The sequence below is a fragment of the Musa acuminata genome, chromosome BXJ2-11, assembly GCF_036884655.1.
Source record: "Musa acuminata AAA Group cultivar baxijiao chromosome BXJ2-11, Cavendish_Baxijiao_AAA, whole genome shotgun sequence".
Classification (NCBI taxonomy): Eukaryota; Viridiplantae; Streptophyta; class Magnoliopsida; order Zingiberales; family Musaceae; genus Musa; species Musa acuminata.
The window spans coordinates 19,710,335-19,782,423 of record NC_088348.1 but is presented as its reverse complement, the minus strand read 5'-3'; the positions used below and the strand labels follow the sequence as shown (position 1 = coordinate 19,782,423).

The following is a 72,089-nucleotide window of genomic DNA, read 5'->3' as shown; positions in this document are numbered from 1 at the left end:
AGTGACCATATCGAGTTCTAAAAGCTGTTTTTGGAATATCCTCCTTCATGATCTTCAATTGATAGTAACCTGACCTTAAATCAATCTTGGAGAATACTTGTGCACCTTGCAATTGATCAAACAAATCATCAATTATGGGTAGGGGATACTTGTTTTTGATGGTCACCTGATTCAATTGTCTATAATCAATATAAAGTCTTAACGTTCCATCCTTATTCTTAACTAATAGCACCGGAGCACCCCATGGTGAAACACTAGGTCGAATGAAACCCTTATCTAATAGTTCTTGTAGTTGCTTTTTCAATTCCTCTAGCTCGAGTGGTGCCATTCTATAAGGAGGCTTAGATATTGGGGTTGTCCCAGGGACCAAATCAATAGTAAATTCACCCTCTCTATCTGGAGATAAACCAAGCAAATCATCTGAAAATACATCAGGGAACTCTTTGACCACTGTAATTTCATTTAGGTGAGTTTCTTGATTTGAATGCTCCTTTACACACACCATATAACAAAAACAACCCTTCTGCATAAAATGATAAGCTTGAAGTGCTGATATCAAGCAAGGAGGCAAATGATGCCTAATACCCTCAAAGTAAAATATAGGCTGATCTGGTATGCAGAAAGTAATTATTTTTGTATAGCAATCAACACTAGCATGATAGGAAGATAGCCAATCCATGCCAAGTATAATATCAAAACCCTGGATCTCTAGGAGAATCAAATCAGCAAGAAGTTCACATTCTCCGATAGAAATCAAACAAGATGGATAAACCAAGTTTGTTGTCAAGGAATCCCCAACAGCAGTAGTTACATATAACATATAATCCAAGGGTCTAGGTTCAATGCCCAAGTAACAAACAAAGTGTTGTGAAACAAAGGATAAGTTGGAACCAGGATCAAACAAAACTTTTGCATTTCTTTTAGAAACATGAAGAATACCTTCAACCACTGATTTAGAGGCTCTGGAATCTTGTTCAGTAATAGCATATACTCTAGCATGGGCTGTTGACTTAGGAGGCAGTGGCTCTTTCTTCTTGTTCAATGGGCAATCTCTTACTTGATGATCTAATTTCCCCGCAAGCAAAACAAGCTCCAGTCGTCCAAAAACATTGACTTGTTTAATGATTTAATCCACATTTAGCGCATGAATGAGTCCTCTGTGGTGGTTTTTCTTTCTCAAATCTGGACATCTTGACCCTCTTATAACTTGTTTCAGATTCATTCCCTCTCTTACTTTTGCTGATAAACTTCTTATCTTTCTTGTCCCTGATTTCTTGAAATTCCTCCAAGTCTCTTTCAATTATCAAAGCCCTTTCGACCACATCGGCATAAGCTTGGAGTTTTAATGCTGATATTCGACTTCTTATAGCTGGCCTTAGACCCCTTTCAAATTTCTTTGCTTTTCTAATTTCATCATCAGTTATATGAGTGGCAAATCTGGAGAGCTAAGTGAATTTGGATTCATACTTTGCAACTATTAAATTTCCCTAGATGAGATCCAAGAACTCCAATTCTTTCTGCTCTCTAATATAATCTGGAAAATATTTATCGTTGAACTTTTCTATGAATGCCTTCCATGTGATTGGCTCATGTTTGATTTCAGAAATCCTTTTAATCATTCTCCACCAGTGCTCGGCCTCTCCTTCCAACATAAAGGCTGCAAGAGAAACCTTTTGGTCTTCAGGGCAATTTAAGACATCAAATATTTTTTCTATCTGCATCATCCATTGTTATGCTGTCATTGGATCAGGCTCACCACTAAAACTAGGAGGACTAAGCTTCTTAAACTGTTCAATTCCCAACCCAGTATGGTTTGATGCTCCCGTTCTATTATTTCCTCCTTGTTGGACTTGTTGTTGCATCACTTGTGTCATAGTCTCCAGAGTTCTCATAATTCCACTTAATTGATCAGCAGTAGATGCAATAGGAGAACCAGATGTCCTCGTCATCCTCGCTTCCTAAAACAACAAAAGAATTTTTTTTTTTTTATCAATATCTGAATAAAATTCACTAAACCACCAAATTCTTTTTGTGTATCTAGCATAACAAAATAATAAAAATAATAATAATCTTAGTGATCCTCAAATCATGCTCCGATACCACTCTGTCACGCCCCCCGCCCCCCCGAATTTAGTTCTCATTTAGGAGTTGTGAACCTAATTCAAGATTGATAAAATTTAATTCAATAAACAATCCAGGATCCAATCACACCTTTGAGGTCACTAAGAAAAACATTCAAGTCATTCACCTCTACAATCCACAATTCACAAAACCTGTATAGTCAATAATCATACATCATGTCACTAGATGATTCTTAAAATCCAAAAGCAACTTAACTAAACCATAAATATATCATAAATCCATAAGCGCGGTAATTAATGCAATTACAAAACCAACATGTAGTACATGTTTATATCAGTACACAGTTTAGACTTAACATTTCCAAAAATCCTGACGTAAGAGGTACTTATCAAATATTTACAAGATACATCAATCTAGATTTGTCATTGATATTTCATTACACCCAAAAAGAACTTATACAACATCAACCTATCAAGTACAAAATATTTGCCCCAAAATCTTCTAGTCTTCCACTGCCTCAACCCAATTTACACATTTTAGTGGGCGATAAGCTATCCTGAAAAATTTATATAGCAACGGGGTGAGCATATAAAGCTCAGCAAATGACTAACATATCCATAGCAAAGAGGACAGTTTTCAAACAAATGAAGTATCAAAATATAAAGCAGAGATACAGGATGAAACAGTAGCATGTTTTGTTTGAATGCAGAATTACAATATCATATCGTTCGAAGCACGTTTTATTCATACAATCGAGGAAAGGTAATTGGAGCATATCATTGGCATAAGGAGCATATCGATGACATATGGTAGTTTTCAAGGTATAACAAAGACTTATAACATTTCATAAATATATCAAAGAACAAAACATGAATAGAAGCTCAAATGTCACATGACGATGCATTCATTTCATTCTTATCCGAAGCATGCATAGAAACATAGCCAAAGCTTTGGATATCACATCAAACACATAGAAGGTGAGGTGGGATCATAACATAATATGGTCCATCCATTTCTGAATGACCAACAAACATAAGTCTCCCACGTTTGGGAGCTCCATCCACCCACGTCTGAGTGAAGTCATAGGGGGCCGGCAGAGCATCGCGGGCTCTAATCATAACTCCCTTTACCATTTCTAGCAAAGGTTCACATTTATCCCACAAACACCAGAGTACAAAGGGACAGTATGAATAATGAAATTAGTATATATTGGAAGCACATGCGGAACAACGAAATGTACATATGCCTTTCGAGTCAATACGATACAAACATAATCTTTCACAAATGTATTTAGATTTGAAAGGAAACAAAAGCAAGGGCATACAAGGATTTCAAGAAATCACATATAGCTCAATTAAAATAAGAAAGTTAGATAAATTCAATGTCCAAAGAAATGAAATTGGAAGAGGCACATATCGAAAGCAAAATGCGGAACAATGGGATGCATGTGCCGAATCATTACGATGCAAACACGATCTTTAGATGATAGCTGCGGATATACAAATAAATAAAGGACAAAAGTATACAGGAATTTAAGGTAATAATGTAAAGCTTAACTGAAGTAAGAGTTTTTGCCAAAATCGATTTCCAAAGGGAAGTAACAAGGAAAGCCGAAATCGACTAAAGCTCGATTCTGGCAGAATTTGATAGGAACATTGTATGAATTATTTGGATAACCAATTATGCTCCAATTTATACAACATTGGTGTCATTAGAAATCTTTGTCAATCTAGTTTTAGGCAAATCAAGTTTTACAAGATTTGGAATTAACAACAGGGAGTTACAGATAATTTCGTAGCGAAAGGTCTGAAAATATTAGCTCTGTTTTACTGAATCCATAGGGTCGATGAAAGCAGATGTTTCAGTTAGCAATTCTAATCCAAAAATTTCAAATCAGGTATATACAGAAAGCATTTTGAGTCTATCTTCGAATAAATCATACTTTGTATGAATCTGAGTTCACAGCAGAAAGTTATAAATAGTTAACCAACAAGAGGTCAGAAATTTCAGTCCCTATTTTGCAGAATCTGTAGGGTTAATTTAGACAGAAGTCTTAGTAGGCATTTAAACTCCAAATCATTCGATCTTTATATCAAAATACAAATTTTCTTGTCTGCTTTCAAATGGAATAGGTTTTGTCTAAATCAGAGTTTATTACAAAATGTTATGATCGAAACATTGCATAGAGGTCAGATTACCGAAAAATTACAGATTCATAGCTTTATATCAAAACGAAGGAAGGTCTAGTTCTCAGTTGAAATCTTTCAAATTTTGCAGAATAAAAATGGAAACAGAGATTAAGGTTACTGTGGGATTGGGTTAGAACACTTGCCTTCAAATTATTTGAATCCCAAATGTGAGAAAATTGATGAAAAACCTCAAGCTCTTCTTCTTCTTCTTCTTCTTCTTCTTCTTCTTCTTCTCTCAAACTCACGTTGGCTGCAACTCTTCAGGTTTGTTTTCTTTAACCTTTCATCTAATTATTTAGGTTTTGGCTAATACAAAAGTTGCAAGGTGTCATGCATGCATGAAAGAGGCTAGGTGTCATCTTTAGAGCAAAGATAAGTGGCACCAACCTTATGTTAGTTAGTGACACATGTCCACTATATATTTTTTTCTTTTTTTTTTCTAACTTAAATCTGAATCTTTCATAAATTATATCAAACTTCTAATATTTGCTCTTAGGTCCCTAGCCATAAACCTTTAATATAATATCATTTAATATAAAATAATTATTAAATAATCCTTATTTTTACAAACAAACCTTTTACTAAATTTTTAAAAATGGGGGATGTTACATATGGGCCTTCAGTTCCCTCCTATTTATAAAGGCCCCCAATTAACCCTAATGGATCCTGTCCTATTTGGAACAAGATCTCCATCCAATTACCCAAGCCTCTTAGATTAGTGGGTCTCTACCCAATAATCTCTTATTAGCTCTTATTGGATCTCATTCATGGGATCCAATAATTCAAGGGCTTATTGGATATCTAATAAGATAGGGGCTCCAGTGGATATCTCATATCCGAACCACTACTGGTCGCTACACCTATCATATATACGTGACCCTGTAGGTCCAATATCGAGCTGGCCGTAAGTCATACCTATCAGAACACCTTCTGGCTCAGTGAATTATTATCTTCATAATAATTCACTCGACTCTTCGACTACGGACATACTAGGCCACAATGACGCAGTCATCAGATGATATAGGGGAATCCAATCCTTTGAACCTATCTGGTCTTCTTTAATATAATGCAATGGATTCTTCCTTGTACTCTTTAATGTTACCATGCTTGATGTTCTATACACTTTGATATAATGCAATGCATTAAATGATGAATGCATTAAATATGAAGTATGTTATGGCCAAAGTAATGTTGCTTTATTTTTGGTATCATGCATGAAATGATGAATTGTAATGTTTTGATATTGTGCATGATATACTTTGATGACTTGAAACTATGATGATGCACATTGTATGAAATTTTGATTTTGATCACTATGATCAAAATTGTTTCACTTGAATTCAAAGGTTATGATTCCTTTTGAATTCAAGATTGCCTTATCTCAATATGACATATAGATAAGGGGAGTTAAGGATAACTTCGTCATCAATTGGTTGTCATCATCAAAAAGGGAGAGATTGTTGAATCTCGGATTTTGATGATGAAATTAATTGGTGAATTAATGATCTAATCCATATGTTGAGATAAGTGATGCAGGACTAACTACGATCGTGAGAAAGGCAAAACAATTAAAGAAGAATCGAAGTTGAGCCAGAGTTAATGATCGTGCATCGGGTCGAATGAATCGGGGGATACACTAAAGGATCTTCAATATAGTGAAAGCTCGCCGGAAGTTCACCGAGAGTTCGTCGAAATTTCACCGGGAGTTCATCGAAAGCTCGTCAAAAGCTCATCAGGAGTTCGTCGGAAGTTCACCGAGAGTTCAGATGAACAATTGACATGCCAGACAATTAGGATTGCTTGCATTATAATTGTCTAGCCTTAATTGTCATAGTTAGGGTTTCAATTTGAGTTAGTTTTGGGAGAAATTCTACTAACTCAATTAGGGGCCAACTATGCCTTTAACAAGGCTGAATTGGGCCGGTCGGATGGCCCATTCAACCACTTGGAGCCACGTCAGGTGGTGGCACTACCTAGACTGGGTAGTGGAACCATTTGGGGCTTAGCCTCCTAGGTGATCTAGATGGTGATACCGCCCAGATTGGGCGGTGGTACCATCGGCAATTAATACTGTCAGGTGATGGTACCACCCTATCAGGCGGTGGTACCGCTAAAGCCCGATCTCTGAGCTCTATCACACGATCGTACCGACCAGTTGGGCGGTGGTACTATTGGGAAATCTATGGGTGACACATCACTTGTGCATCGGAAGAACAAAAAAATAAAATTCTTAAATATCCCAAAAGGTGTTCATCGTCGTGCGAAGATTGGTGTGTAAAATCCGTGAAACTGAAAACCACGTGTGAGATAGTTGTGTTACCTAGGGAGATCGTATATTCCTGAATCCCTATAGATCTGTAGAAGTAGATGAAGGAGGTCAAGCGTCCTCCTCTTTAGCGGTGATCCACATAACAGGACTGCAACGACACTCCTCAAATTTCCAGGTCTGCTATCTGAGGAGAAGGGGAAAGGAGAATATGAGATGGCTAGTAAGAAGCCCCTAGCCTGTGGGCCTTTAGTTCCCTCCTATTTATAGAGGCCCCCAATTAACCCTAATGGATCCTACCCTATTTGGTATTGGATCTTCATCCAATTACCCAAGCCTCTTAAATTAGTGGGTCTCTACCCAGTAATCTCTTATTAGCTCTTATTGGATCTCATCCATGGGATCCAATAATTCAAGGGCTTACTAGATATCTAATAAGATAGGGGCTCCAACGGATTTCTCATATCTGAACCTCTACTCGTCGCAACACCTATCATATGTGTCTGACCCTCTAGGCCCAATATCGAGCTGGTCGTGAGTCATACTTATCAGAACTCCTTCTGGCTTAGTGAATTATTATCTCCATAATAATTCACTCGACTCATCGACTACAAACGTATTAGGCTACTACACTGTAGTCCCCAGATGATACAGGAAAATCCAATCTTTTGGACCCATCTGTCCTCAGTTATCATGTATCAATAGTCCCTCAACCATCTAATATCCCAGAGACCATATATCGGGCATGGTGCTGTCAGGCCCATATAGTTTCTCCTCGAGTCTCGCTCTAATCGGATTCTCTCGGAGAACTTTTTCTCTCTCAATCCGAATGACCTTGGCCAAGGATTTGTCTAAGCAAGAATACTCAGGATATTCCTCTCATGATACTGAGAGTATATGATCCTCTATCAACACTCAATAGCCCTCGTAAGGTTGGCTGTCACTCCCAATAACCAGCTATAGTAGATCTGGAACTTCCAAACCTATAAGTCTAGTATCAAATAGTAGAGTACTCATATAGGATATTTTTGGTGTCTCAAGTCTAAGGATCAGATACACTACTGGGACTACGGAATCACTGTCTGATAAAAAGGGATCATCAACCATCCAGTATTCTATGAGTGGATCAATTAATGAACTCATTCTCCAATTAGCACCTGCACTGTATCCTTAGTGTCCCCACACGAGCAGCTATTGTCACGCCCCCCCCTGAATTATCACATTCAGGAAGTGTGACCCTGTCTAAAAATCAATAATATTATAATTCATCAATCAATTCAATCCAGGATCCAATCTAACAATTTGAGGATACTAAGAATCATTCAAAAAATCTCTTTTCACAATTCATAAACCTGTACATTACATAATCATAATCCACTTCACTCAGAGATTTACAAAATCCAAAGACAACTCAACTAAACATCAACCACACCACAAATCCATAATCATAGAAGTATATACAATCACAAAAAGATAATTATTTACCATGAGTTCTTATCCTTACACATATTAAACTTATCATTCCATACACATGAGCGGTCCTTTGACATTTTACAACACATAAGTATCAATAGATCCTTAACATTACATCAGAAGTAAAGTTTACTATACAACAAAAACCATCATCCAACAAAGATTAGCTCAAAAATCTTCTAGCCTTTCATTGCTTTAACCCAATTTTAGCTTTTCAGTGCGTGACAAGCTACCCTGAAAAATTTATATAGCAACGGGGTGAGCATAAAGAGCTCAGCAAGCGTCTAACATATCCATGGCGATAGGAGAAGTTCAAGCAAGCTTAGTATCAAGATACAAAAGTAGAAATACAAGTCTTCATTTGAAGTCATCTCATTTGATATAAAATCACAAAGGTTTACCTCGTTCAAAAACAGGCATTAGACATAACAATAGGAGAAAGGAAATTGGAGCATATCATTGGCATAAGGAGCATATCGATGACATATGGTAATTTCAAGGCATAACAAGGACGTAAAGAGCATTTTAGATATCAATGGCATATGAAAATATTCGGAACATATCAATGGTGAATGAAATGCTTCAGAGCGTATCAATGGCATATGGAAATATTTCGGAAGCATAAGAAGCATTTTAGAATATATCAAAGAACAAATATGAAATAGAAGCTCAAACGTCGTACTCTAGCATACTGCATGTGAGGATTAACTCAGTGGTGGCTCCACGCCGTGATGAGTTCTCGACTCCATCCACGGGTAGCCCTTTCCTACTCGAGCCCTCTCACCCTGCCCAAGTGCTAGGTCGGCTCTGAATTTTATATCAAACAGATAGAAGGTGAAGTGGGATCATAACATAATATGGTCCATCCATTTCTGGATGACCACGCATAAGTCTCCCACGTCTGGGAGCTCCATCCACCCACGTCTGAGTGAAGTCAATGGGGCCGGCAGAGCAATCGCGGGCTCTAAGCATAACTCCCTTTACCATTTCTGGCAAAGGTTCACAATATCCCACAAGACACCAGAGTACAAAAAGGTAGTACGAACAATAACATTGACATATATCAGAAGCACATGCGGAACAACGAAATGTACATATGCCTTTCGAGTCAATACGATACAAACAGAATCTTTCACAAATGTATTCAGATTTAAAAGGAAACAAAAGCAGGAGTGTACAAGGATTTCAAGAAATCACATATGGCTCAATTGAAATAAGAAAGTTAGATGAATTCAATATCCAAAGAAATGAAACTGGAAGAGGCACATATCGAAAGCAAATGCGGAACAATGGGATGCATGTGCCGAATCATTACGCTGAAAACATGAACTTTAGATGATAGCTGCAGACAAATAAATAAAGGACAAAAGTATACAGGAATTTAAGGTAATAATGTAAAGCTTAACTGAAGAGTGTTTGCCGAAATCGATTTCCAAAGAGAAGAAACAAGGAGAGCCGAAATCGACCAAAGCTCGATTCTGGCAGAATTTGATAGGGACATTGTATGAACTATTTAGATAACCAATTATGCTCCAATTTATACAAAATAGGTGTCATTAGAAAGCTTTGTCAATCTAGTTTTATGCAAATCAAGCTTTACAAGATTTGGAATTTACAACCGGGAGTTACAGATAATTTCGTAGCGAAAGGTCAGAAAATATTAGCTCTGTTTTACTGAATCCATAGGGTCGATGAAAGCAGATGTTTCAGTTAGCAATTCTAATCCAAAAATTTCAAATCAGGTATATACAGAAAGCATTTTGAGTCTATCTTCGAATAAATCATACTTTGTATGAATCTGAGTTCATAGCAGAAAGTTATAAGTAGTTAAGCAACAAGAGGTCAGAAATTTCAGTCCCTGTTTTGCAGAATCTGTAGGGTTAATTTAGACAGAAGTTTTAGTAGGCATTTAAACTCCAAATCATTCAATCTTAGTGTCAAAATAAAGATATTTGAGTCTACTTTCAAATGGAATAGGTTTTACCTAATTCAGAGTTTAGTGCTAAAAGTTAGATCGAAAACAATGTACAGAAGTCAGATTACCGAAAAATTTCAGATTCATGGCTTTGTATCAAAAGGAAAGAACGGTTTGGTACTAAGCTGAAATCTTTTGCATTATGAAGAATTAAAAGGAAAACAGAGATTAGGAATTCTGTAGGAAGAGGTTAGAACACTTGCCTTAAACAAATTTGATTCCCAAATGGGGGGAGTTGATGCAAAACCTCAATCAAATCTTCTTCTTCAATTCCTCTTCTTCTTCTTCTTCTTCCCTTCTCTTCTCAAACTCACGTTGGCTGCAACTCTTCAGGTTTATTTTCTTTAACTTTTCATCTAATTATTTGGGTTTTGGCTAATGCAAAAGTTGCAAGGTGTCATGCATGCATGAAAGGGGCTAGGTGTCATCTTTAGAGCAAAGATAAGTGGCACCAACCTTAGGTTAGCTAGTGACACATGTCCACTATATTTTTTTTGTTTTATTTTGTTTTTTATTTACTCAATTCTGAATATTCTATAAATCATATCAAAATTTTAATATTTACTCTTAGGTCCTTAGCCATAAACTTTAATATAATATTATTTAATATAAAATAATTATTAAATAATCCTTATTTTTTACAAACAAATATTTTACTAAATTTTCAAAAATGGGGGATGTTACACTCTCCCCTCCTTAGAATAAAATTTAGTCCTCTAAATTTGTCATATCTCTTTCGGTGAAAAGATGAGGATAAACCAGATTTGTTGTCAAGGAATCCCCAACAATAGTAGTTACGTGTAGCAAATAATCTATTGGTTTAGGTTGAATGCCCAAGTGACAAGCAAAATATTGTGAAACAAAAGACAAGTTGGAGCCAGGATCAAACAAAACTTTTGCATTTCTATTAGAAACATGTAGAATACCTTCAACCACTGATTTAGAGGCTCTGGAATCTTGTTCTGTGATAGCATATACTCTAGCATGGGCTGTAGGCTTAGGGAGTAGTGGCTCTTTCTTCTTGTTTAGTGGGCAGTCTCTGACTTTATGATCTAACTTTCCACAGGCAAAACAGGCTCCAGTCACCCAAAAACACTCACTTGTTTCATGATTACGTCCACATTTTGTACACGATAGAGTTCTTTACGATGGAGTTCCTTTCTCAAATCTAGGTACCTTTACCTTCTCGTTACTTCTTTCTGCTTCATTTCCTCTCTTACTTTTACCAACAAACTTATCCTTGCTATTCTTGTCCCTGATTTCTTGGATCTCCGCCAAGTCTTTTTCAAGTATGAAAGCTCTTTCTACTACATCAGTGTATACTTGGAGTTTCAAAGCTGATATCCGGCTTCTTATTGCCGGCCTTAATCCTCTTTCAAGTCTTCTTGCTTTCCTATATTCATCATCAATCATATGTGTGGCAAATCTAGAGAGCTCGGTGAATTTAGACTCATATTTGGCTACTGTCAAATTTCCCTGGATGAGATTCAGGAACTCCAATTCTTTCTGCTCTCTGATACAATCCGGAAAATATTTATCATTGAACTTTTCTATAAATACCTTCCAAGTGATTGGCTCTTGTCGAGCTTCAGAAATCCTCTTCATGGTTCGCCACCAGTGCTCAGCCTCTCCTTCTAGCATGAAGGTAGCAAGAGAAACCTTCTTATCATCTGGGCAATTTAAAACATCAAATATTTTCTCCATCCGCATCATCCATTGTTCTGCTACCATTGGATCAGGCTCACCACTAAAACTGGGAGGACTAAGCTTCTCAAACTGTTCAATTCCCAACCCAGTCTAGTTTGAATTCCCAACTTCATCATTTCTTCCTTGTCGGACTTGTTATTGCATTACTTGTGTAATCGACTCTAGAGTTTTCATAATTCCACTCAATTGATCAGAAGTAGATGCAACAGGAGTACCAGATGACCTCGTCATCCTTGCTTCCTAAAAATAACAAAAGAAAACTTTTGATCAATCTCTAAATAGAAATCACTAAACCTCAAAATTTATTACACATCTAGCATATCAAAATTCTTAGAAATCCTCAAATCATGCTCTGATACCACTTTGTCACGCCCCCCCCTGAATTATCACATTCAGGAAGTGTGACCCTGTCTAAAAATCAATAATATTATAATTCATCAATCAATTCAATCCAGGATCCAATCTAACAATTTGAGGATACTAAGAATCATTCAAAAAATCTCTTTTCACAATTCATAAACCTGTACATTACATAATCATAATCCACTTCACTCAGAGATTTACAAAATCCAAAGACAACTCAACTAAACATCAACCACACCACAAATCCATAATCATAGAAGTATATACAATCACAAAAAGATAATTATTTACCATGAGTTCTTATCCTTACACATATTAAACTTATCATTCCATACACATGAGCGGTCCTTTGACATTTTACAACACATAAGTATCAATAGATCCTTAACATTACATCAGAAGTAAAGTTTACTATACAACAAAAACCATCATCCAACAAAGATTAGCTCAAAAATCTTCTAGCCTTTCATTGCTTTAACCCAATTTTAGCTTTTCAGTGCGTGACAAGCTACCCTGAAAAATTTATATAGCAACGGGGTGAGCATAAAGAGCTCAGCAAGCGTCTAACATATCCATGGCGATAGGAGAAGTTCAAGCAAGCTTAGTATCAAGATACAAAAGTAGAAATACAAGTCTTCATTTGAAGTCATCTCATTTGATATAAAATCACAAAGGTTTACCTCGTTCAAAAACAGGCATTAGACATAACAATAGGAGAAAGGAAATTGGAGCATATCATTGGCATAAGGAGCATATCGATGACATATGGTAATTTCAAGGCATAACAAGGACGTAAAGAGCATTTTAGATATCAATGGCATATGAAAATATTCGGAACATATCAATGGTGAATGAAATGCTTCAGAGCGTATCAATGGCATATGGAAATATTTCGGAAGCATAAGAAGCATTTTAGAATATATCAAAGAACAAATATGAAATAGAAGCTCAAACGTCGTACTCTAGCATACTGCATGTGAGGATTAACTCAGTGGTGGCTCCACGCCGTGATGAGTTCTCGACTCCATCCACGGGTAGCCCTTTCCTACTCGAGCCCTCTCACCCTGCCCAAGTGCTAGGTCGGCTCTGAATTTTATATCAAACAGATAGAAGGTGAAGTGGGATCATAACATAATATGGTCCATCCATTTCTGGATGACCACGCATAAGTCTCCCACGTCTGGGAGCTCCATCCACCCACGTCTGAGTGAAGTCAATGGGGCCGGCAGAGCAATCGCGGGCTCTAAGCATAACTCCCTTTACCATTTCTGGCAAAGGTTCACAATATCCCACAAGACACCAGAGTACAAAAAGGTAGTACGAACAATAACATTGACATATATCAGAAGCACATGCGGAACAACGAAATGTACATATGCCTTTCGAGTCAATACGATACAAACAGAATCTTTCACAAATGTATTCAGATTTAAAAGGAAACAAAAGCAGGAGTGTACAAGGATTTCAAGAAATCACATATGGCTCAATTGAAATAAGAAAGTTAGATGAATTCAATATCCAAAGAAATGAAACTGGAAGAGGCACATATCGAAAGCAAATGCGGAACAATGGGATGCATGTGCCGAATCATTACGCTGAAAACATGAACTTTAGATGATAGCTGCAGACAAATAAATAAAGGACAAAAGTATACAGGAATTTAAGGTAATAATGTAAAGCTTAACTGAAGAGTGTTTGCCGAAATCGATTTCCAAAGAGAAGAAACAAGGAGAGCCGAAATCGACCAAAGCTCGATTCTGGCAGAATTTGATAGGGACATTGTATGAACTATTTAGATAACCAATTATGCTCCAATTTATACAAAATAGGTGTCATTAGAAAGCTTTGTCAATCTAGTTTTATGCAAATCAAGCTTTACAAGATTTGGAATTTACAACCGGGAGTTACAGATAATTTCGTAGCGAAAGGTCAGAAAATATTAGCTCTGTTTTACTGAATCCATAGGGTCGATGAAAGCAGATGTTTCAGTTAGCAATTCTAATCCAAAAATTTCAAATCAGGTATATACAGAAAGCATTTTGAGTCTATCTTCGAATAAATCATACTTTGTATGAATCTGAGTTCATAGCAGAAAGTTATAAGTAGTTAAGCAACAAGAGGTCAGAAATTTCAGTCCCTGTTTTGCAGAATCTGTAGGGTTAATTTAGACAGAAGTTTTAGTAGGCATTTAAACTCCAAATCATTCAATCTTAGTGTCAAAATAAAGATATTTGAGTCTACTTTCAAATGGAATAGGTTTTACCTAATTCAGAGTTTAGTGCTAAAAGTTAGATCGAAAACAATGTACAGAAGTCAGATTACCGAAAAATTTCAGATTCATGGCTTTGTATCAAAAGGAAAGAACGGTTTGGTACTAAGCTGAAATCTTTTGCATTATGAAGAATTAAAAGGAAAACAGAGATTAGGAATTCTGTAGGAAGAGGTTAGAACACTTGCCTTAAACAAATTTGATTCCCAAATGGGGGGAGTTGATGCAAAACCTCAATCAAATCTTCTTCTTCAATTCCTCTTCTTCTTCTTCTTCTTCCCTTCTCTTCTCAAACTCACGTTGGCTGCAACTCTTCAGGTTTATTTTCTTTAACTTTTCATCTAATTATTTGGGTTTTGGCTAATGCAAAAGTTGCAAGGTGTCATGCATGCATGAAAGGGGCTAGGTGTCATCTTTAGAGCAAAGATAAGTGGCACCAACCTTAGGTTAGCTAGTGACACATGTCCACTATATTTTTTTTGTTTTATTTTGTTTTTTATTTACTCAATTCTGAATATTCTATAAATCATATCAAAATTTTAATATTTACTCTTAGGTCCTTAGCCATAAACTTTAATATAATATTATTTAATATAAAATAATTATTAAATAATCCTTATTTTTTACAAACAAATATTTTACTAAATTTTCAAAAATGGGGGATGTTACACTCTCCCCTCCTTAGAATAAAATTTAGTCCTCTAAATTTGTCATATCTCTTTCGGTGAAAAGATGAGGATAAACCAGATTTGTTGTCAAGGAATCCCCAACAATAGTAGTTACGTGTAGCAAATAATCTATTGGTTTAGGTTGAATGCCCAAGTGACAAGCAAAATATTGTGAAACAAAAGACAAGTTGGAGCCAGGATCAAACAAAACTTTTGCATTTCTATTAGAAACATGTAGAATACCTTCAACCACTGATTTAGAGGCTCTGGAATCTTGTTCTGTGATAGCATATACTCTAGCATGGGCTGTAGGCTTAGGGAGTAGTGGCTCTTTCTTCTTGTTTAGTGGGCAGTCTCTGACTTTATGATCTAACTTTCCACAGGCAAAACAGGCTCCAGTCACCCAAAAACACTCACTTGTTTCATGATTACGTCCACATTTTGTACACGATAGAGTTCTTTACGATGGAGTTCCTTTCTCAAATCTAGGTACCTTTACCTTCTCGTTACTTCTTTCTGCTTCATTTCCTCTCTTACTTTTACCAACAAACTTATCCTTGCTATTCTTGTCCCTGATTTCTTGGATCTCCGCCAAGTCTTTTTCAAGTATGAAAGCTCTTTCTACTACATCAGTGTATACTTGGAGTTTCAAAGCTGATATCCGGCTTCTTATTGCCGGCCTTAATCCTCTTTCAAGTCTTCTTGCTTTCCTATATTCATCATCAATCATATGTGTGGCAAATCTAGAGAGCTCGGTGAATTTAGACTCATATTTGGCTACTGTCAAATTTCCCTGGATGAGATTCAGGAACTCCAATTCTTTCTGCTCTCTGATACAATCCGGAAAATATTTATCATTGAACTTTTCTATAAATACCTTCCAAGTGATTGGCTCTTGTCGAGCTTCAGAAATCCTCTTCATGGTTCGCCACCAGTGCTCAGCCTCTCCTTCTAGCATGAAGGTAGCAAGAGAAACCTTCTTATCATCTGGGCAATTTAAAACATCAAATATTTTCTCCATCCGCATCATCCATTGTTCTGCTACCATTGGATCAGGCTCACCACTAAAACTGGGAGGACTAAGCTTCTCAAACTGTTCAATTCCCAACCCAGTCTAGTTTGAATTCCCAACTTCATCATTTCTTCCTTGTCGGACTTGTTATTGCATTACTTGTGTAATCGACTCTAGAGTTTTCATAATTCCACTCAATTGATCAGAAGTAGATGCAACAGGAGTACCAGATGACCTCGTCATCCTTGCTTCCTAAAAATAACAAAAGAAAACTTTTGATCAATCTCTAAATAGAAATCACTAAACCTCAAAATTTATTACACATCTAGCATATCAAAATTCTTAGAAATCCTCAAATCATGCTCTGATACCACTTTGTCACGCCCCCCCCTGAATTATCACATTCAGGAAGTGTGACCCTGTCTAAAAATCAATAATATTATAATTCATCAATCAATTCAATCCAGGATCCAATCTAACAATTTGAGGATACTAAGAATCATTCAAAAAATCTCTTTTCACAATTCATAAACCTGTACATTACATAATCATAATCCACTTCACTCAGAGATTTACAAAATCCAAAGACAACTCAACTAAACATCAACCACACCACAAATCCATAATCATAGAAGTATATACAATCACAAAAAGATAATTATTTACCATGAGTTCTTATCCTTACACATATTAAACTTATCATTCCATACACATGAGCGGTCCTTTGACATTTTACAACACATAAGTATCAATAGATCCTTAACATTACATCAGAAGTAAAGTTTACTATACAACAAAAACCATCATCCAACAAAGATTAGCTCAAAAATCTTCTAGCCTTTCATTGCTTTAACCCAATTTTAGCTTTTCAGTGCGTGACAAGCTACCCTGAAAAATTTATATAGCAACGGGGTGAGCATAAAGAGCTCAGCAAGCGTCTAACATATCCATGGCGATAGGAGAAGTTCAAGCAAGCTTAGTATCAAGATACAAAAGTAGAAATACAAGTCTTCATTTGAAGTCATCTCATTTGATATAAAATCACAAAGGTTTACCTCGTTCAAAAACAGGCATTAGACATAACAATAGGAGAAAGGAAATTGGAGCATATCATTGGCATAAGGAGCATATCGATGACATATGGTAATTTCAAGGCATAACAAGGACGTAAAGAGCATTTTAGATATCAATGGCATATGAAAATATTCGGAACATATCAATGGTGAATGAAATGCTTCAGAGCGTATCAATGGCATATGGAAATATTTCGGAAGCATAAGAAGCATTTTAGAATATATCAAAGAACAAATATGAAATAGAAGCTCAAACGTCGTACTCTAGCATACTGCATGTGAGGATTAACTCAGTGGTGGCTCCACGCCGTGATGAGTTCTCGACTCCATCCACGGGTAGCCCTTTCCTACTCGAGCCCTCTCACCCTGCCCAAGTGCTAGGTCGGCTCTGAATTTTATATCAAACAGATAGAAGGTGAAGTGGGATCATAACATAATATGGTCCATCCATTTCTGGATGACCACGCATAAGTCTCCCACGTCTGGGAGCTCCATCCACCCACGTCTGAGTGAAGTCAATGGGGCCGGCAGAGCAATCGCGGGCTCTAAGCATAACTCCCTTTACCATTTCTGGCAAAGGTTCACAATATCCCACAAGACACCAGAGTACAAAAAGGTAGTACGAACAATAACATTGACATATATCAGAAGCACATGCGGAACAACGAAATGTACATATGCCTTTCGAGTCAATACGATACAAACAGAATCTTTCACAAATGTATTCAGATTTAAAAGGAAACAAAAGCAGGAGTGTACAAGGATTTCAAGAAATCACATATGGCTCAATTGAAATAAGAAAGTTAGATGAATTCAATATCCAAAGAAATGAAACTGGAAGAGGCACATATCGAAAGCAAATGCGGAACAATGGGATGCATGTGCCGAATCATTACGCTGAAAACATGAACTTTAGATGATAGCTGCAGACAAATAAATAAAGGACAAAAGTATACAGGAATTTAAGGTAATAATGTAAAGCTTAACTGAAGAGTGTTTGCCGAAATCGATTTCCAAAGAGAAGAAACAAGGAGAGCCGAAATCGACCAAAGCTCGATTCTGGCAGAATTTGATAGGGACATTGTATGAACTATTTAGATAACCAATTATGCTCCAATTTATACAAAATAGGTGTCATTAGAAAGCTTTGTCAATCTAGTTTTATGCAAATCAAGCTTTACAAGATTTGGAATTTACAACCGGGAGTTACAGATAATTTCGTAGCGAAAGGTCAGAAAATATTAGCTCTGTTTTACTGAATCCATAGGGTCGATGAAAGCAGATGTTTCAGTTAGCAATTCTAATCCAAAAATTTCAAATCAGGTATATACAGAAAGCATTTTGAGTCTATCTTCGAATAAATCATACTTTGTATGAATCTGAGTTCATAGCAGAAAGTTATAAGTAGTTAAGCAACAAGAGGTCAGAAATTTCAGTCCCTGTTTTGCAGAATCTGTAGGGTTAATTTAGACAGAAGTTTTAGTAGGCATTTAAACTCCAAATCATTCAATCTTAGTGTCAAAATAAAGATATTTGAGTCTACTTTCAAATGGAATAGGTTTTACCTAATTCAGAGTTTAGTGCTAAAAGTTAGATCGAAAACAATGTACAGAAGTCAGATTACCGAAAAATTTCAGATTCATGGCTTTGTATCAAAAGGAAAGAACGGTTTGGTACTAAGCTGAAATCTTTTGCATTATGAAGAATTAAAAGGAAAACAGAGATTAGGAATTCTGTAGGAAGAGGTTAGAACACTTGCCTTAAACAAATTTGATTCCCAAATGGGGGGAGTTGATGCAAAACCTCAATCAAATCTTCTTCTTCAATTCCTCTTCTTCTTCTTCTTCTTCCCTTCTCTTCTCAAACTCACGTTGGCTGCAACTCTTCAGGTTTATTTTCTTTAACTTTTCATCTAATTATTTGGGTTTTGGCTAATGCAAAAGTTGCAAGGTGTCATGCATGCATGAAAGGGGCTAGGTGTCATCTTTAGAGCAAAGATAAGTGGCACCAACCTTAGGTTAGCTAGTGACACATGTCCACTATATTTTTTTTGTTTTATTTTGTTTTTTATTTACTCAATTCTGAATATTCTATAAATCATATCAAAATTTTAATATTTACTCTTAGGTCCTTAGCCATAAACTTTAATATAATATTATTTAATATAAAATAATTATTAAATAATCCTTATTTTTTACAAACAAATATTTTACTAAATTTTCAAAAATGGGGGATGTTACAGCTATGAGATCAGTTGCCTCCATCATATGGATAGGTATACAGTACACTAGTCTATCCGATTATCTCGATGTCCCTTTCGAGTAGCCTATGACCAGGATTATTTAGGGTTTGTGTTTAAAGGTGAATCGATCTCATTATAGTGATCTCATCACGATCTGATTCCCATTACACAGATCCATGGATATCATAATATATATATAATAAGCAAAAAAAGAATGTGTGTCATATTACACATATCATCACTCATGTGATTGGCTTACAGGGCACCTATGACTAGCAAGTACCGCCTAGTGTTAGTCTGCAGGCGATGGTACTGCCCAATAATGGTGATGGTACCGCCAATACCCCGGAAACCCAAGATGAGACACTTTTTATCTTTATTTCTAAAGCCATTGGGGCCTATAAATACCCCACTCTTTTCTGTATGAAAGAGCATTGAATGTGTGAATAAAAGTCTTGTGATTTTGGGTTGTGAAAGTATTGAAAAAGTACTAAGTGTCCTTCTCCTCTTTCTTTATCTTTGTGATTAATCTAAGAGAGGTATGAGGCTTGTAAGAGTTATTTTCTAAACCCGTAAAAAGGAGAAAGTGTTATAAGAGGGTGGTTGGTCTTCACCTATTGAAGAAAGAATGTCGATGGCCTCAACAAGGAGGAATCGGGAGTGGATGTAGGTCACGATGATCGAACCACTATAAATCTGGTATGATATCTACTTTGTCATTCCTATTCTGCTTTTTTTCATATTGCTGATTGACTTGGATGCTTATTTCCTTTCACACTTTCTTTATGTTAAACACATTTTCGATACAAGTTTAAATTGAAATGAAGTTTTCGATTTGATGTAATTTTTACAAAAGAACTAATTCACTCCCTAACCCCCCCACCCCCTCTTAGTGCCAACTTGATCCTAACATATTTTGATTTTGATACTTTAAATTTGAATGAAAATTCTCCTCTTCTAAGTAACTTGGATGCATTTTCTTCCAAAGAATCCTTGCCTAAGGAATGAAAGTATGTAGATGCTCATCCTAAGGAGTTAATCATTGGAGATACATCAAAAGGTATTCAAACTCGTTCTTCATTTAATTTTTTTTGTGCTAATGCTATCTTTTTGTCTCAAATTGAACCCAAATGTAGACGATGCTCTAAAAGATTATTCATGGGATTTTACAATGCATGAGGAGTTAAATCAATTTGAGAGAAATAAAGTGTGGAAGCATGTTCTTAGACATAGCGACCATCTTGTAATTGACACTAAATTGATCTTTAAAAACAAGCAAGATGAACTTGGTATTGTGGTTTGAAACAAGGCTAGATTAGTAACCAAAGATTTCAACCAAGAAGAAGGTATCGACTATGAAGAAATCTTCGCTCTTATGGTAAGACTTAAAGCCATAAGGATACTCCTTGTCTATGCATGTTGTAATAATTTTAAGTTATTTCAAATGGATGTCAAAAGTATTTTTCTAAATGGCTTTATTTCCGAATAAGTTTATATTGAACAATCATCCGGATTTGAAAATGCTCTTTTTCTAAATTATGTTTATAAATTATCTAAGGTTCTCTATGGTTTGAAGCAAGCCCCTAAGGCTTGATATAAGAGGCTTAGTTCTTTTTTTTTTTCAAAATAACTTCTCAAAAGGCAAGGTCAATACCACATTATTTATTAAATATTTTAAAAATAATTTTTTTATTGTTCAAATTTATGTTGATATTATTTTTGGTTCCACAAGTAAGTCTCTATGTGAATCATTTACCAAAAGTATGAGCCAAGAATTTGAAATTATTTAATCTCAAATTTTGATGATGAAATAAATTGATAGTATTTATGATTTGATTTGCATTTTGAGTGATACAGGATGCTTCGATCAGGGAGAAACAATTAAAGCAAGAAGAATCATGTTAGGACAGAGGAAAACATGATAGAAGATTGGACGTCGGGCCGGAGGATTGGTCGACGTATCGACAAAAGGCTTTGTTAGGATCGGAGCGGCACTAAGAGGGGGGGGGTGAATTAGTGCAGTGGATTAAAACTTTGGTTTCGACAAATCTTTTGATATGATAAAAACCGAACTTGAAAAGTTTAACTTGAATGTGTGTTCATAAAGGTATGTAGTAAAGGTAATGAGGAAATAAAGCACGTAAAAAGGTTTGCAGTAATGTAAATAGTGATAATAAAATACAAACCAGAGATCACGTCGATTTTAAAGTGGTTCGGTCAAATGACCTACATCCACTTGCGAGGCCCTCTTCGATGAGGCTCCCACCTTCCACTAGCAAATCTCTTGAAGGCGAAGGGCAAATACCCCTCTTATAACTTTTTACAAGCGGTTCACACTCTTACAAATTTTCATCAAGAAAGAAGGAGGTGAACACTCTAGCAAATTGAAAACAAGACTTTCTAAGACTTTTCTAAGACCTTTCTCTCAATCAATTGCTTCACAAAAAGTTGTAATCTCAGCTGAGAATTGAGGGGTATTTATAGGTCTCAAGAGGATTCAAATTTGGGCTCCAAAATTTGAATTCTCTTTGGTTCCCGATGCTGGCGGTGCCACCGCCTGTCAGTGGCGGTGCCACCGCCTGTTAGTGTCTGACACTGATAGTGGACTAGCGGTGCCACCGCCCAGCCAAGCAGTGCCACCGCCTGGCTCTCGGGTGCTGGGCGGTGCCACCGCCCAGTCTGGCGGTGCCACCGCCAGACCCTTCGGTTCACTGGTAGGGCTTTAAATTTAGCCCAAACCAAGTCTAATTTTAGGCCCAATTGGCCCTAACCAGGATATAGGATTATCTTTTAATCCTAATCCTAATTACATGTGAACTACATAACTAAAAACATCCCAAGCAAGTTTTCAACCGCGAACTTCGAGTCTTGTTCCAGCGAGCTTTCCGACGAACTTCCGGTAGACTTCCGATATGCTCTCGAATTTCTTCCGACGGACTCCCAGCAAGCTCCCGATCTTGTGACGGCTTCAACGAGTAGCCAAGCCTTCTCGATGATCTCCGCGAACCTCCAACGATCTCTTCGGCGAACTTCCGAAATTCCGACAGGTTCCCGATTTCTTCTCGGTTGGTTCCGGCAGCATCTCCGACGATTCTTCGGACTCTTAAACGTCCATCAAACTTGACTCTGGTATTCTTGCTTTATGTTTTCTGGTTATCGTAGTTAATCCTACACACTTAACTCAATAATATGTATTAGATCAATTAACCCATCAATTGATTTTATCATCAAAATCCGAGATTCAACAATCTCTCCCTTTTTTATGATGACAATCAATTGATGATGAAGTTAAACATAACTCCCCCTATCTATATGCCATATTATGAGAAGATAAAAACACTTGAATTTCATCTCATTGAATTCAAGCATAAACCGATAAGTTCTAACCATTGAACTTATCGTTATTCTCATTAAGCATAAGTAAATACGAAACTTCGATGAAAATCATTTTCAAGTCGAATGATAAGAGACAATTTTTACTATGACAGGAGATAAAGATTTTCAACATGAATTTCATGATATAAATGTAAGGCATGATTTCATATGATCAACCAATCTAAAAAAAACTTGCGATATACTCAAGGATTTTGCAAGGTATATAAGATATTTGTACTATACAAGCTCTTGTAATTCATATAAGTCATGTTATCGATACGCATAAGACATTTTTATTAAATCATGCTATCGAAAAGGTATAAGTCATCACTTAGTCATCACTTCTCCCCCTTTGTCATCAACAAAAAGGGAATGAGACTTGAAGCACATAATTTGTGATTATAACATCAAGAATTCAGCATTGATCATACAAAAATTCATCATTCAAAATTAAGTATGCTAAAATATTTACACAGAGTTCATCTTAAAGGAAAATTCAGCATTCATCCATTTTATTAAATCTCTTCTTTCTATAAATAACAAAAATTGTAGGTGTACAAAGAAGAGATTGTGATTAAAAAAAAATTTCAAGTAGTAACTCCAATAAGTCAAGATCATAATTCGAATACTAACTCATTCAAATTCAAATCGTCAACTTGAAACTCATAATCAAGCCATCAAAATCAATTTCGAGATTCACAAAATATCATAAAATCATTAATCTTGATTAGATGGGAGCGGTGTTTGACTCAAGATAGGATAAGGTAATTTAACATGTCATTTAGAATCGAAAGAGAATGATCAAATTCACCGAGGAACGGAGAGAGGATGAAAAACTTTACGAAAAATCCATTCAAACAAGTTTATTCTTAGGGACAGTTTAACATACCTAATTCCCTTCTAATGAATTCAAATTGATCTTCATTCAAAGCTTTTGTAAATATATCTGCTAATTGATGCTTTGTGTCAATGAATTCTAGAACAACATTATTGTTAAGGACATGATCGCGTATGAAATGATGCCTAACGTCGATGTGCTTAGTTCTAGAGTGTTGAATTGGATTTTTGGTGAGACATGTGGCACTAGTATTATCACATTTTATGGGAACATTTTTGAAGTGAATTCCATAGTCTTCTAATGTATTTTTCATCCAAACAACTTATGCACAGCATGCACTTGCAGCAATGTATTCGGCTTCCGCCGTAGATAGTGCAACTGAATTTTGTTTCTTGGAAGTCCAAGAAACAAGTGCATGTCCTAAAAATTGGCATGTTTCGGATGTACTTTTTCTATCTATCCTGCATCCGCCAAAATCGGCATCTGCATAAGCTATTAAATCGAATTTTTCAGATTTTGGATACCACAATCCTAAATTTGGAGTTCCTTTAAGATACCTAAATATTCTTTTAATACTTTTAAGATACCACAAAAGAGGACTTCTCACAAATCCGATTCCATTTCTTTTAGGAACTTGACCTTTATTTATAAGGATCATGTTCAAAGACTTGCGACCAACCTCAAATTTCTTCAAGGTGTCCTTAAGTAGCATGTTCTCCTTTTGGAGAGTTTCTAGATCATGGCATTTTATACATGGAGCTAAACTATCATGATATTCAGTCTTTAATTTATCGATATTACAAGTGAGACTATCATGCTCCTTTTTTAGCAATTTGTATTTTCTACAAATTGTCTTACATTCATCAAATAACTCATGGAAGGCATTTAATAATTCATGATAAGGTAAATCTGCATCAATTAAATCCGTTACCTCTTCTCCGATGGCCATTAGGGCGTAATGAGCAACTTGCTCGGTGTTGGACTCCTCTTCTTCGGACGAGCTTGAATCATCCCACGTTGCCTTGAGCGCCTTCTTCTTTGATGTTCTCTTTTTGGCTTGAGGACAATCGTTCTTGTAGTGTCCCAGTTTTTTGCACTCATAGCAAATCAGTTGATCCTTCTTGTATTCGAATTTATTTTTTATATTATTTTTAAATTTATTCTTTCTTAAATATTTTTTAAATTTTTGAGTCAAAAGTGCAATGTCATTGTCACTGTCCTCATCACTTGATGTTCCTTTCAAGTGATCTTCTTATGATGTGAGTGTCATATCCTTCCTATTCTTTGGAAGGGGGTTCTCGAGCTTGTCATGAGCTTGACATGTCATTTCGTAGGTCATTAGAGACCCAATAAGTTCTTCAAGAGGGAATGTTTTAAGGTCTTTGGCCTCTTGAATAGCCGTAACTTTTGGATCCCAACTTTTAGGGAGGGATCTTAAGATTTTTGTTACTAGTTCAAAGTTAGTAAAATCTTTACCAAGAGTTTTGAGTCCATTGATGACATCCATGAACCGGGTGTACATGTCTCCGATGGACTCACTTGGTTTCATTCGTAAGAGTTCGTAAGAGTGCACAAGGATGTTGATTTTGGACTCTTTCACTCGGCTAGTGCCTTCATGAGTGACCTCAAGAGTTCTCCAAATATCAAAAGCCGAATCACAAATTGAAACATGATTAAATTCATTTTTGTCTAGTGCACAAAACAAGGCATTCATAGCCTTTGCTTTTAAAGCAAAAACCTTCTTCTCCGATTCATTCCATTCGCTCATCGGAAGAGAAGCTTTTTGAAATTCGTTTTCAACAATAGTCCAAAGCTCGAAATCCATGGAAATGAGGAAGATCCTCATATGAGTCTTCCAATAAGTATAATCTGACCCATTAAACATGGGTGGACGTGTGATAGAATGACCCTCATGTATGCCGGAGTAAGCCATCTCTCTTGGGTATCTAACCAAATATGAGAGTGAGCCTAGCTCTGATACCAATTGTTAGGATCGGAGCGACACTAAGAGGGGGGGGGAGGGGTGAATTAGTGCAGCAGATTAAAACTTTGGTTTCGACAAATCTTTTGATATGATAAAAATCGAACTTGAAAAGTTTAACCTGAACGTGTGTTCGTAAAGGTATGCATTAAAGGTACTGAGGAAATAAAACACGTAAGAAGGTTTGTAGTAACGTAAATAGCGATAATAAAATGCAAACCAGAGATCATGCCGATTTTAAAGTGGTTCGGTCAAATGACCTACATCCACTTGCGAGGCCCTCTTCAATAAGGCTCCCACCTTCCACTAGCAAATCTCTTGAAGGGGAAGGGCAAACCCCTCTTACAACTTTTTACAAGCGGTTCACGCTCTTACAAATTTTCAGTAAGAAAGAAGGAGGTGAACACTCTAGCAAATTGAAAACAAGACTTGCTAAGACTTTTCTAAAACCTTTCTCTCAATCAATTGCTTCACAAAAAGTTGTAATCTCAGCTGAGAATTGAGGGGTATTTATAGGCCTCAAGAGGATTCAAATTTGGGCTCCAAAATTTGAATTATCTTTGGTTCCCGATGCTGGTGGTGCCACCGCCTGTCAGTGGCGGTGCCACCGCCTGTCAGTGTCTGACACTGATAGTGGACTGGCGGTGCCACCGCCTGGCTCTCGGGTGCTGGGCGGTGCCACCGCCAGACCCTTCGGTTCACTGGTTGGGCTTTAAATTTAGCCCAAACCAAGTCTAATTTTGGGCCCAATTGGCCCTAACCAGGATATAAGATTATCTTTTAATCCTAATCCTAATTACATGTGAACTACATAACTAAAAATATCCCAAGCAAGTTTTTAACCGCGAACTTCGAGTCTTATTCCGGCGAGCTTTCCTACGAACTTCTGGCGGACTTCCGATATGCTCTCGGATTTCTTCCGACGGACTCCCTGCAAGCTCCCGATCTTGTGACGGCTTCAACGAGTAGCCGAGCCTTCTCGGTGATCTCCGCGAACCTCCGACGATCTCTTCGGCGAACTTCCGAAAATTTCGACAGGTTCCCGATTTCTTCTCGGTTAGTTCCGGCAGCATCTCCGACGATTCTTCGGACTCTTAAACGTCCATTGAACTTGACTCCGGTATTCTTGCTTTATTTTTCTGGTTATCGTAGTTAATCCTGCATACTTAACTCCATAATATGGATTAGATCAATTAACCCATCAATTGATTTTATCATTAAAATCCGAGATTCAACAGGCTTCGGGCCTTGGATTCGGGTATCGAGCCAAGAAGAACGAATATTATGCCAAGGATATCGAAGTTGCGAAGATCAACTAGCCGATTGGGCAATAGGTCGCAAGAGAGGACGACGCGCCGAAGGATCGGACAAAGCGTCGATGGACCAATGACATGCTGGACGACATGATTCATGCTTAGTAATAATTGTCTAGATCGAAGTATGTTTTTATGTGAGCAGGATTAACTATGATAGCAAAGCATAAAGTAAAATAAAGTTTCGGAGTCAAGAACGCGATTTCGCTGGGAGTTTGAGAGTTCGTCGGAAGTCCGGACGTTCGGCGAAAGTTCTGCCGGAACCAACCGAGAAGTCCAGGAGCTTGCCAAAGAAGCTCATCAGAACTCGCCAAGAAGATCATCGTGAAGTCCAGGAGCTTGCCAAGAGTCCACTAGAACATTGCCGAGAGATCGTCGGAAGTTCACCGGAAGATCGTCGGAAGCTCGCTGGAAGAAATTAGACTTATCTTGCTTAGAATATGTCTTAGGAATCATTGTAAGTACATAATTAGAGTTTGGATTGGGAGGTAATCCAATCAACTCTGTTAGGGGCCAATTGGGCCCGCACTTGGGCCAGATTCAAGGCCCAACCAAGGTGCTGAAAGCTTGGCCGACGGTGGCACCGCCTGCGGAACAGTACCCCAGGAATTCTGGGCGGTGGTACCACTAGCAATAATGCTGCCAACGGTAATACCGCCCCTATCAAGCAGTGGTACTGCCCAGTGGCAGATCCTACGACGATAGTACCGCCCAAGAACGGTGGTGGTACCGTCAGTACCCAAGAAACCTAGGATGAGAGCTTTTTAGGCTCCGAGTTTGAATCAACTTAAAGCCTATAAATACCCCTCTCATACCTGGTTAACTTTCATAAGCACGGAGGGTTTAAAAGTGAGAAAATGCTGTAGAAATATCTTGAGAAATCCCCTCCTCTAGCTTAAACTTAGAATTCTGTTTAGAGAGGAGTGTGTGCTTGTAAAGGTTGTCTCCTAAACTTGTGAAAAGGAGAAGATGGGTGTAAGAAGGAGGTTGATCTTCGCCTATTAAAAGAAGATTGATAGTGGATGCCGGTGGCCTCGACGAAAGAGGAATTGGCGGAGTGGATATAGGTCACAACGACCGAACCACTATAAAAATCCGATTTGCCTTTTCTTTTATGCAATTTATCTTACTACAAACCGCCTTACTTGCTTACTACTTTCAATACATTTATGAATATGCTTTCAAGTTAACATCTTCCGAAATTAGTTTTATCGTGCGAAACGAAGATTTTTCAAAACCGTGATTTTTACCGCTGCACTACTTCAACCCCACCCCTCCCCCCCCCTAGTGCCGACTCGTTCCTAACAGTTGGTATCAAAGCCTCGTGATTTCTCATTTGGTTTAACACCCAAGAGAAATGACTCTTTTCGGCTTTCAAGAGGGTCACTCTCTCATTCGTCCTCCCTTGTTCAATGGGGTGGACTACACATATTGAAAAACTCGAATGAGAGTTTTCTTGCTTTCTTTGGATTTAAATTTATGAAATATTATTAAAAACGGTTTTTGAAGGTCTTCTCTTCCAATGAACTATTGAAATGATTTGGAGAAGAAGACTTTTTCCTCAAATGCTAGAGCTATGAATGCTCTATTTTGCGCTTTAGATAAAACTAAGTTTAATCGGATTTCTACTTGCGAAACGGCTTTCAAAATATGGCACACTCTCAAAATCACACGCGAAGGCACTAATAGAGTAAAAGATTCTAAAATAAATCTTTTAATGCACGATTTTGAACTTTTTCGAATAAAGTCAAACGAAACCATTGTTGACATGTACACTCGTTTTACAGATGTTGTCAATGGTTTAAAAACTCTTGGCAAATGCTTTTTTAATTTTGAACTCATTAACAAGATTTTACGATCACTTTCTAAGAATTGGGATTTGAAAATAATGGCAATTCAAGAATCAAAAATTTTGAATACTTTTTTGATCGAAGAACTTATCGAGTCTTTAATGACCTATGAAATGACGTGCAATGCACGTGAAGAACTTGAGAACCACCTTCCAAAGAACATGAAGGATTTCGAACTAAGAACAATTGAAGACCACTCGAGCATAACCTCAAGTGATGATGAAATTGAACTCATCACTATGAAATTTAAAAAGTTAATGAAACAAAAATTAAAGAACAAAAAGAACGCAACTACTTGCTATGAATGCAAGAAGAGAAGAACTTTGGGATGAATCGAGCTCCTCCGAAGACGAGGAGAAAATCAACAAAGGAAAAGTGGCAAACTACGCCTTAACGACTTTCTACAACGAGATAAACAACTCAAACAAAACTCCCTTAGTTTACTTTGAAATTACTTGATGTTCTTCATGAGTTATTTTTAATTTAGTTTTAAAATATATATAAATTTCTTTTTAAAAATTACATGTTTAATAATATAATAAAAATATAAAAATTAGGATCATGCTAGTAATTTTGAAAATGATAATGAAAATTATATATTTTATGTTAAAGGAATAAAATGTTAGATTTAAATCTAATAATAATCCTATGTATGTTTTTCAAGAAGAAATAATGTGTATTTTTTATTTTGATTGAAATCATGCTTAATGTTTTAATGATGTAATAATACAATAAAATGTTAAATATAAATCTAATGCCTGTACACTTAACAAGATTAATCATATTGTTTCTCAATTTTAATTAAAGATGCTCTATGATTAATGAAATCAAGTTTCATTTGAAGTAATGATTTGATATAATGCTCAATAAGTTTATGTTTCGAATTTATGCATGATAATTCTTGAGATTTATGGATTATCGATTTATATGATAATGAACGTGACCTTTTCAGTTTTAAACTATGATGTATGTTTTCATACGAAAAACTTGATCATGCTTATATGAAATCAATCACTTAAAATGAAACACATAAAAAAAATATATTATCATTGGAATTAAAATGATGAATCAAATCTCTTGTTTAAAGAAGCCTTATGTTTAATGTGTTATACTTTTTTGGTCTTGATGGTTTTTATGACGAAATCTACTTTTCAATCTTAAACGATGCTGCATGCTTTAGCTTGGCATAAAAACTTGGGCATGCTTGTGTGAAATAAATCAAATAAAAAAGGGGGAAGGAAAATATTTTTCTTAAAGAATTTCTCAATCTCTACTTTATCGATCTTTCAAAAAAAAAAGGATATCAATGAATGTATGTTTGTTATTTTTTTTTAATCTCTTGAAAATAATTTTGAGTTGACGATTTGAATTTGAATGAGCTTTATCTTGATTTTTTTTAGCTTTATAATTTGAGATTTCTTATGCATGAATCAAGATATTGTATTATTTGATCTCTTGTGTTTCTTTTTGTTATTTATAAAAAGAAGAGATTTATTGAAATAAATCATGCCTTATAACATTGATGAAAAATTGAGACATTATGCATGAATCGAGTTCTCATGAGAATCTATTTACATTATCTTCATTGAATTTTCTTAAAAAGATGTTGATAATTTTGATGATCTGAATTTGAATAAGTTATATCAAAATCATGATCTTGGTTTATTAGAATTACTTGAGATATTTTTTTTAATCAAGATCTCTTCTTTGTACTCCTATGATTTTTCTTGGTATTTTAATAAAGAATAGATTTTTCTATGTGAATCATAATATTTTATATGCATAAATTGAGGTCTTGTTCTCCTACAAGATTAAATGAATTTTATCTATATCATGATTTCCTAATAGTTCTTTTCGTTAATTATTTAAGACGAGATTTGTTAAAATGGATCATGGTTTCTCTTGATTTCTCGATTTTTAGACTTGATCTTTCATTTTTTATGATTGAAAGATTGATGATATGAATGATATGATGATTGATTTATTTGCTAGCTTGTGAGTATTATGTATGATATGATGATTGATTTATTTTTAATATCATGTATAAAGTAAGGATGATATGTAAAGTTTTAAAATTGTACATATTGTAAATTGAAACTATAATGATGCACTAAAATATTGAAATAATGATTGAAACATTAATGTAATTATGAATGATGATTTGATATTATGCATGCAATACTTCAACTTATGATAATGATGCATACAATGATAAAATATTTATGATGAAAAATTGTTTTGATATTCATAACACGATTTTTCATCTTTGATTATTCATCTTTTGTCATGATTTGAAAATTATTATAAAGGGGAAAAGAGATAAAAAATTGTATTCTTCCCTTTTTTTTTTTTAACAATGACAAAGGGGGAGATAGTTAGCTTGCATAAGTCAAAAAGATACAAAAACTTGCTTGCTTGCACATTTAAAGAGAAGATGCAAACGTACTTCATGTAGCTTGCTCATGTAAAACATTGTATCTTGCTAGCTTGTTATCTTGCATTATTTTTTAAAAACTTGCTAGCCTTCATACTTCAAAGAGAAGTAACACTTGCCAAATTGCTAGCCTGATTGTTGTAAAATAATGTAAAATTTTGCTAGCTTGCACTTTGCAAAGGAAGCAAAAATGACACTTTTCAAAAGAGAAGAAAGAGCTTGCTATCTTGAACATCACTATCTTACCTATCTCAAGAAGCAAAACTTACAACTTGTAAATTGCAATAGGAAGCAAGAATCTCTAGCTTACACACTTCAATAAGAAAACTATCTTGTATTTGCTTTTGAAATTTTTGCTAGCTTGTATGTTGTAAACTTGCTATCTTACTACCTTGCATGTCTACAACTTGATAGCTTGCATGATATAGCACTTGCTAAATTTTCTAGCTTACATATTTCATGATGATAAATGCAATGTTTGACATTATATCTCAAACATTTGATAGTTGGAACTTCTCCTTTTTGTTGATGACAAAGGGGGAGAAGTATGATCATGTTATGCATGATGACGTGTTGCAGCAGAAGAACAAGAAAATAAAATCCCCGATTCCCAAAGAGATGTTCGTCGTCGTGTGAAGATTGGTGCGCAAAATCTGTGAAACTGAAAAAACTACGTATAGAGTAGATTATGTTACCTAGGGAGATCGTATATCCCTATTTCCTTGCAGATCTTTAGGAGGGGGTGAAGGAGGTCAAGCGTCCTCCTCTCTAGCGGTGATCCACATAGCAGGGCTGCGACGACGCTCCTCAAAACTCCAAGCCTGCTATGAGGTGGAGAGGGGAAGGAGAATAGGAGAGGCAAGCAAAGGCTCTAGCCTATGAGGCTCTGAATCCCTCTTATTTATAGAGGTCCCCTGTCAAACCCTAATGGATCCTCCCCTAGTGGGTATTAGATCCACATCCAATAAGACAAGGGCTCCGTCGGATATCTCATATCCGAACCTCTACTCATCGTAATGCCTACCATATATGTGTGACCCTCTAGGCCCAATATCGAGCTGGCCATGAGTCATACCTATCAGAACTCCTTCTAACTCAGTGAATTATTATCTCTATAATAATTCACTTGACTCATCGACTACGGACGTACTAGGCCACTACGTCGTAGTCCCTAGACGATATAGGGGAATCCAATCCATTGGATCTGTCTGTCCTCAGTTACCGTGTACCTATAGTCCCTCATCCATCTAATATCCCAGAGACCGTATATCGAGCATGGTGCTGTCAGACCCATACGGTTTCTACTCGAGTCTCGCTCTAATCGGATTCTCCCGGAGAACTCTTTCTCTCTCAACCCGAATGACCCTGGCCAGGGATTTGTCTGAGCAAGAACACAAGGAATATTCTTCTCATGACACCGAGAGTGTATGATCCTATATCGACACTCAATAGCCCTCGTAAGGTCGACTACCACTCCCAATGACCAGTTGTACTAGATCTAGGACGGCCAAACCTATAATTCTGGTATCAAAGAGTGGAGCACTCATACAGGACATCCTTGGTGTCTCAAGTCTAAGGACCAGATTTACCACTAGGACTACGGAATTGTTGTCTGACAATAAGGCATCATCAACCATCCAGCATTCCGTAAGCGGATCAATTAGTGAACTCATTCTCTAATGAGTACCTGTACTGTATCCCTAGTGTCCCTACACGAGCAGCTATGAGACCAGCTGTATCTATCATATGGACAAGTATACAGCACACCAATCTGTCCGGTTATCACGATGTCCCTCTCGAGTAACCTATGACCGGGATTATTTAGGATCTGTGTTTAAAGGTGAATCGATCTCATTATCGTGATCTCATCACGATCCGATTCCCATTGCACAAATCCAAGGACATCACACTATATATATATATATATATATATATATATGTAATAGTTATAAAGTGATATATGTCAAAATATAATAAGCAAAAAGATTCTGTATCAAGTCACACGTGCCATCACTCGTGTGATTAGCTTGCTGGGCACCTATGACTAGCAATCTCCCACTTGACCTAAAGCCAATCACCTATGTGTCTGATCCCCATCAGACCCCTGTGACGCTCAAAGACAATCTGAGACAACGGCTTTGTTAATAGATCTGCAATGTTATCTTCGGATGGAACTCTTTTCACTGCCACATCTCCTCGGGTTACGATCTCTCCAATAAGTTGGAACCTCCTCAGAACACTTCTGATGAGACCCGGGTTCCCTTATTTGAGTAATCACCCCATAGTTGTCGCAATATAAGGAATCAGCTCCTTGCTACTTGGTCCGACTCCTAAATCTGTGATGAACTTCTTCATCCAGACTCTCTCCTTTGCTGCCTCTACTACAACAATATACTCCGCCTCTGTGGTCGAGTCAGCAGTAGTATCTTGCTTGGAACTCTTCCAGGACACTGCTCCTCCATTCATGGTGTACACATATCCTGAATTCGACTTGCTATCATCGACATCAGACTGAAAACTTGAGTCCATGTAGCCTTCAACCCTGAGGCTACTACCTTCATATACTAGTAAAAGATCCTTAGTCCTTCTCAAGTACTTAAGGATACACTTTACTGCTTTCCAGTGCTCCAAGCCTAGATCCGCCTGATACCTGCTCGTGACACTCAGAGCATGCGCTATATCAGGCATAATACATAGCATGGCATACATGATAGACCCTATTGCTGAGGCATAAGGAATCATATCCATGTTCACTCTTTCTTCTGGAGTCTTTGGGGATATACTCGTAGAAAGCGATATCTCATGTCTCATCGGTATGAGACCTCTCTTGAAATTTTTCATGCCAAACTTTTTTGACAATGGTTTCTATGTATCTGGACTGGGACAAGCCAAGCATCCTCTTGGATCTATCTCTATAGATTCTAATCCCCAAGATATAGGATGCTTCCCCTAAGTCCTTCATAGAAAAGTGTCTAGATAACCAAGCCTTTACTGTGGATAGCATTCCTACGTCATTCCCGATGATCAGGATGTCATTCACATATAACAGCAAAAAGGTGATAGCGCTCCCACTTACCTTCCTGTACACACAAGGCTCATCTTCATTCTTAACGAAGTCATAAGATCTGATTGCCTCATCAAATCTTATGTTCCAACTTCGAGAAGCTTGCTTTAGTCCATAAATGGATCTAAGCAACCTACACACCTTATCTAGGTAGTTCTTGGACACGAATCCCTCAGGTTGCATCATATACACCTCCTCCTCGAGGTTCCCATTGAGGAATGCGGTTTTCACAACCATCTGCCAGATCTCATAATCATAGTGTGCTGCAATAGCCAATAGAATTCTGATGGATTTTAGCATTGCTACGGGTGAGAAGGTTTCGTCATAGTTAACACCTTGCCTTTGACGATACCCCTTAGCCACTAGCCTTGCTTTATAGGTCTCTACCTTTCCATCTACTCCGATCTTTTTCTTAAAGATCCACTTGCAACCGATGGGTACAATACCTTCGGGCGCATCAACTAGGTTCCAAACCTTGTTGGAGTACATAGAATCCATCTCAGAATTCATGGCTTCTTGCCACTTCCTGGAGTCTATACTCATAATAGCCTCCTCGTAGGTTTGAGGATCAATGTCCTCAACATCCTCTCCTCTAATATATCCTATATATCTCTCAGGAGGATGAGATACTCTGTCAGACCTACGTAAAGTTGAAACTTGTGTATTAGGTACTTGAACAGACTCGGGTTGTAGAGTGGTGCTTGAGCTTGGTTCTCCAACCTCGCTCAACTCTATCATTCTCCCACTATCTCCGCCAAGAATGTGTTCCTTCTCAAGGAACACTGCTCTCTTAGCTACAAAGACATTTTGGTCCTCGAGATGATAGAAATAATACCCACAAGTTTCCTTGGGGTATCCCACAAATTTGTATCGCTCTATCCTTGATTCTAACTTATCGGGGTTATGTCTTTTAACGTGGGCAGGACAGCCTCAAATCTTAACAACCTTAAGATTAGGCTTCTTCCCTTTCCATATCTCATATGGTGTAGACACTACCGACTTAGTTGGAACTCTGTTCAGAAGGTAAGCTGCGGTTTCTAGGGCATATCCCCAGAATGAGATGGGTAGGTCAGTTAAACTCATCATGGACCGTACCATGTCTAATAGTATACGATTTCTCCTTTCAGAGACACCATTGAGCTGAGGTGTATAAGGAGGTGTCCATTGGGATAATATCTCATGGTCCTTGAGGAACTGAGTAAACTTTGTACTTAAGTACTCACCTTCTCGATCTGATCGAAGAGTTTTGATACTCTTTCCAGTCTGGTTTTCCACCTTATTCTTATACTCTCTGAATTTCTCAAAGGCCTCAAACTTGTACTTCATTAAGTACATATATCCATACCTTGAGAAATCATTAGTAAAGGTAATGAAGTAGGAGTATCCACCAATGGCATGAGTTGACATGGGTCCACATACATCACTATGTATGAGTTCCAACAACTCAATGGCTCTCTCTCCAGTTTCACTAAATGGAGAGTTGGTCAGTTTTCCACGAAGGCAAGGCTCGCAAGTTGCATATGACACATAGTTGAATGGATCTAGATATCCATCATTTAGCAACTTTTGAATCCTTCTTTCATGGATGTGACCTAGTCTACAATGCCACAGGTATGCATTGTCATCTCATCTCATTTCCTCTTGGACACATTTACATTCATGATATATGGAGTAGTGTCTAACATAAATAAATCATCATGCAATGTTCCTTTCGTGATGATCTTATCATCTAATAATATCGAATAACCATTGTTCTCAAAAACTAATTTATATCCACTGACTGTCAAACATGTAATGGAGATAATGTTTTTGATAATAGAAGGAACAAAATAACATGCATCTAATGTAATAAAAGCTCTACCAAGCAGATGTAGGGTGATCTCGCCAATAGCTACTACAGCAACTTTTGCTCCATTACTCATCTTGAGGTCCATCTCGCCTCTCTCTAGTCTCCTAGGCCTTGCCAGAACCTGTAACGAATTGCATATATGATAAGCACTACCGGTATCCAATACCCATGTGTTATCATAAGAGTTTGACAAATGGAGACTGATCATGAATGTACCTCAAACTTCATCAAGCTTTTGTTTCGCCCTTTCTACAAGGTACTCTTTGCAGTTCCTCTTTCAGTGCCCATCTTTGCCACAGTGGAAGCACTGGCCTTCGTCCTTTGATGGGTGTTTCTTAGCAACCTTTGTTTTACCTAGTCTGCCCTTGCCCTTTCCCTTCTTAAGGGACCTTTCTGCTTTCCTTTTCTTTCTAGTCTCACCAATGTAGAGAACTGGCTTCTCTTTCTTAATAGTACTCTCTACCTCCCTGAACATATTGAGGAGCTCTGGGAGAGTACCTCAAGCTTGTTCATATTAAAATTCATTATGAACTGTGAAAAGAAATCTGGTAGGGACTGAAGCACAATGTCCGTACACAAGTTATCCTCTAGGACCATTCCTAGAACTATGAGTTTCTCTATCCACTTAATCATCTTTAGGACATGGTTCTGAACCGGTGTTCCCTCAGTTATCCTAGCACGGAAGAGGCTCTTAGATATCTCATATCGCTGAGTCCTTTCCTGTTCCTCAAATAATTTACGGACATGTAGGAGAATGGATCTGGCATCCATCTTTTCATGTTGTCTCTGTAACTCAAGAGTCATGAGCCCAACATATAGCACTGAGCAAGAGTGGAGTCATCAATGTACTTCACGTAGCGAGCGATCTCATCCACGCTTGCCCCTTCTTCGAGCGTAGGCATCACTGTATCAAGGACGCACACGATTTTCTCCGCCGTGAGAACAATTCTCAAGTTACGGAGCCATTCTGTATAATTTGGACCAGTGAGGCGATTGACATCAAGTATGCCACGTAAGGGATTTGAAAGCGATATTTTCTGAAAATAAAGATGCAACAGAAATGAATAACATGCAGATTTTGCAAGAAATAAACTATCAAGATATGGACTTCTATCTTAATATGCTCCCACTATTTTACTAACGAGTCACGCGACACCCTCAGCACGTGAAACGGAAGTCTCCGACAGACTTCTAATGGGGATCGGGATCCAATCAGCATCTTAGTGTAACCTCGAGGGACTCGACCAATCACACTATGCCTAAAAGGTAGGCAACTCTTGCCGATCACAACTCCTTGTGATTCCCGTCCTGTTCGGCCTCCGAATCACTATGGTCTCGAGGGACTCGACCAACTATGATGCTCGGTTAAGTCAACACCTTCGTTATAAGATGAGTCTGATTTGATGATATACCCTCGAGGGACTCGACCAAGCATACCATGTCCTCAGATCACCAGTGACATCTCTATGTCGTAAGCAAGATATAACGATAAAAGGCCACGTGGGTCAATCTAATTGCCTCACGTTTACCGACTTAATATTATCGAGAGAGATATTTCTATGATTTGGTCTTCTAATATGACATGTCACACATATACATATTTAATATATATCTACATCGCATGCAAATATATATACATATCTAGTATACGTATAAGCAATCACACCAGATAATCATGGACCACAACCTAATGTGATTAGGCCCGAGCTAGTAGGCCTAATCACTCACATCAAGATCTATGTGTGCAATGGTGCATCTCCATGCCCTGTGATCGTCCATCTCGTCCTTGTCGGTTCTGTCGATATCTCGATGCATCTTCATGCATCGTGATCGTCTGTCTCGTGGGTTCCACTATCACATTCACGCTCCCGCTGTGCCTCCTCATGTGATTACAACTTAATCATAGGCACGTAGACCCAACAATAAACGAGAAATATAATGGAGGCTCGCAGACCTCAATAATAATAATCACAAGTACACACATCACACGGTTCATGATCATCCGTCCATACATCATACATCACATGTATAAATAATCATCATCATGTAGGACTACTAGATAACAATAAAAATAATAATCAACTAAACCTTTTAATTAATTAGTATTTTATGAAATCAGGGACATATAGGGAGTTTCTTAATTCTTAGGGGTATTTTCATAATTTAGACAAAAGACAGAAACTAGAATTTCTCAAATTCTGAGGGGCAAAACTATCTTTTGCCCAGAAAACCCTAATGCCCTCATGCTGCTGTTGCTACCACCGCCTCCGCCACCCAACCGACGACGGGCTGTGCGGCGGAGGGCGGGGTCGCTGTCCCCGCCTGCAAGCGGCACGCCCGATGGCGGTGCTGCCCCTACAGCTGGGCGCCGCCGCCCCCCCCCCCCCCCCCCCCCCCCCCCCCGCGGGCGGTACTGCCCGCGAGGTAGCGCCCGCAGGCGGTGCTGCCTCGTCGGGCAGCCGCCCCTGCGGGGTTTTTGCCAGCGGGAGCAGCAGCCACAGGCGTCGCTGCCCTACGGCGCGTCACCATGCGAGAGCAGCGGCCGCAGGCGCCGCTGCCCTTGCGCACGGGCGCAGTGCCCGCGCAGGTGGCCGCCGTGCCTGCGACCCTACTTGTGGGCGCCACCGTAGGGGGCTGCCTGCACGCGCGCGGCCTTGCGGCTGCTGCTGCAGGCTGCTTGCCTGCACGCAGATGGTAGTGCTGCCATCTGCGACGGCAGCGAGGGCAGCAACAGTTGCTTCCCTTTTTCGCTTTTGCGTCAACGATTTTGACGTCAAAAGCTTCTCCAAAACACAACATACGCAGTTCAAAACCAATCTATCGCACGAACAACCTGGCTCTGATACCACAGTTGGGAAATCTTGGGGGCGACATCACATGCGCAACGGAAGAACAAGAAAACAAAATCCTTGATTCCCAAAGAGATGTTCGTCGTCGTGCGATGATTGGTGGGCAAAATCTGCGAAACTGAAAAAACTACGTATATAGTAGATTGTGTTACCTAGGAAGATCGTATATCCCTGTTTCCTTGCAAATCTTTAGGATAGGGTGAAGGAGGTCAAGTGTCCTCCTCTCTAGCGGTGATCCACACAGTAGAGCTGCGACGACGCTCCTCAAAACTCCAAGCCTGCTCTGAGGTGGAGAGGGGAAGGAGAATAGGAGAGGTAAGCAAAGGCTCTAGCCTATGAGGCTCTAAATCCCTCCTATTTATAGAGGTCCCCTGTCAAACCCTAATGGATCCTCCCCTAGTGGGTATTGGATCTACATCCAATAAGACAAGGGCTCCGTCGGATATCTCATATTCGTACCTCTACTCATCGCAATGCCTACCATATGTATGTGACCTCTAGGCCCAATATCGAGCTAGCCGTGAGTCATACCTATCAGAACTCCTTCTAACTTAGTGAATTATTATCTCTGTAATAATTCACTCGACTCATCGACTACGGACGTACTAGGCCACTACGCTGTAGTCCCCAGATGATATAGGAGAATCCAATCCAGACCTGTTTGTCCTCAGTTACCGTGTACCTATAGTCCCTCATCCATCTAATATCCCAGAGACCGTATATCGAGCATGGTGCTGTTAGACCCATACGGTTTCTACTCGAGTCTCGCTCTAATCGGATTCTCCCGGAGAACTCTTTCTCTCTCAACCCGAATGACCCTGGCCAGGGATTTGTCTGAGCAAGAACACATGGGATATTCCTCTCATGATGCCGAGAGTGGATGATCCTCTATTGACACTCAATAGCCCTCGTAACGTCGACTACCACTCCCAATGTCCAGCTGTATTAGATCTGGGACAACCAAACCTATAAGTCTTGTTTCAAAGAGTGGAGCACTCATACAGGACATCCTTGGTGTCTCAAGTCTAAGGACCAGATATACCACTAGGACTACGGAATCGCTGTCTGACAATAAGGCATCATCAACCATCCAGCATTCCGTAAGCGGATCAATCAGTGAACTCATTCTCCAATGAGCACCTGTACTGTATCTCTAGTGTCCCTACATGAGCAGCTATGAGACCAACTGTATCCATCATATGTACAGGTATACAGCACATCAGTCTGTCCGGTTATCACGATGTCCCTCTCGAGTAACCTATGACCGGGATTATTTAGGATCTGTGTTTAAAGGTGAATTGATCTCATTATCGTGATCTCATCACGATCCGATTCCCATTGCACAAATCCAAGGACATCACAATATATATACATATATATATACATATATATATATATATATATATACATATATATGTATATATATATATATATACATATATATGTATATATATATATATATACATATATATGTATATATATATATATATATACATATATATGTATATATATATATATATATACATATATATGTATATATATATGTATATATATATATATATATACATATATATGTATATATATATATATATACATATATATGTATATATATATATACATATATATGTATATATATATATATATATACATATATATGTATATATATATATATACATATATATGTATATATATATATATATACATATATATGTATATATATATATATATACATATATATGTATATATATATATATATACATATATATGTATATATATATATATATACATATATATGTATAAAATATATATATATACATATATATATATAAAATATATATATATATAATAGTTATAAAGTGATATATTGCCAAAATATAATAAGCAAAAAGATTCTGTATCAAGTCACACATGTCATCACTCACGTGATTGGCTTGCTGGGCACCTATGACTAGCAATATGTGCAGGATTAACTACGATAGCAAAGCATAAAGCAAAATGAAGTTCCGGAGTCAAGAACGCGATTTCGTTGGGAGTTCAAGAGTTTGTCAGAAGTCCGGACGTTCATCGGAAGTTCTGTCAGAACCAACCGAGAAGTTCAGGAGCTTGCCAAAGAAGCTCGTTGGAACTTACCAAGAAGATCGTCGTGATGTCCAAGAGCTTACCGAGAGTCCGCCGGAACATTGCCGAGAGATCGTCGAAAGTTCGCCGGAAGAAATCGGACTTATCTTGCTTAGAATATGTCTTAGAAATCGTAGTTATCACATAATTAGAGTTGGATTGGGAGATAATCCCATTAACTCTGTTAGGGACCAATTGGGCCCGAACATGGGCTGGTTTGGGCCGGATTCAAGGCCCAACCAAGGTGCTGAAAGCCTGGTCAGTAGTGGCACCGCCAGGGCTGAGGGTGGCACCACCTGGGGAACATCACCCCAGGAATTTTGGGTGGTGGTACCGCTGGCAGTAATGCTGCCAACAGTGGTACTGCCCCTGTCAGGCGGTGGTACCACCCAGTGGTAGATCCTGAGACGGTAGTACCGCCCAAGAACGGCGGTGGTACCGCTAGTACCCAGAAAACCTATGATAAGATATTTTTAGGCTCTGAGTTTGAATCAACTTGAAGCCTACAAATAGGTTAACTTACACAAGCACAAAGAGTTTAAAAGTAAGAAAATGCTGTAGAAATCTCTTGAGAAATCCTCTCCTCTAGCTTAAACTCAAAATTATGTTTAGAGAGGAGTGTGTGCTTGTAAAGGTTGTATCCTAAACCTATTAAAAGGAGAAGATGGGTGTAAGAAGGAGGTTGATCTTCGCCTATTAAAGGAAGATCGATAGTGGATGCCGGTGGCCTTGAGGGAAGAGGAATCAGTAGAGTAGATGTAGGTCACGACGACCGAACCACTATAAAAATCCAGTTTGCCTTTTCTTTTGTGCAATTTATCTTACTGCAAACCTCCTTACTTGCTTACTGCTTTCAATACATTTACGAATACGCTTTCAAGTCAACATCTTCCAAAATCGGTTTTATCGTACAAAATGATGAATTTTCAAAATCGTGATTTTTATCGCTGCACTAATTCACACCCCCCTCTTAGTGTCGACTCGTTCCTAACAGAAATAAGCTTAACGGGTGAATTAACATTTTTCTTAGGATTACAAATTAAGCAACTAAGTGATAAAATTTTTGTTAGTCAAATTAAGTATGCTTTACATCTATTAAAACGATTTAGTATGGATAGTGCTAAGGCTATTAACACACCAATGAGCACTTCTACAAAATTAGATATGGATCATGATGGAGAATATTTTGAGCAAAGGACTTATTGGGGCATGATAGGTAGTTTACTATATCTTACAGCTACTAGGCCTGATATTATGTTTAGTGCTAGATTTTGTATTAGATTTTAATCTAATCCTAAATAATCTCATTATAAAATAGTTAAAAAGATTTTTAGATATTTAAAAGGAACTCATAATATAGGATTATGGTATCCAAAATCTAGAAATTTTGAATTAATTGCTCATGTCGATGCTGACTTTACTAGATGTATAATAGATAGAAAAGGCACATCTAGAACATATCAACTCCTAGGTCATTGACTTATTTCATGATCTTCCAAGAAACAAAATTCTATTGCATTATCTACAGTTGAAGTTGAATATATAGCAGTAGGTGCATGTTGTGCACAAGTTATTTGGATAAAAAATACTTTAGAAGACTATGGACTTTACTTGAAAAACATCTTTATAAAATGTGATAACACTAGTGCTATTTGTTTAACAAAGAATCTCATTCAATACTCTAGAACTAAACACATTGATATTAGACATCATTTTATTAGGGATCATGTTAATAATCATGATATATCTTTAGATTTTATTAACACAAAACATCAATTAGCAAATATTTTTACTAAACCTTTTAATGAGGAACAATTCGATTTTATTCGAAGAGAATTAAGCATGTTAAATCTTCCAAATGCATAAATTCTTCTTTTTGGATGGTTATCTTGATTTCTCAATTTTCATGACTTGAGTTTTTCTTTTGAATCATGATCGTTTATTATGATTTTTCCTTTTGCTATTCACTAAAGAGGAGATTTTTTTTCAAACGGATCATGATCCTTCTCTTAATTTCTTGATATTATTGACTTAAAATTTTTTTTGATCCTCTATGCACAAAAATTACCATTTTATACATCTCAAGATAAGCAAAATTGTAAACTTGCACATTGCAAAAACTTGCTATCTTGCACATCTATGGAGAAACAAAACTTGCTAAGCTTGCATATTTCAATAACTTGCTAGATGCATTTTCCTCTTTTTAGTTGATGACAAAGGGGGAGAAGTAATGATGATTTTAAAAATTTTCATGTTATGCCCAAGTAATGATGATTTAAAAATTTAATGTTTTAGTATCATGCATGCCCAAAGTCATAATGATTTAAAATTTTTATGATGTATCTTGATTTAAAATTATGATGCACAATATATGCAATTTTGATATGATATGTTGCATATATCACTATGATAAAAATTATTTCACTTGAATTCAAATGTTATCATTATTTTTGAATTCAAGTTTGCTTTATTTCGATATAACCAATAGATAGGAGGAGTTTAGTTTAACTCCGTCATCAATTGGTTGTCATATCAAAAAGGAGATTGTCGAATCTCGAATTTTAATGATGAAATCAATTGATGAGTTTACGATCTAATCTATGTTTTAGGAAAAATGATGCATGACTAACGTCGATCATGAAAAGACAAAACAATTGAAGCAGAAGAATCAGGTGTTGACCCGGAGTCAAGGATCGAGTATCGAGCGGGAAGAATCGGACATTGCATCAAGATCGGTCATTGCTAGGAGTCAACATACATATGGATCGAGCAATACACTGAAGGATAGCATGATGTGTCAAGAGTTCGGATGAACCAATGATATGTCAGACAACATAAGATTCTATGTTTTGTAATCGTTGAAGTCATGATCATTATAGTTTTAAGTCTTAATTGAGTTAGATTCAAGTATAACAATGCTAACTCAATTAAAGGCCCATTGGGCTTGAATTGGGATTGATTTGGGCTCATTTGGAAGCTCATTCAATGACACATAGATTGGGTCAGGTGGTGGAATCGCCTATGAGCTGGAAAAGTCAAGAGCACATTTTTTCAAGCTGTCATGTGGTAGTACTGCCCAGACTGTGCGATGGTACTACCGGCATTAATGTTGTTAGGTGGTGGTACCATCTAAGCTGGCAATAGTGCTGCCAGAGCCCCGTCTCCGAGGCTCTGTTAGGCAATAGTACCGCCCAGCATAAGTGATGGTATAACCCATAACTGGAAGACCTAGAAATTTAATTTTTGGTCCCATTTTTTAAGTTATTTAGGGCCTATAAATACCCCACTCCTCCCTACTAGTTAGACATAAGAAAGAGTGAACTACAATGCTGGTGAATCAAAGTTATAATCTTGAAAAGTGTTGAGAGTTCCTCTCTTCTTCAAAAGTTTAGAATTTTGTCTAAGAGAGGTATGAGACTTTTAAAAGTTTTCTCCTAAACCTGTGAAAAGGAGAAAGAGTTATAAAGAGGATAGTTAGTCTTTGTCCATTGAAAAAAGACCATTAGTAAACGCTAGTGGCATCAACGGAAGAAGAATCCGGAGTAAACGTAGGTTACAACGATCGAACCACTATAAGCTCGGCGTGCACTTTCTTTCTGCTTTTCATTATCATTAATTATTGATTCAATTGTCTACTACTCTCACTTGCTTTTTAAGTTTAAATGTATTTCCAATATGGTTTCATAGTTTAAAATTTTCAAACCGATATTTTTATGAAAGTACTAATTTACCCCCTTAGTGCGGTCCTAATATGAGAAAACTGCGCACAAAAGCTGGACCATTGAACCTACCTATCGATGATAGAGGAAGCATCGATCCTATGTATTGACAATAGAAGAAATAGTAGAGGATATTGAATCTCGGATTTTGATGATTAAATCAATTGATGAGTTTACAATCTAATATGTGTTTTGAGTGATGCAGGACTAACTTCGATCAGAAAAGATAAATCGATTAAAGCAGGAAGAATCGGACGTTAGGCTGGAGTGAATATGTCAAAATATTGGACGTCAGCTAAAGGATCGATCGATGTGCTTGCAAAAGGACTTCGTGTCGTGAGTTCGAGCATCGGGCCGAAAGATCGGACATTGCGCCAAAGAGATCGGAAGTTACGAAATGTCAACATGTCGATTGAGAAATACGCCAAAGGAGAGGACGATGCACACCGAAGGATCGGATGAAGTGCATGTTATTGGTCGTAGTTGAGTTAGTTTTTGTGTAACCATGCTAACTCAATTAGGGCCCCATTAGACCTGAGTTGGGATTATTTTGGGCCAAGTAGAATGCTCATTTGGTGACCCAAGGTTAGGTGGACCACCTATGAGCTGAAAAAGTCAAGAGCATACTTTTCAATGCTATCAGGTAGTGGTACCACTAGACTGGGCAATGGTACTACCCAATGTCAATGTGTCAAGTGGTGGTACCGTCTAGTGTTAGTGCTGTAAGTGATGGTACCACCAGGACCCGGGAAACCCGGGATGAGACTTTTTTTTTACTCTATTTTTTAAGTCATTTGGAGTCTATAAATACCCCAGTTATTTTTGCTTGGAAGAGCATGAAATTAAGTAGAAAATGAGGAAAATATACTTAAGAAAAAAGTGTTATAATCTATCTAAAGTTAGTGAGTCTCTTCCTCCTAGAGTTAGAAGGTTTCTAAGGGAGGAGTGAAGTCTAAAAGAGAGAAGCGAAAATGTTCTCTCTTGAGCCTATGAAAAGGAGAAAGAGTTGTACGGGTAGTTGATCTTTGCCTATTAGAAAGAAGATCGGTAGTGAAAGTCGATGGCCTCGAGTAAAAAGGAATCGGGAGTTGACATAGGTCGGGACAACCACTATAAAATCTAGTTTGCATTTACTTTACGTTTTTTAATTATATTGCAAACTGATTTCTTATTCTCACTATGCTCATTACGCTTTCGTATATTTTTTAAATTAAATATTTTTTCGCTATTAACAATTGGTATCAAAGCCAAGATTTTTCTCAATTGGTTTAACACCCAAGAGAATGGCTTTTACCGGCAATCTAGATATTCACTTTATCATTCGTCCTCCTATGTTCAATGTGACGAACTATATATATTGAAAAACTCGAATGAGAGTTTTCTTACTTTCTATAGATTTCAGTTTATGGAATATTATTGAAAGCGGTTTTCAAAAGTCTTCCAAACCAATGAATGAATGGAATGATTTGGAGAAAAAGACTTTTTCTTTGAATGTTAGAGCTATGAACACTTTATTTTGTGCTTTGAACAAATATGAGTTTAATCGTATTTCTTTATGTGAAACTATAGATGACATTTAGCATACTCTTGAAATTACACATAAAGGCACAAGTAGAGTTAAAGAGTCTAAAATAAATCTTTTAATGTATGATTTTGAATTATTTCGAATGAAGCCAAATAAAACTATTGTTAACATATACACCTATTGGATGGATGTCATCAATAGTTTAAAAACTCTTGGCAAATGTTCTTCAAATCTTGAACTTGTTAATAAAGTTTTACGATCTGTTTCTAAAAATTAGAATTTGAAAGTAATTGTAATACAAGAGGCAAAGGACTTAAATAATTTTCCATGGAAAGAACTCATCGGTTCATTAATGACATGAAATGACTTATATGACACATGATGAACTTAAGAATAACCTTCCAAAGAACATAAAGGATTTGGTACTTAGAACAAAAGAAGACCACTCGAGCGAAAACTCAAGTGATCATAACTTTGAACTCCTCACAAGTAAATTTAAAAGGTTCATAAAACAAGAATCAAAAAATAAAAATGAACTTAAAAAGAAGCTGTCAAAGAAAAAGAAAGTATTCAATGCGACTTGGGACGAATCGAGTACAGACGATAAGCAAACCAACAAAGATAAAGTGGCAAACTACACCTTAATAGCTTTCGACGACGAGGTAAATGACAACCGAAACTCCTTTACCTTACAGTGAATTGCTTGATGCTTTCCATGATTTATTTGATGAATTTAAATTAGTTAGTAAAAATTATAAATTATTAAAAAATAATCATGCTTCTTTTCTTAGTGAATTTAAAAAATTAAAAAATGAGCATGATAATTGCATGTTAACCTTTTGCACTCAATGTAAAGAATTAGATTCATGCAAAAAGAAAATTTTATTACTAAAACAGACATTAAAAAATTTTAAAATTGGTAATAAATATTTAAACATGAATCTTGCCTAAGTGTCATGTTCGTAGAAAGAAGGAATCGGCTTTATGAGTAGTAACAGTCAACAAAAGCTAACCACATTTGTTAAAGGACCCACATTATATATTACCCCTAAGGTTAAGTATAATTTTTATAGTAGACATTGTCATTTTACATATAAATATCCATTCAAAAGGTATAATCCACACAAATTAGTTTGGGTTGGAACCATAAATGATCCTATGCCAAAAATCAAGATAGATATATCCAACCATGAGGGACCCAAAATCAAATGGGTACATAAAGGAAACCTACCTTTCTTGTATACATCTCTACAATCGAAACCTAGAAGCAAAAATAAAATTTTGATAGTTGATGCTTAAGGCTTCTGATCGGAGATCCAACACACTTCACAAAGTTCACTAGCTGAAAAAAAATGATTTTGATTGAAAATGCTTTATGTTTAATGAAATCATGCTTGATGATTTAATAATTTAATTATTCATAATGATTTGAAGTCTTGATGATTTTTGTGATAAATCTTGTTTTTCAATTTTAAACATGATGCATGGTTTTAACATTAAAAAAAATTTGGGCATGCTTGTATGAAATCAATCATATGAATTGAAACAGCTAAAAAGAGGAAAGCATTTTTCTTGAAAATTTCTCAATCTCTATCTTATCAAGTTTTTCAATAAGATATTGATGAATTTATGTTATTTTATGAATCTCTTAAACTATGAAAGTGATTTTGATTATTTAAATTTGAATGACTTTTTTTCAAATCTTTCACTTGATATTTGATATTTATTCTAAATGAATTAAGATCTTTTATCTCCTATGTTTCTTTTTCACTATAAATCATGTCTTTAAAATTTTTAATATATAAATCATGATCTTGATAACTTGAGATTTCTTATACATAAATCAAGATAAATTATTCTCCTATATTGCTTTTTATTATTTACCAAAGAGAATCTCTTTTTCAAAATTCATGACTTAAGATTTCTCTTACCATTCGGTCTCCTAAGATTTATTTTCTTTTTTTTTTTAGAGATCAAAATGAATCATATCTTTTGGTATTCACATGATCTTTTTTAGCCTGATTTTCATTATGTACAATTATTTTGTATTTATGGTTGCATAGTGATGCTTAGAGAATTGATGTAAATGGAAATGAATTGCATCATTATATTATTCTCTTCTTCTTCTTTCTTACAATGATATAGGGGAGAAAGAAACTTGCTAGCATCTCAAGAAACACAAAAATGCTAGCTTGCATGTCTCAACACATCCAAGAGAAGTGCTAGCTTGCACATTTCAACAAGATGCAAAAACATGCTATCTTGCACATCTCAAAAGATGCAAAAAATTTGCTAACTTTCATATCTGAAAAAGTTTACTAGCTTGCATGATGATAAATGCAATGATTTGAAATTCTATCTCAAAAACTTGCTAGTTGCACTTCTCCTTTTTGTTAATAACAAAGGGGGAGAAGGTATGATGATGATCATGCATGGTATAATAAAATTTTATGATATATAATGGTTTGGATGCAATACTTGAACTTATGATGTAAGTAATGATATGATGTATTATATATAATTCATGATTGAAATTATGGCATATTGATATGGGGAGTTTAGTTTAAACTCCGTCATCAATTGGTTGTCATTATCAAAAAGGGGAAGATAATTGAATCTTAGATTTTGATGATGAAATCAATTGATGGGTTTATGATCTAATCTGCATTTGAAGTGACGCAAAATTAACTTCGATAAAAAAAGGTAAATCGATTAAAGCAGGAAAAATCGGATGTTGGGCTGGAGTGAACATATCAGAAGATTAGACGTCGGTCGGAGGATCGGTCGACGTGCCGACAGAAGGACTTCGTGTCGTGAGTTCAAGTATCAGGCCGAAGGAATGAACATTGCGTTAAGGAGATCGAAAGTTGCGGGAAGTCAACATATCGATTGAAAAATACGTCGAAGGAGAGGACGATACACCGAAGGATCGGATGAAACGTCGGATAAACCAATGACATGCCGGACAACATAAAATTCTAGTCTTGTAATCGATTATGTCTTAATTGACCATAGTTAGGTCATAATTGAGTTAGTTTTTGGTGTAATCATACTAACTCAATTAGAGGCCCATTGGGCCTGAGCTGGGATTGTTTTGGATCAAGTGGAAGGCTCATTCGGTGACTCAAGGTTTGGAACCACCTATGAGCTGGAAAAGTCAAGAGCACACATTTCCATACTATCAGGCGATGGTACCACCAGACTAGGCTGTGGTACCGCCCAGTGTCAGTGTGTCAGGCAATAGTACCACCCAATGTTAGTGCTGCATGTGATGGTACCGCCAAGACCCGAGAAACCCTGGATGAAACCTTTTTTGGCTCTATTTTTTAAGTCATTTAGGGTCTATAAATACCATAGTTATTTATGCTTAGAAGAGTATAAAATTGAGTAGAAAAGGGGGAAAAATATACTTGAGAAAAAAGTATTGTAATCTCTTTAAAGTTAGTGAGTCTCTTCCTCCTAGAGTTAGAAGTTTTTTAAGGGATGAATGAGGTCTAAAAGAGAGAGGTGTAAAGGTTCTCTCGTGAGCTTGTGAAAAGGAGAAAGAGTTATAAGGGTAGTTGATCTTCGCCCATTGGAAAGAAGATCGGTAGTGAAAGCTAGTGGCCTCAAGTAAAGAGGAATCGAGAGTCGACGTACGTCGAGACGACCGAACCACTATAAAATCTTGTTTGCATTTATTTTACGCTTTTTATTTACATTGCAAACTGATTTCTTACTCTTACTACACTCATTACGATGTAAGTTTTACGAAAGCACTAACTCCCCCCCCTCTTAGTGTCGATTTCGATCCTAACAAAGGAAGCATCGACGACGAAGGCAATAGCTAGGCTAAGGTTTATGGATTGAGGTCACACACAAGGTTACTTTGTTTGAACCAAGTGCTCACCCGAGGTATCCGATTGGGTTCAAGCAAGCGCTCATGCGATGCTTCACTAAAGCGCATCGCTTGGTCAGGCCTGAGGCGCTCGAGCCTCTCCTTGCCTCACCTGAGCACCTAGGCGAGTACTCGAACACCTATTTAAATCCCTAGCAAGAACAACAAACAATCATCTTCTTCCAATTACAAAATTCATATGTTGAATCCAAAAGAAAAACTTATACTTTCCGATGATTGTGTTCAAAAATACAAGTATAATGTTTATCTCGGCAAAAATCAAAATTTCAGCACCATTTCATGTAACAATATGTGTCAATATTGTGAAGGTTTAAGAGACAAGATCAGAGACAAAATTCGGCACCTTCTGGGCAATTACAGGAAGAATTAGTTAAATTGCCGGGGTGAACTGAATAATGAACCTGATTGATGGTCCCATTAGAGAATAAAATTGCTGGAGCATCTGGGACACTATTCGAGTGTTTGACGAGCTTTTCAACAGCAAACATGGCCCATCATCCTGCTGCATCACCATCTATGAGGGCATGGAACCATATGTCATGAAGAAGCAAGAGAAGAGAACTACTTCAAGACAAAATCTAACGATACAAAAGCAACAATATAACTAGTTCCATGCCCGCAATAATTTTCAGTAATCACCAAGAGTCAACCACTATGCAGAGGACCAATGTGACGGAACATGCATGTATATACTTCAAAAGCATTATCTACATGATATCAAAGTTCATCAAATTTGTCAGCTTCAGATCACACAGCTGCAAAAGATCTAATCAGATGGATTACCCTTGTCATCATCAACTTGGCAGTTCAAGTTGCCCTCCTTTATCTCAGGAACATACTGATCCAAAAACAACTGGATTGTTCTCCAGTATCTATCTCCACCAGAGAACCATGTATCCATATGCATGCCATTTGGAAATTCTACAAATCTGCAATCCCAATTATTTTCTACAGTTTTAGAATACAGCATCTGCATGTGTGAAGGGGGAACCAACTCATCTTGCAAGCCAGATAGAAATAGAATCGGCCGCTTAATCTGCATCACAGAACAGAACAAGTAAGTAAATTCTGCAAGAGCCATGTATTAAAACAAGCACCTAGGTAAAAAATAGAAGTCCAATTTTTAAACATGAAAATATATGATCCAAAGACGAAACTCTTTCTTGAAGGTGATGGAAACTATGGAGAGCTCTGGAATTGTTATAGATGATCACCAGGTTCCTGATTGAGAAGGATGGTTCATGTTCAGGAGGTCCCATAAATTTGATCTGAGAGATGTTGAACACTGGTGTCATGATGCAGGACAACTCGCAGCCAAGTCTTGCTAGTTCAGTCTGTTTAAGTCTAAGATTATATCAAATTGTGTTCAGCTCAATTTTTCCTTTACTCAGGTAGATATTCATCCAATTATTGAGTTGTCATAAATATGTTGAGATTCATTGTCCGGGACAATCTCGCGAAGGTGTCTTATTGTGCAGTTTTTTAATTAGGACAATTTCTATTAAGATTAGTCCTTAGGCTATGATTCTTACCTATTTGTAATACGTTTTGGATTAGATTAGAATTTGATTTTTTCTTTAAGTTAGCTTAGGCCTTAAGTAACCTCTGTAAGCATCAGTCTGATTGTATGCATGTTAATAAGATTATCCTTCAAATGATGAGTTTTGTTTAGGTTAGTTATTTCTTCCTGTATTTCTGTTCTCATCTCTTCCCTAACACCTTCCTATTCATCTGCTCGCTGAGATGCTGATCACGGTCTTATATAGAAAAATAAAGCCTTGATTGCTGATCATGGCTGGATTTACCAATCCAACAGTCAAATGGGACATGGATCAGAAGATTTCATCTGGTTCAGTTTGATATGTGTTGTACTATTCAGTAAGCTCACCAGGCCAGGTTTACTAGACAGGTACCATACTGTACCAGATGATAAGATCACCATCCACTGCCAGTACCTTTTTCCTAATGTCCAACAGTTGTTACAACTTTCTTCATTTTTTCCCCTTTTTTTTCCTTATTCTCTCGTCACAACTTTCTTTGTTTTTTTTTTTTTTCCTTTTTTCCCTTGTTCTCTCTCTCTCTCTCTCTCTCTCTCTCTCTCTCTCTTTATCTTGAGCACTCTCGCTCTCCTCCTCCTCCTCATCCTCCAACCTGTGGCATCATGGCAGCTGCCTCCTTCCTACTGTGTTTCCAACTACTTCAATGCCTCCTACCGTTCTTCCCCTTCTTTTCCACCGCCTCCTCCTATTTTTTCACTCCTTCCCAACCTCTCTCTAGAATTGACACCGCCCATATCAAAGGTTGAAATGTGAACCATACTAGCTAGTACCATATAGGTCTGGCCACTAGCAAGTATTAGTACAAGATTGAGATTTAATCAATGATTGTTTTATTAAGAGTCATAAAAAGCTCATATTACTCTCTTTCTAATGGCAAAAGAAAATTTTTGCTAATATTAACAAAGTTCAATAAAGACTAGTTTGTTATGGCTCTGTTCTTAATCTAGTGTCCTTGGAGCTGCATGCTGTTGCAAATCATGTGAACTCAAATGGTAACTTATTACAAATAACCAGTAAAATACAAATCATGAGATAATGGCAGTGTTATTTCCAACACAGATAATCTCAATCCTTTCCAATTGATTACATCTTATTAACACATGAACATGTCGATATGGATATCAATGCAGCCAAACTTCACAGGTTCATATCTCGCAATAAGTAATATACACGACACTTCTAAACTGTATGATATCATGGCTGTCAAATAGTGATTAAAGAGTTGCATTGAAAAACTGGTCCACTTGAGTTTAGATTTACTATTACTCCATTAGAAACATTCAATTATTTCACAACATAGCTCCCAAATTATGGTCGGCACAAGATGAAGCAGTTTCTATCAGCTAATTGATTCCACATAAGGAGATAATGTGGTGAATATACCAAATTGAAATGGGTAAATTAGTGTATCAAGACCCTTGCAATATTACTTGCATTGCATCTGAAGGGTTACAAGAAGTAACACTTGGTTCTTATCTTCCAAATGGTACTTTTTCTTTTATGAAAAATGAAATGGATATAATTCTTCCATATGACTGATTTCCTGTTGCTAAAATCTGCACTTTCTCAGCTTCTTTATCTGCTTCAATCTAAACCAGTTTTGAAGAATGAAACGTTATATTCTAACATATTGATACACTACAATTTTAAAGAAACAAAAGAAAAAATCTGTTATGATCAACTAAGACATCACAAAAAGCGAGTTATATTCAAACTAAATTAACATTCCAGGAATTAAGAAATTATGATTACTAACTCTAAGGACATATCACAAAAAGCAAGTTACATATAAATTAAATTAACATCCCAGATATTAAGAAAAATTCTTATTGCTGTTTTTATGCATATAGCAATTTACATTTTCATATGGAAAGAAAAGTTAATCAGTTCAAGCTGATATAAGATGTTAACTAGTTTGCAATATGAATGGAATTTCTGAATGCTTAATCTACTATAAACACTCCCAGAGAAAGTGACAGTTTAAAACAAGATCCATGACCTAGCTCAGCAGAGTTTCCCATGGATATGGATACTTACCTTGCCGATGATATCAATGGTTCTCCACGGTGAGCGTACAATACAATTGAGAATCTTTGGACCTTTTGACCCACTGCCGCCAATAAACCATCTTAGGAAAGGAAACATAATGCCAGCCATGTCCAAGATAGACGTGAAAGTATTCTCCAATAGAAGAGAAGAAACCTGGAACGAGCATTAAATATTCAGACCATTATAGTCGAAAGCATACAATTTGCAAAACTACCAATAAATTCCATCAGAATATGTTCACAAAAAAAAAAAATTTACAGACCATGTGCAGGCAATGAAGAGCTAAAAGGCATCTTAATGTGGTATTAAGGCATTCATTTAGTGTAAAACCACTCTAAACTTTACAGAAACGATAACAAAAAAAAATGTTGAATAAGTCATCAATCTAGTCAAATACTACAGGATACACCATTAATAATCTTCTTTTTTTTTCTCAATGATCAACAAAAGTTGGTCTTGCAAATCCTTTGTTATTAGATAAAGGTTCAAAAGAAAAACAGGACTATTAGTGTTAAAATTCGCCTGCGTATTATCACGGACAAAACTGTAAACGGGGTGTTTAATGTAATGCTCATGTATGTCTGTGTCTCTTGGTTTGTTCATGCTCGGCACAGCATGTAGAGGGACAGTCGAAGGCTTAACAGTCCCATTTTAGTTGGGTTTGGTGGTCGTCCTAGGCTTGCAAATAAAAGTTGTGTCATGTGGACACTTATGGGGATTTCGATCTGTAGTGGACCATTTTGGATTATTTGTTGTGCAACCGTTCAGAGCTTGTGAAGTCTGTTTATAATTTGAATTGGTTATAAAGTGTTTCCTGAAATGATTGCTTGTGGATCCTGAGTGAGGCACTTTCTCTAATCCGTTTTCTCTTTTGTAGGTCCTAAGGGACAATACGAGGTTTCGGGGATGTTGACCTTTGCAGACGGACACGCAAGGGTGCCGCACAACTTAGGCAAAACCAGCTAAGTCCGTGACAGATGGTATCAGAGCGAGACAAGCACTCATAAAAACACTTGGCATACAAACGTAGGGGACCTAGCGGGGCTGCGTTGAGGGCAGCTAGCACGCGCCACCGTTTTGACACGGACTTAGCTGGATTTGCCTAAGTCGTGCGGCACCCTCGCGCGTCCGTCCGCAAAGGTCAGCCTCCCCGAAGCCTCCCATTGTCCCTTAGGACCACCAAAAGAGAGAACGGGTTAGAGAGAACGCCTCCAACGGGATCCACAAGCAAACATCTCCGAAAAACACTTCATAGACAAAGCAAATTACAAACAGACTTTACAAGCTCTGAACAGTGGCACAACAAAGGGTAAAATGGTCCATTACAGACCGAAAAGCTCTCGCACGTGTCCACATGACACAACCTTTATTTACAAGCCTAAAGAGGCCACCAACCCAACTAAAATGGGACTTATAAGCCTTCGGCTGCCCCTTTACATTCTGTACAAGGCATGAACATGCCAAACGACACGGACATACATAAGCATTACATCAAACACCTTGTTTAGAAGTTTGTCCGTGACATTCTCCCCCACTTATCCCTTCGACGTCCTCGTCGAAGCCTTTGTGAACACTGCAACTCTTCACCTTTGCTGAGTCTTCAATCTTCTGCTTTAGCTGCAATGCGCCTCCTGGCTCCCAACTGCTCTCCGCTGCTGTTTCTGAGTAGTCGAACCTTTGATCCGCCATGCTGCTTCAACTCACCAATGACTCTTGACTCTGGTGTGGGGTTGGCTGAGTTGTTTTGATCATTGTTGATTCTTACGGATCCCCCAAATGAAAGAAAAAGACCATCCTTACTGCGCCAGTCTCTCAAAATTTCCACATGCTGCTTGAACTGGGTGGATGCTTGTTGGAGCTTTAACGAGCATCGCCTCGCAAACTTCTGAAGTTTTGGGTCCTTCCTCCACAAAATCTGCTCATTGACTCTTCTTTCAGTTAGTTGTCACATCCAAGTAGGTTCGCATCACTTCCGCTTTCGATTGGCATTTCGTTGGGAAATGAAGCGGACAATCTACTCTCAGTAGCACTGATCACCGTTGGTGAGGATTTGACAACTATTGTCTTCCATTATCTTCGAAGGGTCTTTGAACTTGTGCAGAGCTCCTCTGCTGGATAGATAAGAGAACTGGGGTACTCGGTTTCGCCCATTCTCTTAAGAGTTGAGAAGGCAAAGGTTACTTGACTTCGCCCGCCTCCTCGAGGTTGTACTTCATGCATCGAGCTGGTTACTGGCCTTCGCCTGCTCTTTGCTCACACTTCTGAAGCACTTGAAGTGTTTGCACTCCTTGCGTTGAGTTAGCTACTGTGATTCACCTTCTCAATGCCATTGAACTTCTGGAATGCAGGAAGTTTTCACCCCAACTTGGAGTAATTCTCTGATAGATGAGGTCGCCTCTGGGATTGTACTGTCTTCTCCATCAACCCTGCCGCCTACTCCACTGAGTAGCAAAGGTACAGCACCACGTACTGCCTGCTTCGTTCCTTGGTCGTGCACTCTTGCATGACCCGAAGTCCTTCACTTACGGCTATCTTGATGAGAAACTTGTTGACACCGGTCTTACGAAGTTTCTTGGCCTCTGCCCTTCAGCCTTGTCTCGGTACTTGGAGATTGCCTCTGCATGCTCCACCTCCTCGGCCCCTTTCACGACCAAGCGCTCTCCCTCCGTGAGAGCAAGGGATCAATGACTTTGACGGAAGTCCCGCCTCTGCGGTACCATGGCGCTGCCATGCCCATGGCCCTACTATCCGTCGCCTCGCATCTACATCCCTTTTCTTCACAATCAGTAGATATGCCTTCGTGACACTCCTCTGAGTCCACCTTCATTCTCACTGATTGCTTGATTTTGGGTAGCTAAGTCCCTCTGGACTTGTCGTCGCTTCCTCGCCCCTTTCGACCTCCTGCTTCAACACCTCTGTGTTCTCCAAGCAGTCTGTTTGGTCGATGGAAATACAGACTGCAACTCCCATGCATGGCCTCTGCCATCACATTGTAGGGTTTGCACCGATTCTGTTCTCCTTAGCTTCCTTGGTAGCAACGTTCGCTTACTCGACCTTGTCCTCTGACTTGTCGGGCTCCCTTAAGCGAATATGAGCTCTGGAGCAGTCCAACTCTCCAGCTGCTTCGATCATACCTCTGCATGATCAAGTCCCTCTCATGGGACTCACTGGTACTTGCATTCGAACTTTTCCCTTGGTGGAACCCAGCCCCCATATGCTGATGACCAAGGTTTTCATCCGATGCAAAATTCGGTGCACGCCCGGAAGACCCGCCTCTGCGGTACCATGGCCTTCACTCCTTGAATCCATAGCCCTTCTTACCGTCGTGTTGTTCACCAAAGCGGAGCTCCCAGTAGCTCCCGATCATACCTCCATATGATCTAGTCCCTCCCGGGACTGTGTCGTGTGTGTCGCATTGCCACGAACTGTCCCACCACGATCCGCTGCACCATGTCGCCTCCTGGTGACATCTCCATTGCATTCTGATCCTTGTGGAATAAACTCGAATTGTGAACCCTCCATGTGTGGCCTCTGCCAATACATCGCAGGGTCTCCTCCACCTTCGATTTTGTTCGCTCCTTTGGCAATCGACCTTCATCCACCCACTCTTGGGTCACACCTAGATGAAGCACCGCTCTAGGACAGTCCGTCGCCTAGTAGCTCCCGAAGTCCACCGACTTCACTGTAATTTGTGCACCATTGTCTGGATCCTGGGCCTCTGCCCCTACCAACACAATCTCCGCTGCGCACTGCTTCCTTCATGGCAACTTTGAATGGCAACATTGTGGCATATTCTTCAAGAGTACCCGCCTCTGCGTCCTCTTGCCCCGTGCTAAGGCCTTCTGAACCCAACTTCGCCTCCGCAAATTGAGTCGCCTTAGTTCCTCCATCAAATGCTCCTCCGAGATAAGGTGCATGTGCCTAGAAGCTCCCTTCGTCTTTGGCACCATGCAAGATGAGTCCTCTCCGTCAGAATGAAGGACCCATGGAACAACATGATCCTACTCTTGCCTCTGCAAGAGTTCATGTCTTTGACCTCTGTCTAAGGAAAGCACTGTGCTTCTGCTCCATGTTCCAACTTCTCTGCTGGCTCCCTTCATGCGGCTTGGGTACTTCACCAAGTTACGCCCAAGTTGCTCCGCTCCTCGTTTTCGCATTGAGTCGATGGTGGCCCTCGTGCCCACCATTCCACGGGTCAGCCCTCCCTTGAGTCCGATCTCCATATCGACTCTAAGTGTGCCTTCATTTAAGTTGCTTCAGGTCGCTCCCCCACTTGATCTCGCAATGCATCCACCCATGCATTCTCTCGAGCGAGATCATGTGACAACTCCTCGCTGCTTGCTCGGTCCATTGAGCTTCGTGGAGTTGTTGTTTGTGATGTACTCCTCCTCAACATGTGAAGTCCGTCTCACATGATTCTCCCTCTGGAGTGCCGAGACTTATCCCTCCTGGATAACTGTCCCGTTGGAGCAACATCTCTCTTCGTTTCGGAGACCACCATCCCCTTGGACTACTCCGATCTGCTGAACAAATTGTGTATTGTTCTGCCTCTTGCAAACGCACTTGCTAGATTGCGCCTCCACGTCAATACAGCCACCGCTGCACCCCTCCAGGCCTAGCAACATGCTGAACTCGTTGCACACTTCAGCCTCCTCCGGACGTATCCTTCGCATGCCAAAGAGAAAGCTTCAATGCTCCATGGCGCCGAGTCTCGGTCGCCTTGGGATGGCCACGAACAATCCATCGTCCGCATACAAGCCCATGCATGAGTACCGAATTCTTCGAGTTAGCAATTCCCCTCACCTCTGTGAGCTTTGCACAACTCTTTCGGTCGCTGAGCAACTCATTCCACTTTGCATGGTCTCGTCCTTTTGCCAAGCGCCTCGCTTGCCTTGAGCACCATCAAGTAAAGTTGTCAACGTTGAGCCGTAGCTCAAACTCAGCCATCCCAACCTTTGTGCGCTCCAGATTCTTCCAAGCTTGCCTGTTCTCGTGGTGCCTCTTGCGCGAAGGGTTGGCCATTCCTCTGAATGCCAATCTCAGATGCCCGCTCCTCTGAGCGACTCTTTTCCCTACATCTCCATGCCCGTTTTCCCTCAAACGGTCGCGCATGTGCTGACTGCCCTCAACGCAGCCCCGCTAGGTCCCCCACGTTTGCATGTCAAGTGTTTCTATGAGTGCTTGTCCCGCTCTGATACCATATGACACGGACTTAGCTGGATTTGCCTAAGTCGTGCGGCACCCTCGCGCGTCCGTCCGCAAAGGTCAGCCTCCCCGAAGCCTCCCATTGTCCCTTAGGACCAACAAAAGAGAGAACGGGTTAGAGAGAACGCCTCCAACGGGATCCACAAGCAAACATCTCCGAAAAACACTTCATAGACAAAGCAAATTACAAACAGACTTTACAAGCTCTGAACAGTGGCACAACAAAGGGTAAAATGGTCCATTACAGACCGAAAAGCTCTCGCACGTGTCCACATGACACAACCTTTATTTACAAGCCTAAAGAGGCCACCAACCCAACTAAAATGGGACTTATAAGCCTTCGGCTGCCCCTTTACATTCTGTACAAGGCATGAACATGCCAAACGACACGGACATACATAAGCATTACATCAAACACCTTGTTTAGAAGTTTGTCCGTGACAGTTTGGGGGAAAGCGGGCATGGAGATGTAGGAAAAAGGAGTCGCTCAGAGGAGCGGGCATCTGAGATTGGCATTTAGAGGAATGGTCAACCCTTCGCGCAAGAGACACCACGAGGACAAGTAAGCTGGGAAGAATGCATAGCGCACAAAGGTTGGGATGGCTGAGTTTGAGCTACGGCTCAACGTTGGCAACCATATTTGATGGTGCTCAAGGCAAGCGAGGCGCTTGGTAAAGGATGAAACCATGTAAGGTGGAATGGGTTGTTCAGCGACTGAAAGAGTTGTGCAAAGCTCACAGAGGTGAGGGAAATTGCTAACTCGAAAAATTCAATACTCATGCACAGGCTTGTATGCGAACGATGGAGTGTTTGTGGCCATCCCAAGGCGACCGAAACTCGGCACCATGGAGCATTGAAACTTTCTCTTCAGCATTAGAAGGATACGTCCATAGGAGGCTGAAGTGTGCAGCGAGTTCAGCATGTTACTAGGCCTTGAGGGGTGCAGCAGGGGCTGTATTGACGTGGAGTCACAATCTAGCAAGTGCGTTTGTGAGAGACAGAATAATACACAATTTGTTCAGCAAGACGGAGTAGTCCAAGGGGATGGTGGTCTCCGAAACTTTCTGAGAGAAGGAAGCGGAGAGAAAAGTTGCTCCAACAGGACAGATATCCAGGAGGGATAAGTCCCGGCTCTCCAGAGGGAGAACCATGTGCAACGGACCGCACATGTTGAGGAGTACCTCAAAATAACTTCACAAAAATCAACGGACTGAACGAGAGACGAGGAGTCGTCGCATGATCTCGCTTGAGATAATACATTAGGGACTGCATTGCGAGATTAAATGAGGGAGCGACCCAAGGCAACACAAGATGAAGGTACACTTAGAGTCGATATAGAGATCGGACTCAACAAAGGACTGACTCATGGAATGGTGGGCGCGAGGGCCACCATCAACTCAATGCAAATCGAGGAGCAAAGCAACTTGGGTGTAACTTGGCGAAGTACCTAAGCCGCATGAAGGGAGCCGGCATAGAAGATAGAACATGGAGCGGAGGCACAGAGCTTTCCTTGATATAGGTCAAGGACATGAACTCTTGTAGAGGCAAGAGCAGGATCATGTCGTTTCATGGGTCCCTCATTCTGATGGAGCGGGCTCATCCTGCATGGTGCTAAAGACAAAGTAAGCTTCGAGGCACATGTACCTTTCCTCGAAGAAACAATTTGACAGAGAAACTAAGGCGACTCAACTTGCGAAAGCGAAGTTGGGTTCAGAAGGCCTTGGCACGGGGCAAGAGGACACGGAGGTGGGTACTCTTGAAGAATATGCCACGGTGCTGCCAATCAAGTTGCTATGAAGGAAACGGTGTGCAACGAAGATTATGCTGGTAGGGACAAGGGCCTAGGATCCAGACAATGGTGCACCAATTTCAACGAAGTCGGTGGACTTCGAGAGCTACTAGGTGACGAACTGTCCTAGAGCTGTGCTTCGTCTGAGTGTGACCTGAGAGCAGATGGACGTAGGTCGATTGCCAAAGGAGCGAACACAATCGAAGGTGGAAGAGGCCCTGCGATATGTTGGCAGAGGCCACACATTAAGGGATCACAATCCGAATTCATCCCACAAGTATCAGAATGCAATGGAGATGTCACCAGAAAGTGACATGGTGACACGGACTTAGCTGGTTTTGCCTAAGTCGTGCGGCACCCTTGCGCGTCCGTCCGCAAAGGTCAGCCTCCCCGAAGCCTCCCATTGTCCCTTAGGACCAACAAAAGAGAGAACGGGTTAAAGAGAACGCCTCAAACGGGATCCACAAGCAAACATGTCCGAAAAACACTTCATAGACAAAGCAAATTACAAACAGACTTTACAAGCTCTGAACAGTGGCACAACAAAGGGTAAAATGGTCCATTACAGACCGAAAAGCTCTCGAGCGTGTCCACATGACACAACCTTTATTTACAAGCCTAAAGAGGCCACCAACCCAACTAAAATGGGACTATTAAGCCTTCGGCCGCCCCTTTACATTCTGTACAAGGCATGAACATGCCAAAAGACACGGACATACATAAGCATTACATCAAACACCTTGTTTAGAAGTTTGTCCGTGACATTCTCCCCCACTTATCCCTTCGACGTCCTCGTCGAAGCCTTTGTGAACACTGCAACTCTTCGCCTTTGCTGAGTCTTCAATCTTCTGCTTTAGCTGCAATGCGCCTCCTGGCTCCCAGCTGCTCTCCGCTGCTGTTTCTGAGTAGTCGAACCTTTGATCCGCCATGCTGCTTCAACTCACCAATGACTCTTGACTCTGGTGTGGGGTTGGCTGAGTTGTGTTGATCATTGTTGATTCTTACGGATCCCCCAAATGAAGGAAAAAGACCATCCTTACTGCGCCAGTCTCTCAAAATTTCCACATGCTGCTTGAACTGGGTGGATGCTTGTTGGAGCTTTAACGAGCATCGCCTCGCAAACTTCTGAAGTTTTGGGTCCTTCCTCCACAAAATCTGCTCATTGACTCTTCTTTCAGTTAGTTGTCACATCCAAGTAGGTTCGCATCACTTCCGCTTTCGATTGGCATTTCGTTGGGAAATGAAGCGGACAATCTACTCTCAGTAGCACTGATCACCGTTGGTGAGGATTTGACAACTATTGTCTTCCATTATCTTCGAAGGGTCTTTTGAACTTGTGCAGAGCTCCTCTGCTAGATAGATAAGAGAACTGGGGTACTCGGTTTCGCCCATTCTCTTAAGAGTTGAGAAGGCAAAGGTTACTTGACTTCGCCCGCCTGCTCGAGGTTGTACTTCATGCATCGAGCTGGTTACTGGTCTTCGCCTGCTCTTTGCTCACACTTCTGAAGCACTTGAAGTGTTTGCACTCCTTGCGTTGAGTTAGCTACTGTGATTCACCTTCTCAATGCCATTGAACTTCTGGAATGCAGGAAGTTTTCACCCCAACTTGGAGTAATTCTCTGATAGATGAGGTCGCCTCTGGGATTGTACCGTCTTCTCCATCAACCCTGCCGCCTACTACACTGAGTAGCAAAGGTACAGCACCGCGTACTGCTTGCTTCGTTCCTTGGTCGTGCACTCTTGCATGACCCGAAGTCCTTCACTTACGGCTATCTTGATGAGAAACTTGTTGACACCGGTCTTACGAAGTTTCTTGGCCTCTGCCCTTCAGCCTTGTCTCGGTACTTGGAGATTGCCTCTGCATGCTCCACCTCCTCGGCCCCTTTCACGACCAAGCACTCTCCCTCCGTGAGAGCAAGGGATCAATGACTTTCACGAAAGTCCCGCCTCTGCGGTACCATGGCGCTGCCATGCCCATGGCGCTACTATCCGTCGCCTCGCCTCTGAATCCCTTTTCTTCACAATCAGTTTTCTTCACAATCAGTAGATATGTCTCTGTGATACTCCTCTGAGTCCACCTCCATTCTCACTGATTGCTTGATTTTGGGTAGCTAAGTCCCTCTGGACTTGTCGTCGCTTCCTCGCCCCTTTCGACCTCCTGCTTCAACACCTCTGTGTTCTCCAAGCAGTCTGTTTGTTCGATGGAAAGACAGACTGCAACTCCCATGCATGGCCTCTGCCATCACATTGTAGGGTTTGCACTGATTCTGTTCTCCTTAGCTTCCTTGGTAGCAACGTTCGCTTACTCGACCTTGTCCTCTGACTTGTCGGGCTCCCTTAAGCGAATATGAGCTCTGGAGCAGTCCAACTCTCCAGCTGCTTCGATCATACCTCTGCATGATCAAGTCCCTCTCATGGGACTCACTGGTACTTGCATTCGAACTTTTCCCTTGGTGGAACCCAGCCCCCATATGCTGATGACCAAGGTTTTCATCCGATGCAAAATTCGGTGCACGCCCGGAAGACCCGCCTGTGCGGTACCATGGCCTTCACTCCTTGAATCCATAGCCCTTCTTGCCGTCGTGTTGTTCACCAAAGCGGAGCTCCCAGTAGCTCCCGATCATACCTCCATATGATCTAGTCCCTCCCGGGACTGTGTCGTGTGTGTCGCATTGCCACGAACTATTCCACCACGATCCGCTGCACCATGTCGCCTCCTGGTGACATCTCCATTGCATTCTGATCCTTGTGGAATAAACTCGAATTGTGAACCCTCCATGTGTGGCCTCTGCCAATACATCGCAGGGTCTCCTCCACCTTCGATTTTGTTCGCTCCTTTGGCAATCGACCTTCATCCACCCACTCTTGGGTCACACCTAGATGAAGCACCGCTCTAGGACAGTCCGTCGCCTAGAAGCTCCCGAAGTCCACCGACTTCGCTGTAAATTGTGCACCATTGCCTGGATCCTGGGCCTCTGCCCCTACCAGCACAATCTCCGCTGCGCACTGCTTCCTTCATGGCAACTTGAATGGCAACACTGTGGCATATTCTTCAAGAGTACCCGCCTCTGCGTCCTCTTGCCCCGTGCTAAGGCCTTCTGAACCCAACTTCGCCTCCGCAAATTGAGTCGCCTTAGTTCCTCCATCAAATGCTCCTCCGAGATAAGGTGCATGTGCCTAGAAGCTCCCTTCGTCTTTGGCACCATGCAAGATGAGTCCGCTCCGTCAGAATGAAGGACCCATGGAACAACATGATCCTACTCTTGCCTCTGCAAGAGTTCATGTCTTTGACCTCTGTCTAAGGAAAGCACTGTGCGTCTGCTCCATGTTCCAACTTCTCTGCTGGCTCCCTTCATGCGGCTTGGGTACTTCACCAAGTTACACCCAAGTTGCTCCGCTCCTCGTTTTTGCATTGAGTCGATGGTGGCCCTCGTGCCCACCATTCCACGGGTCAGCCCTCCCTTGAGTCCGATCTCCACATCGACTCCAAGTGTGCCTTCATTTAAGTTGCTTTGGGTCGCTCCCCCACTTGATCTCGCAATGCATCCACCAATGCATTCTCTCAAGCGAGATCATGCGACGACTCCTCGCCGCTTGCTCAGTCCATCGAGCTTCGTGGAGTTGTTGTTTTGTTGAGGTACTCCTCCTCAACATGTGCAGTCCGTCGCACATGATTCTCCCTCTGGAGAGCCGGGACTTATCCCTCCTGGATAACTATCCCATTTGAGCAACATCTCTCTTCGTTTCGGAGACCACCATCCCCTTGGACTACTCCGATCTGCTGAACAAACTGTGCATTGTTCTGCCTCTTGCAAACGCACTTGCTAGATTGCGCCTCCACGTCAATACAACCACCGCTGCACCCCTCCAGGCCTAGCAACATGCTGAACTCGTTGCACACTTCAACCTCCTCCGGACGTATCCTTCGCATGCCGAAGAGAAAGTTTCAATGCTCCATGGCGCCGAGTCTCGGTCGCCTTGGGATGGCCACGAACAATCCATCGTCCGCATACAAGCCCATGCATGAGTACCGAATTCTTCGAGTTAGCAATTCCCCTCACCTCTGTGAGCTTTGCACAACTCTTTCGGTCGCTGAGCAACTCATTCCACTTTGCATGGTCTCGTCCTTTTGCCAAGCGCCTCGCTTGCCTTGAGCACCATCAAGTAAAGTTGTCAACGTTGAGCCGTAGCTCAAACTCAGCCATCCCAACCTTTGTGCGCTCCAGATTCTTCTAAGCTTGCCTGTTCTCGTGGTGCCTCTTGCGCGAAGGGTTGGCCATTCCTCTGAATGCCAATCTCAGATGCCCGCTCCTCTGAGCGACTCTTTTCCCTACATCTCCATGCCCGTTTTCCCTCAAACGGTCGCGCATGTGCTGACTGCCCTCACGCAGCCCCGCTAGGTCCCCCACGTTTGCATGTCAAGTGTTTCTATGAGTGCTTGTCCCGCTCTGATACCATATGACACGGACTTAGCTGGTTTTGCCTAAGTCGTGCGGCACCCTTGCGCGTCCGTCCGCAAAGGTCAGCCTCCCCGAAGCCTCCCATTGTCCCTTAGGACCAACAAAAGAGAGAACGGGTTAAAGAGAACGCCTCAAACGGGATCCACAAGCAAACATGTCCGAAAAACACTTCATAGACAAAGCAAATTACAAACAGACTTTACAAGCTCTGAACAGTGGCACAACAAAGGGTAAAATGGTCCATTACAGACCGAAAAGCTCTCGAGCGTGTCCACATGACACAACCTTTATTTACAAGCCTAAAGAGGCCACCAACCCAACTAAAATGGGACTATTAAGCCTTCGGCCGCCCCTTTACATTCTGTACAAGGCATGAACATGCCAAAAGACACGGACATACATAAGCATTACATCAAACACCTTGTTTAGAAGTTTGTCCGTGACAATGGTGCAGCGAATCGTGGTGGAACAGTTCGTGGCAATGCGATACACACGAATCTAGTCCCGTGAGAGACTATATCATACAAAGGTATAATCGGGAGCTACTAGGAGCTCCACTTCGGTGAACAATATGACGGCAAGACGGGCTATGAATTCAAGGAGTGAAAGCCATGGTACCACAAAGACGGGTCTTCCGTGCGTGCATCGAATTTTGCATCAGATGAAAGCCTTGGTCATCAGCATATAGGGGCTGTGTACCACTGAGGGAAAAGTTCAAATGGAAGTACCAATGAGTCCCATGGGAGGGACTTGATCATACAGAGGTATGATCGAGCGACTGGAGAGTTGGACTACTTCAAAGCCCATATTCGCTTAAGAGAGCTCGACAAGTCAGAGGACAAGGCCGAGTAAGCGAACGTTGCTACCAAGGAAGCAAAGGAAAACAGAATTGATGCAAACCCTGCAACATGATGGCAGAGGCCATGCATGGGAGTTACAGTCTGTCTTTCCATCGACCAAGGGGAACTGCTTGGAGAACACAGAGGTATTGAAGCAGGGGGTCAAAAGGGGCGAAGAAGTGACGACGAGTCCAGAGAGACTTAGCTACCCAAAACCAAGGATCGGTTAGAATGGAGGTGGACTCGGAGGAGTGCCACAAAGACAGATCTACCGATCGCGAAGAAAGGGATGCAGATGTGAGGCGACGGATAGTAGGGCCATGGGCATGGCAGCGCCATGGTATCACAGAGACGGGACTTTCGTGAAGTCATCGACCCCTTACTCTTATGGGGGGAGAGGCTTGGTCGTGAAAGGGGCCGAGGAGGTGGAGAATGCAAAGGCAAACTCTAAGTACCAAGATAAGGCTGAAGGGCAGAGGCCAGGGAACTTCGTAAGATCGGTGTCAACGAGCTTCTCGTCAAGATAGCTAAAAGTGGAGGACTTCGGGTCGATGCAAGAGTGTACGACCAACGAACGAAGCAGGCAGTACGCAGTGTTGTACCTTTAATACTCAGTGGAGTAGACGGCTGGGTTGATGGAGAAGACATTATAATCTCAGAGGTGACCAAAGCTATCAGAGACTTACTCTAAGTTGGGGTGAAAACTTCTTGCATTTCAGAAGTTCAATAGCATTAGAGAAGGTGAATCACAGTAACTAACTAAACGTAAGGAGTGCAAACACTTCAAGTACTTCAGAAGTGTGAGCAAAGAGTAGGCGAAGGCCAGTACAACCCTCGAGGAGGCGGGCGAAATCAAGTAACCATTGTCTTCTTAACTCTTAAGAGAATGGGTGAAACTGAGTACCCCAATTCTCTTATCTATCCAGTAGAGGGGCTTTACACATGTTCAAAGACCCTTCGAAGAAATCAAATGGAAGACAATAGTTGTCAAATCCTCACCAATTGTGATCAGTGCTACTGAGAGTAGATTATTCGCTTCATTTCTAAATAGAATGTCAATCAAAAGCGAAAGTGATGCGATGATAACTAAGTGAAAGAAGAGTCGATGGGCAAATTTTGTGGAGAAAGGACCAAAAACTTCAAAAGTTTGCGAGGCGATGCTTGTTAAAACTCTAACAAGCATCCACTCAGTTCAAGCAGCATGAGGCATTTAAGAGACTGGCACATAGTAAAGATGGTCTTTTCCTTCATCTAAATGATCCGCAGGAACCAACAGGGATCAACACAACTCAGCCAACCCCACACTAGAGTCAGAGTTATTGGCGAGTTGAAGCAGCATAACGGATCAAAAGTTCGACCACTCAACAACGGCGGCGGAGAACAGTTGGGAGCCAGGAGGTGCATTGTAGCTGGAGCAGAAGATTGAAGATTCAGCAAAGGTGAGGAGTTACAACGTCGGCAAAGGCTTCGACGAGGACGTTGAAGGAATAAGTCGAGGAGAATGTTACGGACAAAACTGTAAACGAGGTGTTTAATGTAATGCTCATTTATGTCCGTGTCTCTTGGTTTGTTTATACTCGGTACAACATGTAGAGGGATGGTCGAAACCTTAACAGACCCATTTTAGTTGTGTTTGGTGGTCGTCCTAAGCTTACAAACAAAGGTTGTGTCATGTAGGCACTTGTGGGGATTTCGGTCTGTAGTGGACTATTTTGGATCCTTTATTGTGCGACCGTTCAGAACTTATGAAGTCTATTTGTAATTTGCATTGGTTATAAAGTGTTTCCTGAAATGATTTTTTGTGAATCCCGAATGAGGCGTTTTCTCTAACCCATTTTCTCTTTTGCAAGTCCTAAGGGACCATAGGAGGTTTTGGGGAACCTGACCTTTACGGACGGACATGCAAGGGTGCCGCACGACTTAGGCAAAACCAGCTAAGTTCGTGACAGTATGTCAAAATCCAGATGCTATATGAGCAATACAACCAAGGCAAGGACACATTTCCAAGCAAGGAAACTTACCTTATATTCTATGCATTTAAAACTCATACAAGCAAAAAAAGCAAACTAGACATCAAAAAAGAAAAAGGAGAAGATTTCAGGCATAACAGTCAACAAATGGTAATTGTTGAACAATCATTCAAGAAGAGCAATGACTTGATACTACAATTCAATATTACAACTATAGCATCTAAAGCAACAACTACATAGATTGCAGAAACAAATAGCTGGTTTTAAATATATACCTTATCAGGATTATTTTTTACAATCACTGCTCCAACTGCACCTCCTAAAGATCTCCCAAAGACAACTATTCTTGATGTGTCAATATCTTTTCTCTGTGTTAGATGATTTAATGCTGCCTAATAAGAAATAAAACTCCAGTTATCATAAATAATCCAATAACATGAGAAAACAAAACACACATCAACAAACCTGAGCATCCATGATAATGCCATGCTGTGATGGGTGACCATCACTTTCTCCATACCTGTTGTATCATGCATACATTTTTCATGGTTACACAAACACAAACATAAATGGCATAAGCTGTATTAATTGCCAAAATTCAGATAGCAACAATCAAGACACTAGTAAATCATGGGGCAAAAGAATACCCTCTGTATGAAAGCATGAATACATTGCATTGCAGCCTCTGCATCATTATCCGGACAAATTCAAGACGGTGAGCAATATCTAAGCAACTGAGTTTAAGGCCTCCAATATTGCAAAATCCAACAACAACTGAATTACAAGATATATCCTCCTAGAGATGTAAATTTTCAGGATACTGCCAGCATTTTCTTGGAAGAAGAGTATCGTTGGACCTGCAGAACAAGGATATGATAATCACAAAAGGGGAAGAGGTAATTGAAGTGCCAAAAGAATATATATGTCTTCTTGTTACACTGACTGAACTGCTGAGGGAAAAAAATTCAACAGGTTATTAACCTATTCATGAAGCCAAAACAAAAACCTATACTGAATAGGGCTCGAGCACAAGTTACTGCAGTGCCTCCACCATAGCAGGCGAAGTTTACACAGTGAGGATCCAACTAAGCTTATGCCAAAAAAGCAGCAATCTTATCCATCATTCTAGGTAGGTCATAGATACTATCCCAGTAATCATTACCAGGGAAAAGTCAAAATTGCAATCAAATGAAACTTGTTTGTATCATAAGTCATAACTCGTAAAAATTAATATTTCACTCTTGAACTATGAGGCCAGTTAGTCAGAATAAAGAAAGACCGTAACTTCGTGCATATAACTATCCCATGCAGCTTCACCTATAACACCTAATTTCTCAACCACTGCATAAGATGGCGGAGTCTCTAATGGATTAATCTTTCGATATCTACATCTCTGATATCTAATTAGTTGTTCTTTATATTTTGTTGTCTTCTTGATGCATATCAGGTCTTTCTCCAGCCATTTCAAGTAAAATTCTTCAATCAAGTGCTGATGCACAATGCTCAAGATAAATTTCATTCAGGCTTCCTGAAATACTTCCTGAGGCGATCTCCACACCATTCCACTCCTTTGTTCTTCATTTTCATCCACTATCAAACTTTTTTCTCTTAAACCAATACCTGTATTAAGTTGTTGTGATTGCACAAACCATTTTAATTTATCATAAAACAATATATGGTACAACAATTGATGTTCTTACAGCAGGCAATTATTAATGAAATCCTACATATCTATGCTACTCCAGTTGCATAACTAACATGTTAACTCTTTATCAGGTTACATGTTAAAATGAAACCATTTTAATTGTTTATCATGGTACAACAACTGATGTTCTCCTTCATCATGTTAACTGTTTTAACACCAACAAACAAAAATTAAGTTTTTGATAAGATAACTCAACCATTGTTACGAAAAATCAACATAGCTGCAACGGTAATGTGAAAGAAAGTCATTCATTGCATCTCAAGATAATGGAAGTGATGGGACACAATTCAAATATATAGCAAAAAGTATTGTGGAAATTTGAAGAAGGCAATAAGCTTCATGCCCTCGTCAACAATAGTTGGACACTGGAATGGAGAGAAAGAACGGCGGTTCGTCACCAGATTCGGATATTAGTTAACAGAAAGCATAAACTATACGAATAATTACAACCTAAATATAGGTTAAACCCGAGAACATCATGTATGATACCCTGATCTTAACTTGCAAGACGCTGAACTACAAAAGAAAATGACCGAAGACATACAAGAAAGCAAGGGACTAATACTAATAAAAGTTCTTCTCTTTTTTCCTCCTCGTTAAGATCAAGCACACAAGGAGACTCGGCGATCACAAGGAAAAATAGAAGAAATGAAGCAGGCACCTCCAAGGAACCTTACTACATCTAGATCCGTCCGCCGAACAGTAGAAAACCCCTTTTTTTTTCGTTTCCTCAAAGATAAAAATTAAATTTCAGCATTGTTGAAGAGAAATCGTGCAATTCAAAAGGGGATCCACCGGTGTCCCGAGAAAAGAACAGCAAGAATCCTGATAGAGATCTGTAGAGAGATCAAGAAGGTTCTGGCACCCACCTGGCTTCGGAGGGGAGTGCTTGATGAACCAGGCGTGGAGGCGGACGCCGTCCGAGGCCCGGAGAAAGACGTCCTCGTAGTCAAGCCGGAGTCGGGCCGGGGTGAAGGGGTAGGCGCGGGCGAGTCCGGGGACCACCGGGACGTACACCAGTCGCTCCTGGAACGCCACCAGCGCCACCATCCCCACCACCGCCACGCCCCCCGCCCCGTAAACCAGCGCCTTCAGGAACGAAACCATCGTTGCTTCCGGGGAATTCCGTCGAACGGGTGGCCGGCAACACGGAACGAGGTCCCAGGTCCGGAGACGCCGTCCTTGGGGATAGCGAAAGCGAGATTAACTCGCACGTGCGGGGCGTCCGGTTTGACGGGAAAGATGCTCTGTCGCAAGCACATGCGAGCCTCTCTTTTGACCTCTCACCTTGCGCCACGAAACGGTTCGACTACTCCTGGCTAAGGCGTAGCAGGGAACAGGGTCATTCTTCCATAGCAAATGGTGGCCTCATGCATCAACGCAACGACACGGTTCGACCACTCCTGTCTCCTGTTTTTGGACTCGTTCAGGACAAGTGAGGTCCCGCCTGTCTCCTCCTTACCAGTAATCTTTCGCCACGTCAGTGAAAGAGGTGTCATGCCCTCTCGTTTTCCTATGGAGCTTACCTGTCTGGGACGACGCAGGAAACAGGGTCCTCCTTGGGTTCACAAAAGCAACCGACGGGGCCCACGAATTGACCCACCGGAAAGGTCGAGTCTCTCCAACTGGATGTTGAATTGAACGACAAATTCTGCGTCGAGCAAGACAGGTGATCCGCACCCGTTCCTACTGAAAGTCTTGACGGAGGAGGGTCATGGCCTCTAAAACATCTGCTCCATCTAGATCATGCTTTGTCTTCATTCTAAGTGGTTTAGAAACTGTCATGGTGCCGGATTCTGAAGATCTACATTTCTAGTCTCAGACTACTTATCCAATTGTCTTCGATCTTCTCACGTGGAAGTTAAAATGAATTATTACAAGTAATATATATATATATATATATATATATATATATATATATTAAAAGATTAATGATAAAGATAAAATTTAAACTTAAAACTTTATGATAAATTGTCAAGATGTTTATCAATTGCACTAGCTAACACTTTCTTACCAGTAATCTTTCTCATATAAGTTAAAATGAATTATTATAAGTAAACCATCATTACATCATCATTTTCTTTTATTCTTTTTGAGAGTAATAGTGGGTGTGATTTTGACAAAGAAAATTAAAAATTATTTAAGATAAATAATATTAAATTTTAAAATTTAAAAAAATAATAAAGGCACATAAATATTGTTTTAAAACAAGATCTCATAGGAATTGATCAAAATTTTAGTCTCAAAATTCAACCGGTATCAACCATCTTGTCTTGTGAATAGTGATTCAATATAAATCCTTTTTAGTGAACCGAATGGCAAGATAAAATTATATATGATTTTTAAAAATTAAAAAAAATGTGGAATTTATACTCATATTT

General features: G+C 39.5%; 1 protein-coding gene across 1 annotated transcript; it reads right to left on the bottom strand.

The window, feature by feature from the left end:
- Positions 1 to 50,309: 50,309 nt before the first annotated feature.
- LOC135626227 (alpha/beta hydrolase domain-containing protein WAV2-like) lies at positions 50,310 to 70,970 on the bottom strand. Its single transcript, XM_065131395.1, has 8 exons — positions 70,578 to 70,970; positions 68,825 to 68,860; positions 68,651 to 68,729; positions 68,469 to 68,523; positions 68,279 to 68,395; positions 53,729 to 53,893; positions 50,916 to 51,168; positions 50,310 to 50,646 (listed from the first exon to the last, which is right to left on the bottom strand). The coding sequence occupies exons 1-8, from the start codon at positions 70,813 to 70,815 to the stop codon at positions 50,627 to 50,629; spliced, it is 963 nt and encodes a 320-aa protein (XP_064987467.1). The 5' UTR covers positions 70,816 to 70,970; the 3' UTR covers positions 50,310 to 50,626.
- Between the last annotated feature and the right edge of the window lie 1,119 nt (positions 70,971 to 72,089).

Coding starts and splice junctions, on each gene's coding strand:
- LOC135626227 (XM_065131395.1), bottom strand. CDS start 70,815: ATGGTTTCGTTCCTGAAGGCGCTGGTTTACGGGGCGGGGGGCGTGGCG. Junction 68,861..70,577: donor GCACTCCCCTCCGAAGCCAG/GTGGGTGCCAGA, acceptor CTTGTTCTGCAG/GTCCAACGATACTCTTCTTC. Junction 51,169..53,728: donor CCATTGATATCATCGGCAAG/GTAAGTATCCAT, acceptor TCTGTGATGCAG/ATTAAGCGGCCGATTCTATT.